This window comes from Lactuca serriola, chromosome 5, assembly GCF_051521515.1.
Source record: "Lactuca serriola cultivar US96UC23 chromosome 5, Lser_US96UC23_V15, whole genome shotgun sequence".
In the NCBI taxonomy this organism is placed as follows: Eukaryota; Viridiplantae; Streptophyta; class Magnoliopsida; order Asterales; family Asteraceae; genus Lactuca; species Lactuca serriola.
The window spans coordinates 251,454,672-251,526,760 of NC_136412.1; the positions used below are offsets into that span (position 1 = coordinate 251,454,672).

The 72,089-nt window shown below is 35.6% G+C and overlaps 2 protein-coding genes, 1 long non-coding RNA gene and 1 pseudogene across 5 annotated transcripts; 2 read left to right on the forward strand and 2 right to left on the reverse strand.

The window, feature by feature from the left end:
- Nucleotides 1-11,293: 11,293 nt before the first annotated feature.
- LOC145053996 (nucleobase-ascorbate transporter 4-like) lies at nt 11,294-16,851 on the reverse strand. Its single transcript, XM_079002130.1, has 14 exons — nt 16,675-16,851; nt 16,493-16,590; nt 16,215-16,391; nt 15,921-16,021; nt 13,906-13,981; nt 13,578-13,637; nt 13,309-13,487; nt 13,010-13,106; nt 12,820-12,906; nt 12,479-12,537; nt 12,289-12,380; nt 12,122-12,199; nt 11,788-11,948; nt 11,294-11,706 (listed from the first exon to the last, which is right to left on the reverse strand). Exons 1-14 carry the CDS (start codon nt 16,766-16,768, stop codon nt 11,488-11,490), a joined length of 1,578 nt encoding a protein of 525 aa, XP_078858256.1. The 5' UTR covers nt 16,769-16,851; the 3' UTR covers nt 11,294-11,487.
- Nucleotides 16,852-17,262: 411 nt separating this feature from the next.
- On the reverse strand, nt 17,263-40,523 carry LOC145053997 (nucleobase-ascorbate transporter 4-like; annotated as a pseudogene). The gene is made up of 9 exons (XR_013684648.1): nt 40,338-40,523; nt 40,111-40,290; nt 39,837-39,927; nt 37,957-37,961; nt 18,614-18,689; nt 18,330-18,389; nt 18,058-18,235; nt 17,735-17,831; nt 17,263-17,633 (listed from the first exon to the last, which is right to left on the reverse strand). The product of XR_013684648.1 is annotated as a nucleobase-ascorbate transporter 4-like (transcript).
- Nucleotides 32,907-35,002, forward strand: LOC145051560 (uncharacterized). Of its 2 annotated transcripts, XR_013683700.1 has the most exons (5): nt 32,907-33,175; nt 33,277-33,330; nt 33,516-34,253; nt 34,346-34,424; nt 34,535-35,002. It is a non-coding gene; the product is annotated as an uncharacterized LOC145051560 (long non-coding RNA). The 2 variants fall into 2 exon arrangements; XR_013683699.1 differs by having other exon boundaries at nt 33,277-34,253.
- Nucleotides 40,524-44,756: 4,233 nt separating the features above from the next.
- Nucleotides 44,757-45,946, forward strand: LOC145051561 (uncharacterized). The gene is made up of 3 exons (XM_078999476.1): nt 44,757-44,835; nt 44,938-45,223; nt 45,681-45,946. Exons 1-3 carry the CDS (start codon nt 44,772-44,774, stop codon nt 45,724-45,726), a joined length of 396 nt encoding a protein of 131 aa, XP_078855602.1. The 5' UTR covers nt 44,757-44,771; the 3' UTR covers nt 45,727-45,946.
- Nucleotides 45,947-72,089: the final 26,143 nt, after the last annotated feature.

The window sequence follows — 72,089 nt, forward strand, 5'->3', positions numbered from 1 at the left end:
AGAAAGGGGCATTGGTTGCGAAGCTGCCAAAATTTACCTAAGGATGTTAAAGTCAATAAGTTTGACTCTACTTCAGGTAAAGTCCACTATCTAACTCTGTTAAGTTTCTATTCTGAGATTCTTGATACATGATGTGACTGGGTCACATGGTGATGTTTTAAGAATCAAAGAAAAGTGAAGAAACTTAAAGAAAGAATATGTTGAATCTGATGGCGTAGATGGATTTCTATCGCATAGTTTGAAGATCGGATTCTTGAGCTACTTCTTAGGAGTTATGAGATATTGCTTAGGAATAGGTAACAACAAGTTTTCATATGGATTGTAAGGATAAGTTTTCCGCAAAGTTTAAAATAAAAGAAAATTTTTTATTTTATTTATTTTAAATATCCTTACAATGGCATTTGAGGAAAAATTGTTGCTTATGTGATTCCATTAAGAGCAAGAGTGGAAATATGAAATTGATTCTTTCATTTGTGGTAATGTCTAAATTTACCAAATAAGGAAAGCTTCTCATCACCCAAGTTTCAATTGGACCGGAACTTGGAATCATGCAAGTTGTATAGCATGATGAATGAGAACTTTCAAGTTTTGGAAAAATTAAGACTAATTACTTGTTCACATGGATGTGTGAGTCAAGTAAAGGACTAAAGGATCGAGTACACATTCTTGTGCACTGATTAAGTCCACCATAAAAGTTTGATAAGACTATTCGTCATAGTTTACTAAAGCTCAGTAAATATGATTATACTTACATGCTTAAGTGTAACTCTGAGACATTGGAAAAAGGTTCCAATGTATGACAGAGCGAATAAGAAGAATCAAATTAGGCAGAAGGATAAAAGTTTCTCAAATCTGAAAAGATGGGAGAGTACTTTAGTATCAGTTTTTGTGATCATCTTAATGATTAAGAAACCATAGCACAATTAGTTCTCTAAGGAAGTCTTAGTGCATTCTTATGACTAAGAAGAGGGATCTTGAATTGTTGAAATGGTTAAATCAAGAAGATGAGTCATACTTCGTTCCAATACAAGTCTTAGATTGTAACTTGAGTGACATGTCTTAAAGAAGGTTTAAAACACTTGTCAAATGTAAGAGTAAAAGTTTTCTACTCTTGTACATTTGAAATTGGTAAGTTGTGATGTTTTGGACAAAACAAAGACCAACTTAGGCCAATTGTGTGAAGTGTTTGTCTTGATTAGAATCCACACTATCTCTTGGATATTTGACAAGGAAGTCTTATAGGTCAAGAGGACAGTGGGAGTCTTAAAGGTCTTGAAAGTCTGAAGAACTAATCAAGAATAAAACCTGAAGTTCTTCACTAGCACACGACTTGAGGTTTATAACCTATCGTGTTGACATATTCTGTGCCCATTCCAGGTAAAGTTGGCTTTGCATATGAGTTCTTAGAGTTCTCAATTTGTTGCACAACAACTTGGAAGCAATGGCAGGCCCTTGAACTGCCAGGTGGCAAGAAATTAAGATTGAGTTCAATCCATATGAGTTTGGATTTGTCATTATCCTTGTCTGGTGACTATGGTTTTGACAATTCACATGGATAAGAACACATGCACCATTAAATCTAAGTGTCATAAGGTTTCTCTCCGATTTATGAAAATGATGGTGAGGAAACACTTTCACTAAGTAGATTTTAGCCTAGATAGCAATTGTGATATTTGCATTCTCAAAGTCGTTAGTGGAGCGTGTGTGGTTTACCGGCACACTAACCTGGACTTGTGAGAAATGGCAAAGGTCAAAACAATCAAGACTATGATTACGGCATCCCTTTTCATAGTTCTTGAAATTGTTTTGACACACCCATGTGCTATCTAAGGGAAGGTGTATGATTTTGATAAAGTTTGATCAAAACAATCTAGTATCAGAAATCTGAACTTTGGTAAGAAAGTCAATGAAGTATTGATTTCTAGAAGTCCAGCTGATTTCTGAGTACATGTCAAAGCTAGTGGGAGCATAAGTGTTATGCTAATAATCATCATGTTAGTGGGAGCATGATAATTATGATAAGTATTGCAAGTTAGCAATGTTAATTATAGAAAACAAAAGGTTTCAATTGGGAAAAAGTTGTTTTGCTATAATTAAGGGAGAGGAAATTATACTTCATCTCAAATCTATAAGCTTAGATCGTGAGGTTTTAATCATTTAGTCAAGAATATATATATGAATTTCATGTTGGAATGGCTCAACATAAGGAAATTCTGTATATGGGTCCATTATTTGCGTTCTAAAATTCGATTATGATTACGGCATCCCTTTTCATAATTTGAATTATGAGAACTTGGCAAATTGAAATGGAAATGTTATAGCAAAAGACCGGTTTAGTCTTTATGTGAGACATCATGAATCGTGTCCCATATGCTTCGGATATAGGATCGATTACATGTGTTATATTCATCCTTTCTAAAATTTTCCAAATGCTTGGGGCATTAAGAAGGGAAAAGGTTTAGAACTGGATATGACTAAAAGGATTAAACAATTGTCGAGGACAATCTAAGGTTTACCAAAGATTGGTTGCTCAAGGACAGTTGGAAGTATAGTGATAATTCTGGAAGGAACATATTGACATAATCTGGAAGGAGGCAACTCTTGTTCAGAAGTGATAGTCAAAATGGAATCTGGAAATGTTTCAAAGTTAGAAGTTTTCAATCTGTTTAAGATTAAGGAAACTTAATGCAAGAAGGATATTTACAAGGAGTTGATATCCTTTGGAATACTCTGTAATGATTGTTGCCAAGTCTTTGTGAGTTTGTGCATAATCGTTACAAGAGGATCAATTCATATAAGTTTAGAATCTAACAGATTTCAGTAAATGGAATGAAATTGGAATTCTTGCATTTGCAGTAAGGATTTTGGAGTGTGAAAAGAGAATCATTGAAGTTATGTTCAATTGATCTAGTTCACAAAGTAAAGATCATAGACAAACATAGTATGCATACTTGGTGTATGGCATGACTAGTGTTTAAGAAAACATAGTGTACATGCTTGGAGCATGGGACAACTATTGTTTTAAATTCAAGAATAAAGTTGATAGCTGAAACAGTATACAATGAATAATGTGTAATCATATGGTGATAAATAAAAGGTGTTTTATTTATGTTCAAAGTGTTGATACCATATTGGATTCAATTATTATTGTGTTTCATTTTGCATGTTTTGACTTCCCGAATAAACTGGGTTATTCTTCCGGAATGACTAAGTTATTCAAACCATCCACAGTCGGTCATATGTTGGAAGTAGATATGAATTAAGACTGTCATGAGTTGGCTTGTAGAGGTCTAAGGTGTTGGACAAAGGGCTACAACACTCATGAGTGCTCATAAGTTCTGAGTATTGGATTCAACCCGCGCTCATTGGAATCACTTCATGGATTTTATCACGAGTGATCATGAGACGATAATATCTTATATTCTTCAAACCTAGAGATATGAGTTGTTACTATGAGTTGGTTGTACATTGATTGCACGAAAACGCATACGGTAACTCGGTGTTATAAAACGTGTCTTTGTGTATGATTCAACAAGTAGTAGAACAAGCCATATGAGTCGAAGTTTATCCATTCCTTTTACCTTCGGGATAAAAGCGATATCTGTGGGCCCCTCGATGATTTGATGATGACAAATGGAAGTGCTCGGTCGGGCCAGGACTGATTTGATTTGTTCAATTAGTCAGTCGTCATAAATCGAAAATCGGGAAACAACAAATGGACAGAGAGAATGATTATAATCCATGTCTCAGTCCATATGATATCTAGAATGGAGGAATATATGATCCCTTATCTAATGGACAAGTCACTGACAAAGGTCAGAGTTCATCTACAAGGTCAGAGTTCGACAGAAGCTTTTGAGAGCTACGATTGCCAGTTGGTTCCTGAAGTCATACGCAATAATAGTTTTAGACTTATCCAAGTGGGAGACTGTTGGATTAATGTCTAAGTCCATAACTATAATTGGTAAGACTTGACCCGACCCGGCATGGTCCATTTGGGTTGCATACCATCATGCACTTGGATAGACTATAATGAGAGAAATAAGACACTTATGGTTATTAATATATTATAAGTTCTAGTATATTAATAATAAGAATAATAAGATTATTTAATTAGTATTGATCAAGAATTAATCTAGGATTAATTAAGTGATCAAAAGAAGACTAATTAAATATATGGGTTGATTGTGTAAATCATCCATACTTGTATAGTGGGCTAAGGCTCCATGGATAATCAAGTTGGGCTAAAACCCATAGGATGGTCCATGGATGCTCCATGGTGTATTTGTACCCATGGATCATGGAAATGAAAGGCCATGTCAATTAGGGTTTACATGGTGTAACCCTAACTATATAAGCATCTTATTCTTGACCAAATCGGCCACTAGTGTGTGAAGTGAAAGGGCTAGCCGATTTCATGAGTTGTAGAATTCTCTCAAGCTATTCTAAGTGTTTTGGTGATTGTGATTCCATTTGAGGCTTCCACACTATTGGGGCTAGGCACTCAAGCTTCATGAAGACTTTCTACATCAAAGAGGTATGTATTCTATCTTGTTACACTCATTGTTTTTGTATGCTAGATTAGGATAATACCTTGGATGTTCTTATTTGCATGTATAATAGAGAAAACATAGATCCAAGGTATTTAGGGTTGCATGTACACTTAGGAGTGTTAGAATGCTCAAAACCCAACAACTCTAACCATCATATTCCAATCAAATCATTCTATCCTCTAATCAGGAATATGTACATGCAATTCAAAGTCTCATACAATCAGGCATAACCTAAACAGGCTACCCTATCACCGACCGATCTGTACTAGCATGCAAGTCTACAAGCACGTACAATAGGCATATAAGGCATCCTCCTAGATCCTTAGCCCTAATCTAGCATGCAGTTCTCATAATCATATCATATCATATCATAACATGTATGGGTATCTTGGGGAAAACTTACTTGAGCTCGGCTGATTTGCACGCATCATACACTTTGTTCTTCTCAAAGTTCTTTTCTCTTTTCAGATTCTTTTCAAACTCCTTTTATAAAATGGTTTTACTTTTGAAAACTTTCATACCAAGCCCTTAGTTTGAGTTCAGACACACCCGAGAGTATGTCTGAATCCCTCAAACCAAGGCTCTGATACCAACTTGTAACAGCCCAAAAATACAGGCCAAAAATTTCATTTTTAATTACGTCATTTTAAAACCAACAGTGTAATAAAACATCTGTAATATTATGTCATGTCAAAACCAAAGTAGAAATAATCAAACATGTTATCATAAAACAATATCAGAGTGTAATCCCAAAGATCTCATGAGCGGAAAACCATAGTGTGATGCGCTGCGATTAAGCCGGCTCCTTTCCTTTAAACACGAAGTACCTGAAACCAAAAATGAAAACCGTAAGCACGAAGCATAGTGAGTTCCCCCATCATACCACATACCACACAATCACATAACATACATACTGCCAGGCATTTCTGGGGTGCCCGACCTACCCGGTACGGCCTTTCTGGGGTGCCGACCTACCCATACGACCATTCTGGGGTGCCGTCCTACCCATGTCAAGCCATTATGGGGTGCTGACTACCCTTCGGTCCTAACGACCGAACCTCGAGGACTATTTCACCCCTACTACTACTACTATCACATATCATAACATAACATATTATCATACATATCTGGGGTGTCTGAACTACCCTTCGGTCCTAACAACCGAAATCGGGGACTGCTCCCCTCCTACTACCTCAAACTCATATAACAGGTCATGCTAGCATATAAACATAACATCACATACTGCCAGACGTATCTGGGGTGTCTAACTACCCTCCGGTCCTAACAACCGAACTCTACTACTATCACATATAACATATCATGCTAGCATATAACATATCAGGTAGTAGCAAACCTAGATGATATCACAGAGACAATCATCTATCATACGTCTCCTACTGGTGGGTCGGCATTATGGCCTTAGACCCACCGCTACTGGAAGGTAACTCACCTCACACTGCTGAAGTCCCGAAGACACAATCCCACACTGCTGAAGTCCCGTAGACTCAACCCCGGCTACTGGCTGACAGATTCCCGATCTGTCAATATCAAAACATCACCCAATTAATAATTGGGTCCCACTACATAACCATAAACACTTACTTTGGATAATTACATTACCCCAAGCTAGGCTTATTCAAGCCCAAGGCCCAACCCGTAAGCCCAAAGTCAACTAGGAAATCAAAGCCCAACACATGGCCCAATTTTCCAAATTAGGCCTAGGCCTATACATGGTCTCATTCTAAGGCCCAACACATATAATCATTAAGGCCCAACTATATCCCATCTATGGCCCAATTTTCCAAATTAGGCCCAAGCCCCTTACATGGGCCTTACCGTAGGCCCATTAAATTACTCTAGACCATTTGCTTGATCTTGGATAGTCCATTTAATAACCCAATCATCAAAGCCCAATAGAAAGGCCCAACAATAAACCCAAGAAAAATTAGGGTTTCAAATAAAATGATGATTAGGGTTAAGTTTCCTACTTAACCCATTAAGGACTTAACCCATTAAGTCCAATATTGCTTAGATTAATCTTTGCCAATGATTGTTATTTAATATCTCAAGTTATTAAATAATTCTCGTGTGTGTGACACGATTAATTCTTAAAGTTAGGTTTTCATTGGCATTAGGGTGTTCAAATCCAAATATTAGCCCATTTATCAATTAGTTGGCCTTTTATGACAATTAGGGCTTTATTGGGCCTAATAAGCCCACTAGAATCTTATTAAGCCCATATGGGTTTTATTGGGTCCATTAGAGTCCATTAAGCTTCATTGGGCACATTAGAGCTCCTTTGAGCCCATTAGGGTTTCTAGCACCCCAAACGAATCTATCACAAGAGGCAAAGCACACCGCCACCCGACACGGCGGTCGGTGGCGGCAGGAGGCAGCAGCCACCACCTAACGGTGGTGGTTTGATTTTTCCGTTCATTATTCCAGTTTTTTTTTACAATTACAATGAACTCACGAAATAGCACACACACACACACCGGCGGTACATGGCGGCAGCCACCACCTCACGGTGGTGGCTGTGGTGGCTTTTCTCATAAACTCCGGCCAAATAATGAGCAAACGACTTCAGAAACACCCTCATCTACGGATCTAGTCCCACATCCACCACCTCACGATGACTTATGGTGACAAAACACGGTTTCAGGGCTACAACCACCATGGTCAGCCGCCATGGTGGGTTTTTCTCTCGATCTCCGGCTAGGCTAACACGCACACACAAAACATGAACAGCAACAACATCGCACGATACATGGAACGAACGCACCCCCCATATGCCGGCGAGCGACGTTCAGAGGTCGGCAACAGAAAAGAATAGTTGCTGGGGCGGCGGAGGCGCGATATAGTGGGCAACGGTGGAAGTTTGCGATGGCAGCGGCGGCTCGATGGTGTTGCTATGATGGCGAAATATCGGTGACAGATGCAGTTTCCATGGTGGCGACGACCGGATGCGATGTGAGGCATAAGGGGAGTGCGGCGCCGGAGAGGGAAGGGTGGAGATGGCGGCTGATGTTCTACTCTAGGGTTAGGGTTCGCATGGAGGAATAAGGTGACGGGTTTAATACCCGTATCCCATCAAACCTTGCATCCAAATAACACCTTTGGTCCTTCCTTCCCGTTTTCTTTTCAAGATTAGGCTACAATTTACCATTTAAACCCTGCCCCTTGAAATACTTTGCAAAATAACTCCGGGTTTTACTAAACAGCCCCCAACTTCTAAAATCTTTATATATTTAGCCTTTCTATCGCATTTCCTTTTAAATTAAATCCAAATAATTACCACGGAGCCCCTGTCTTCATGAATATTTATAAAATGAGTCCCGAACTCACACTTTTAACCCCAGACTTCTAAAATTATGATAATTAGCCCTTCGAGACCATCCTTTGATATATAATTATTTATTTTAGGGCTACTAATCGTTCATTAATTAATTTATTTAACTCAATAAAGAAACGGGTGCTACAAAATCAGTCATACATTCATACAATAATTAAAATTCATACATGAATCTAACTCTCACTCTCTCTCTCTCTCTCTCCCTCTCTCTCTCTCTCTATATATATATATATATATATATATATATATATATATATATATATATATATATATATTGTTCCGTTCAGTTCAGTCTCGTTCAATCCAGTTCCGTATGACCAACACTACCTTATTGACTTTATTGGGAAAATAAATAACAATTAAATACTGGTAGTTGAACAAACTTGCTTTATTATTTACCTACCCGATTTATTCGTATCATAATTATAGAAAATACACTGAGAAATGCAATAAGAACACCTTGTCAGTAAATATATAAAGATTCTCCAAGTCGTCGTTGTTTCTGTTCCAGTTTTATCTCATTTACTTCATTTTATACTTTCATATTGTCAATACCTCAAAAATATCAGACAATAGTGTTAAATGTGACTTGGGTATTTAGGGCATTCTAATGTCACACTTAGATATGGTGGCACACTTGGATACGATGGCACATTTGGATGTGATGTCATGCTTGGATCTCATGCCATGCTTGGATTCAATGGCATGCTTGGATGTGATGGCATGCTTGGATGTGATGGCACACTTGGATGTGATGACTCACTTGGATACGATGACACTCTTTATATATGATGACACTCTTTGGGATTAGACATATTTATTCGTACCTAGTCCGAGAGTATGGATTGGACTTAGTCAATTGTCATTAACCCGAAAGTATGGATTAAGACATAGTCAATTGTCATTATTCCGGGAGTATGGACAGGACATAATTGTTCGTCATTAATCCGGGAGTATGGATTTAGACATAGACATTTGTCCCTAATGTGAGAGTATGGAATGGGCACAAATATTGATCCGAGAGTAAGGATTAGATCTGGGAGTAAGAGGTAAAATTTAAGGTCCGAGAGTATGGATAGTCTCATTGTGTGGATTGACAGGGTGGGGTAAGAGTCGATTATATATATGGGGAAAATTGTATATTTTGTGAGATCTAAATTATATATATGATATAACATTGTGGGATTGAAATCCTTATGTACTCACCAGGTTTCCCAACCTGACCCGCTCAAGTTTATTTGTATCAAGAGTGTCGATATGAAGTTACATTACACTGAGAGATTAAGGAGATGCAAATCACTAATGATAATGAATGTAAGTTCTGTTTATGCTTATATTTCTGTAGTGACAATGTCATCCCAAATGTTTTAAAATGAAATAAAATACATTTCTTCGGAAATGTTTTGATAACGTATTTATCATCTTTTTTTGAGAACAAATTCCGCAACATTTTTATTAAAAGAGGTACTCTGATTTTTATAAAGCATAAACAAAACTAGTCTTTTATAGCCGTAAAAATGAGGATGTCACACCCAAGTGCTTCATTGAGTTTCAAGTGCTCCAAATTCTCCATGTAAATACTCGAGCCACATTTAACATATGGGTTCAAGGATTATTCTATTATTGAAAATGGGTTTATGTAATCGGTTTTCAGGGTCCATATTGTAGTGGATGACAGGAGGAGCAGATCAATAATATTATATTATATATTGAATGTGTACAAAGATTCACCGGTTCTTGAGCAGCATAAGGCATGTATGGAACTTTCAGCTCAGGAGATTCCTACCTAGCAGGCCATAAACCCATTTATTGGGACTAAAAGTCACACACCTCTATATTGAGCTGATAATAAAGTCTACTACTCAACTGAAGGAAAAAATGCATGGTCCTTAAGAAAAAAATTATCTCAAGACGAGGGTGAAAAGAAAACCCTCTTAGCCACATATGCATAAATATGGCCATAAAAATCTCATACACATCTTACATGAATTACCAATGTCTCAGATTTGAAATTTAAATTTTGACCCCAAAAAAGGATAGTAAAAGAAATCATTGTTGCTCGAATTTTCATTGGAAAAAGTTTTTGCAGGTTCCATCAATCCACGCTATGTCGAATGTCGTTATTGCTAAATAGGCTTCACCCTGGTCTGAGTGGATTGCTTTATTACATGGATTAATTAAAAAGAAATGATGAATAAGTTTATACTTTAAATAATAAAGCAATATTGTTCAAAATAACTCAAATAACTAAAAGATAATCATAAATCATCAAGTACCAAATATTTCTTAATTATTAGGTGTTCATTTGTAAAATTAAAATTTTAATAATTTTTAATAACACAACATACATAAAAAACACCAAGACAAAAATAATAATAATAATAATAATAATAATAATAATAATAATAATAAACTAGATTTGAATAGAAAATGAAAAAAAAAATGTGTTTTGTTTTGTGGCCACTAAGTTAATCATTTTTATAGAATAACCAACTTTTATAATTAAAAAAATCATACATAAAAAACAATATTTAAAGATTATAATGATTTATAATTTATTTTTAACAATTTATAGCACAAACATGTAATAATTAAAAATTGAAAAAAGAAGAAGATTATTTTGTCATTTAACATAGATATAATTCAAATTCTGTACAAATCAAACAAAAATTTAAATAGAAATGATTTCAGTTTTATATACATGTTAAAAACCAACGGGCCACCTAAAAACATTCATAAGTAAAAAGTTGAATTTATATGCTTAATATAATGAAGGAGACAACCTTATATACATGTTTAAAACAATGCACCACCTAAAACTATTCAATTTGAAATTGAACATATTTTATACCATTTTGAAAAGAATGAAAATATAATGGCTAAAAATGTATTGAGAAAATAAAAATCGTGTTGCCCACAATCGTTTAACATATTCAATATCATTTTAAGGAGAATTTCTCCCTTAAACAAAATTCAGTCAAGAACCAAAATACAAAAGGATGAGTCGAACATAGTAGCAGTAACTGTATAAAGATCAATCATTTTGGATATAAAAAGGACTGGGCCCCACCGGTTTAGAGAGGCACTAAGTAAATCGGTTTTTTAACTCGCCCCACAAAACCGAAACCGAGTTTTTTACTAGTTTTTAAACCGTAACCAAACCGATTTTTTAAGGCAATTTCACTTCCCTAAAAAACCAAACCCATTATAACCGACACCTGTCTAGAGAAAACCAGTTCAAAGTCTGTATATGTTATGTGCACCTCTACAATGGTTATACAATTTTTGGAGCAGGCCCAAAACCTATCATTATAGGCCCAGTTAAGACATTTCAGTTGGGCTCAGGACCCTTTTGTGCACCTCTACGATTAAGAGGAGTAGAGAACCATTTTAGAAAAATAAGCCATGTCATGATATTGATACATTGGAATATTAAATTATTAATAGATACATTCTTTCATTACAAACAGTCATATTCACAAGACTACAAAAGCCTACAAATAAGCTAAATGCTTTTCTTTTCTATAGGCTGGAATGAATGTATCTCAAAATATTAATAAACACAAAATCAAGATTCAAGAATCAAACAGAAGGAAAGTACTTAGAAAGTCCATAAGGAAGGGAATAGAATTCAGCACTCCTCACATCTCTTTCAAAGTACTTAAATTTTCCCCACCAATGTCTTCCTCCATCTGTTCTTACATCTTTGTGATTATACCCCAGAGTCCTGTCAAGAAACATACCCACAATAGCCGCTACTGTTGCTGGAGACGTGAATATCACCAACATCGCTTCATTGAACTGTAAATAAGAAAAAAAAATCATATTTTAATTTTTTTTTATAGAAAAAAAAATTAAAAGTGAACTTTTTTTGTTATATACCCAAGTGGATCTACTGCGAACAGGGCCTGCTCCAGTTGTTATCACGTAATCATTGAAATATTGTGGGACGGAAAGACCCATGAAGAGTGAGAAACCCAGGATAAACTTTGTTCGATAACTGTTAAGGTTGCAGTACTGTAGTAACCCTAGACCAGCAGAAGCTGCAATTTTTGTCTTACTGACATCAGTCTCTCAGTACAGTAAGTAGTACAAGCAGTACAAAAAGAAGAAAGTACAATCTGTTATGTCATGTCACAATACATATATTAAAAAATCTATGTATTGTGGTTTTTGTTGGATGAAAGAAGTGTTGAAGATCAAGAATTATGCTTACACATGTAGGCAAACAAGACACAATAGAGAGCTCCAATGATTGGTAAAGGTATGGAAGCTACAATGGCGCCGAATTTTCCTGGTTAAAATCAAGAGAAAATTATATTAAAATTGTTAAAAGTAATGGAGATATTGGAGCATGATGAAGATGGAGACAGAGGAACAAACCTAAAATGGAAAAGAAGAACATGAAACCTGCAGACATTTGTACCACTCTTCTGCTTCCCACTTTAGTTACAGCTAGAAGACCTACGTTTTCACTATGAAAAAACACCAAAAAAAAATACATCATTCATGGATGAAAAGGAAAGTGAAAAATGTTATTAAAAAGATAAAGTCATTTAAGTTGATTTTATACACTGATGCAGTTGAGCCAGTTCCTGTGCCCCATAACCCATCCATCAATATACCAATTCCCTGTAAGATTTTATAGAAAAAGATTAATATGTGTTTAGAAACTAACATCATCATCCAGGTTGTACTGTGTTTGACATGACAGAACAAAACAAGTTGTACTGCGTCTGACATGCATTGGACTGAGCCTGTCAATGAGACAAGAAATGCCATTCTTTGTCCTACCCAAAAAAGTTGAGCAAGGTGAGATAGGGACTCTCTTTCGATATCTCATATGTGCAAAAGACGTTAATACCCTTTTCATAAAAGTCTAAAAAACTAGTATAACACACAATCACTTCTCACCAGCCAAGCAGCTCCACGGCTTAATACAGAAGATGGAACATGTGTAGCACTCCCATATCTTGCTGCAGCAATAAATGTGCCTGTTGACTGCAACCCGAATTTTAAATTTAAATTTACAAAATGGGATTTTAATGAAAAGCAATAACCAATAGGTAGGTCGAATCAACTTTTTGCATATATATATACAGACCTCGATTAGAGACACAAAAGCAGCTGCTAACATTACAAAAACATCTCCAGCATGAATAGTGGGTCGACCCCATTGGAGTGGATATGGGAACTTTATCCTGCAACAAGAAAATTCATAAAACAAATGAACATGATGAATATAAGCCATGAAGGACTATCTTAGGTTGTGTTTGGTGTGCTAGCTGAAAAGCTAGCTTATAAGCTATGGTAAGTTTCTTTTGTGATTTTACCAAACACTAAACTGCAATAAGCTCAAAAAGTAAGTCAGCTTATACAGGGCCTTAATCCTATGTGGCTCACCATGAAGCAGCGCTTACAAGACCAGAGCGATCCACACGACAACTGAACTGAGTGTTGGGGGGTCTAGTTTTATAAGCACCGGCTGCTGTAAGAAGAGATGCGTATGCCCATACAATTGCTACAGAGATAAGGACAGCAAATCGATCAAGCCACTTTGATTTGTACCAGTAAGGGACATACTGTGAATAATAAATCGTCACAAATCAATTACATAACTGAAGATGAGAAGTTGGGGAAAGAATTGATATTAATCAAGAAATTAAACTCACTTGAGAGAAGAGAACTAGTAGAATTAACTGGGGAAGCCCAATCTCAACGCATTCTGCCAACTACAAGAGCATCAAGAGAGTAATCAGTTAGAAAGGGGTCATATGCTCCCATCCGTCCCACAAATAGATACAAGCAATGGAACTGAGGGTCCAAAAATCAGTTAATAAGAGCTGATGTTTTAAAGAGTTTCGTAGGGTATTGGATCATGGAGCTTCTGGTTTCGAACGAATTGGGCAACAACAAAAGTGGCTCCAATTTCGAATCCAAATACAGGAATTAGAATTACAGAACAAAACCTAAACGAAGTAAATAAAGTATTTTACTTACTAGAGGAAACCCTTGTGCATAGAGACCAAGTCCGACGAGGGTTACCAGAGGAACCGCAGATAGCGGACTTAAGAACCTACAATCATCGAAATAATCCCAAATTTAGAGGGTGTTTGGATAAATGCATTTTTAGCTTAATTAGCTTATTGCTTATTGTGGTGGGAATAAATATTTTTTTAAAATGTGTTTGGATTAGTTTATTGCGGTGGGAATAAACAGTAAACAATAAGCATTTGAAGTGTTTGGCAAACAAAACAGCTTATATGAGTAAAATGACTAATAAGCAATAAGCAATAAGCAATAAGCATTACCCCCCTTGCTTATTAAAATCAGCTTATTTAGCTTATTTCCACCGCAATAAGCTAATTTTTTAAGCATCCTATCCAAACACTTAAATTAGCTTATTGTGGTGAAAATAAGCAATAAGCAATAAGCTGTGATTTTTTTCCCTATCCAAACACCCTCTTAGTCAATTCACTGATTTAGCTCCTAGCAGATAAAGCCATGAGTTTGAATTCAGTTGATGCGCTCAGGTAATCCGCAGACCACAAAACCATAAAATATGAACAATCGGTTTATTAATCACATGGATTTTGTATTTTTTTTTCGAGTTTAAAAACTATTAGTTGTATTAATAAAAAATAATAAAATATAAGAAAAATTAAAACACTAACAAACTAATAAATTATAAAAGTTCAAAGACTATTAGTTGTGATTTTTATGAGATAGTTAGTTATTGTATATTGATGTGGTGTTATTAGTTGTGATTTTTATGAGATAGTGAGTTATTGTATATTGATGTGGTGTTTGCCATATGTCGAAGACAAAAGAGTGAGGGGCTTATCTAGACAAGAATGGAATTGTAGAAAGCTATTGCAAGTTAGAATTTTGATAAATTATCTAGTTTAAAGGCTTAACCATATTGATTCAACCCTTTATTTTTAATTACTATTAATAACTATTATATATATATATATATATATATATATATATATATATATATATATATATATATATATATATCTGATTCAACCCTTTATTTTTAATTACTATTAATAACTATTATATATATATATATATATATATATATATATATATATATATATATATATATATATATATACACTTGTTTAAATTATTTAAAGCTGTGGTTCGGTTATTATTTGTAGTTCGGTTAACCGTTAATCTATTCGGTGTAGTTCGTTATTTGTAGTTCGGTCCACCGCGAAATTTTTTTTTTTTTGAAAAATTGAAAATCATACCGTCAGTTTTCGTTTTGATTTAAGTTTATGCAGTTATTTCAATTTTTTTATTTGTGGTTCCGTTTTTGTCCACTTCTAGTTCCTAACTATGTTCCTATTCATTAGATCGAGACAACTATCAAAATTTAAAAAAAAAAAATTAAAAGAGATAATCAGTATATTTTATTTAACATTTTATTATTTTATATGAATAAGAAAAAATATAAAATAATATTTAATTTTTTATTTATTATAATTAAATCGACTGTTTGATTTTAGTTATTTGCTATGAATACTTTTGAAATAAATATTTTCAACACTCAAATAAAAGGTTGGTTACCTTTTATTCACTTAACTCTAGTTATTTACTTATTTATTTATGAAATTAAGGTTTATGTTTTTTTAGAACGACACGTCACGGGTGAGATGAATAAAATGGCTAATGGTATGTGAAACTAACGAGATGTTGTTTTTTATTCAAATTTACAAAATAATTTTTTTTTTGGGTGTGTAAATGATTTTTGAAGATTTCTAACATAATAAACCAAAACAAAACGTTTTTCAACAAAAAAAAAAAAAAAAAAAAAAACCCTATAATTATAACATTTTATAATGTTTATTATGTGATAATCCATTAAATTTATAAAATTTAAAATATTAACTTTTAAGAAATCGTTGGATAAAGTATTTGGATGCTTATTTGGTTCATATAAAAAACGACTTTTGCACGAACTAGTCAAATATATAATCAAAATAAATAGAAAAGTAACAAACCTGACAACGATTCTCCAAATACCAAGGAATCCAAGTATAATAGGAAGAAGTGAAGAGATCATAAGTGCTCCTTGCATTGCCCTCATTGTATGACGAAACCTCTGCAAATCAAAATTAACAAGTAATTATATATAATATTAGTCGTTTAACTAATGTTTTAATACGTGCCTCCTACATACATAATAAACCTATGAAAGAATCCTCTAATACATACTGCTTAAATTTAATATACGAAATATCAAAAGAAATTAATATCAAACGTATATAATTAATTAGGAATTGAACGTAACATACAATAGCGGGTTCAAAGTAAAAACTATAACGATGTGATAGAGCAATGTATAGCATAGGAACGACGAATCTGAATGAGCCTCCAATCACCACAGGAAGTCTTGTCCCAAACCATGTCTGTAACAATGTGTTCATTCCGGCAACAAATAACATTGTTTGTATCATATAAGCTTTCTCCACCTAATTATTAAACATGATTAATTAATAAGAGATTAATTATATATTTATATTGAAAGTTTTAATTTCAAACATATATATACTAAGATTTATGAGTTTCTTACAGGACCTCCACCCATTGGAGGAACAATAATGGAAGATATAAGAACAATGGTCCCTAGCATCACCAGATAGTGTTGAAAAGCCAAAACAGCAGCTTCGGCTGCATGCATCAAAAAAATACAAATCACAAACTATACGTATTAGATAACAATTTATGGGTTTTAAATCAGGAAAAAAAACATACCCCAAGGAGGATTACTATTTATACAAAACTCCACTCCGGGAAACTGATCCTTCACTGGATGTGGAACAAACTTATCATCTTTTGCTACTGTCATTTTAAGTCAACGTTGACCTTATTTATGTTTAGAGAAAATAATTTAGAGAGATAGTGGAAGCATAAAATGGAAAATGGTGGTTGATTGTAACAAATATACTTGAAAATCTTATGGTGTTTTTTGCTTTAAAAGCAGTGTAGTTGAAGTTAGGATGGATTTTTGTGTATATAGACAATGACCTAATCTCACCAACAAAACTTGACCCATGGTAAAACATTAGGTTATCAAACGAAGAATTATGTTAACTCTTGGATATCTCGTTAAATAAACATTTAATTAAAAAAACTCATACTAATTATGGAAATTTTGTTGTCTATTGTTATTCTTAATTAGCATTTTACTAGATTGCCAATTTGCCATATATAGTTGGCGTTTAACTTTATAGGTGGTGCAAATATTAATTGATACTATTTTTGGAGCAGGCCCAAAACCTATCATTATAGGCCCAATTAAGACATTTCGGTTGGGCTCAGGACCCGTTTTGTGCACCTCTATGAATAAGGGCCATCTTAGAAAAAATAAGATAAGCCATGTCATGTGATACATTGGAATATTAAATTATTAATAGATACATTCTTTCATTACAAACAGTCATATTCACAAGACTACAAAAGCCTACAAATAAGCTAAATGCTTTTCTTTTCTATAGGCTGGAATGAATGTATCTCAAAATATTAATAAACACAAAATCAAGATTCAAGAATCAAACAGAAGGAAAGTACTTAGAAAGTCCATAAGGAAGGGAATAGAATTCAGCACTCCTCACATCTCTTTCAAAGTACTTAAATTTTCCCCACCAATGTCTTCCTCCATCTGTTCTTACATCTTTGTGAATATCACAAACATCCCTTCATTGAACTGTTGACTGCAACCCGGATTTTAAATTAAATTTTACAAAATGGGATTTTAATGAAAAGCAATAACCGATAGGTAGGTCGAATCAAGTTTTTGCATATATATACAGACCTCGATTAGAGACACAAAAGCAGCTGCTAACATTACATAAACATCTCCAGCATGAATAGTGGGTCGACCCCATTGGAGTGGATATGGAAACTTTATCCTGCAACAAGAAAATTCATAACACAAATGAACATGATGAACATAATAAGCCATGAAGAAGGCTGTGTTTGGGACACTAGCTTATCAAAAAGCTATCTGAAATAGCTTATCAAAAAGCTAGTTTATAAGCTATGATAAGCTACTTTTGTGGTTTTACCAAACACTAAACTGCAATAAGCTCAAAAAGTAAGTCAGCTTATACAGGGCCTTAATCCTATGTGGCTCACCATGAAGCAGCGCTTACAAGACCAAAGCGATCCACACGACAACTGAACTGAGTGTTGGGGGTCTAGTTTTATAAGCGCCAGCTGCTGTAAGAAGAGATGCGTATGCCCATACAATTGCTACAGAGATAAGGACAGCAAATCGATCGAGCCACTTTGATTTGTACCAGTAAGGGACATACTGTTAATAATAAATCGTCACAAATCAATTACATAACTGAAGATGAGAAGTTGGGGAAAGAATTGATATTAATTAATCAAGAAATTGAACTCACTTGGGAGAAGAGAACTAGTAGAATTAACTGGGGAAGCCCAATCTCAACGCATTCTGCCAACTACAAAAGCATCAAGATTCATGAAAGAAATCTGTTAGAAAGGGGTTATATGTCTGTAAAACAATGTGACTTTTGATAGAGAAACAACAGTAATCCAGTCCCACAAATAGATCCAAGGGTTACAAAACAATCCGTTAATGGGAGCAATAAGAGCTGACGTTTTGATCGAAAGCAAAGAGTTACCAAACAAAACCTAAACGAAGTAAAGAAAGTATTTTGCTTACGAGTGGAAATCCTTGTGCATAGAGACCAAGTCCGACGAGGGTTACCAGAGGAACGGCGGATAGAGGACTCAAGAACCTACAATCATCAAATAAATCCCAAATTCAGTCGATTCACAATTCACTGTGATGAGTTTGAATTCAGTTTGATTCCATGACGGAAGTTGATATAGCAATCAATTGAGTTATGCGTTTATTGGGTAACGGATATTGCATAATCCGCAAAACCATGAACAACGATGGGGGCATGATTTCGCTTAGACTACTGTGTCAACATGTTATTACATTATTACACATCCAAATTGTAAACCTCGCTCACAATTTGGTGATATAATTTCATACTTGCATATTCATAAAAAAAATATTTTACATTGATAAAAAGGCTATAAACTATTGGATACGACTATTACAAATTGTTATATATTACATAACTACACAGGATATTGTAATTTATACAAACATAGACTATTACAAATTGTTATATATTACATAACTACTCAGGATATTGTAATTTATACAAACATAAACTGAAATACAAAAGTATTATTACAAACTATTTTACTTCTTTCAACAATATATGATTATATTGGTTACTTATCACCTGCAATTGTTAAACATTGATAGGGTAAGCGGTGACGCTTAGTGAGTTCAATAATAGATACAATATAATGTTACGTCATATATATATATATATATATATATATATATATATATATATATATATATATATATATATATTTCAATATGACAGAAGCAAAGAAAATCAAGGAGCAACAAAGGCATATGTGAATCATGTGTTAAGCTTTCCATATCAATCAATGACTTGATTCAAAGGTATACAATCAAGGAGACATAATAATTTCCATACTTGATATACATCAATAAAGTTTCGGCCCAAATGGCACAGAAGACATAAGATTTCTGATTAACATCTTGGTAGATTTCAGGTTTATAGCCCTGTCTAACCATTTGCCAATGTCATAGAATAGAAGTCATTCTCTTACGGAGACATGCTCTACATAGCCAGAAGCTACGTACCAGTACCAATGTGAATCTAAGTCCTTTCACTGATCACATAGTCAAAGGTATTACTTTTGCTATAAAAATAGCGAATAAAATAACACGGGAAAATAACTCGGAATAATAACACTGAAAAGCACATAGCACATATAAAACATAACATACAATTGTTCCTATATATTGAACTCACCTTGAATTAACCGGGGGTCAAAATAGTAATTTGGGCAGCGCTTCGGCTTTAAATATGACTTTCTATGTTGAAATTTGGGAGCTTAATTGAAAATCGGGCTCTGCGAAGGTAGGGCTCCAAAACCGAAAAGATAAATTTTTTGGGCTTCTTGGGCACTTCGTGGCGTATTTCGGGGGGTTATAATCGATACCGGGGCTTCGTGGAAATTTAATATGAAGAAAACATGGAAAAAGGGGTAAAATATGACAATTTTTAAAGATTACCCGGGACGGCTCGTAGCCCTCCTTTTATAGGGCCGAGGTTCGGATGGTGCGCTGGCAGAAGGAACACGCGGCATCAGGAGGCGAAGGCAGAGGGCGCAACAGCGAGGATCGGACGCAGCAGCTGGCTCGGATGCGAGGGTCGGACGCCAGACATCGCGCATGCGAGGCGGCCAGGTGCGAGGCTCGGAAGGGTGACACGGGGCGAGGTGTGTCGGAAGCTGTTTGGGCCGCGGCTTCAGACGAATCGGAAGGCAACACGCGTCGGATCCGGGTAGAGTGGCTACTGTTCATGCGAGGTGACGTGGCTATGCGAAAATTTCCGATATTATCCACTTATTTCTCGGTTTTTGAGCCAAAATCTTCTAAAATCCATAACTTTCGCATACGGGCTCCATTTTTGACGTTCTTTATATGCACGCGTAGCTAAAATTATGATCTACAACTTTTGTTTAGACTTCGTTGGCTAATTTTGACTTTAATTTTTATATTATTATTTTTAACAGACCGGGACAGGTAAATCCGTTAAAAATTCATAACTTCTTCATCCGACATCCGTTTTCGTCAGACTGTTTACCGTTGTACTACTATTGACGAGATCTTCAATTCTCGTTTAGGTTGTGTCGGCTAAAAATCACTCGATCTAAAATTCGAGTTTTTAGCTGTCTACTACTAAGCTGGAACTTGTAAAAAATCATAACTTCCTCATACGAAGTCAGATTTTGGCGTTCTTTTTATCGAACTTCTCGGTTTAACGAATACTACGACTTTCATTTAGATCACTAAGGCTAAAAATTAGTTTATCAAAAACTCACTTTTTACGTCATTCGGCGCCGTGTCGGTTTTGTCGCGAATCTTCGATTGGTCATAACTTCTTCGTTATAACTCGAATTTCGACGAGGTTTTCGCCTACAAGTTTCTAACGAGATTATTTACAACTTTCAATAATAAAATTTTACTTATTTCAAATTTTATATTTTCGCTAAATTTCATTATTTGATTTTTAATTGGAATCTCATAAGACTTCCAATATTTTCTGAGTGATTCTAAACATAGTTTTACTTCATTTCTAGTAAAAACTATCTGTTAGAACTCAACACTCAATTTCATATAGTATTTCACAATTTTATTGATTACAAAACACGATTTCAAAACATATATGTTAAATATAACACCAAAGGTGGAAAACACCATGTTATTACATTATTATTACACATCCAAATTGTAAACCTCATCACTCACAATTTGGTGATATAACACCCAAAGTGGAAAACACCATGTTATTACATTATTATTACACATCCAAATTGTAAACCTCATCATTCACAATTTGGTGATATAACACCAAAGGTGGAAAACACCATGTTATTACATTATTATTATACTAGTTTATAACCCGTGAGAACCACGGTTATAAAATTAATTAAACTTTCATATTAAAAAATCAAAATTATTAATTAATTATTTTAAATAAATCATTACTTAAGAGATATTTTTTTAGTTATATAAAATTATAACCGTTGATTTAAATAAATACGTGAAGTTATATCATCTTATAATATGTATTAATTTTATTTTATTTTTTAATCTAATGTTATTAATTTAATATAATTAGAGTGAGAAAATTTAAAATTTGAAATTTAAAATAAAGAATCAATTATTAATTTAATGTAATTAGAGTGGGAAATTTTAAAATTTTAAATTTAAAATGGATAATTAATAGGTTGACAAGTGGCATGATAAATGATATATAACATTAATGAGGAGTTCTAATTGTATGACACTTATCAATAGAAGATTAAACATACTCTTTTATTAGAATAGGGAGATGTTATCACATCGAAATTGTACACGTCATCACCTTAATCACAATTTGGTGTTATAACACCAAATAACATGGGATAACACATTCTATTTTCTATTTTTTTTTGAACGTTTTTAATTTCTATTATTCTAATTTGTTTTATTTTTTTCATTTACTTCATATATTTCTAATTCGTTTTATTTTTTTATTTATATCATATATCTATAAAAAAAAACATATAAATTAATAAAAGATAATTTCATTAAATAGTAAATTAAAAATACCATACAAACAAAAAAAACATTGAAAAAAAAACACACGATAGTCCTAATAATTTAAAAAAAAAACACCGACAAACTATTCTTCGTCCAAGTATTTGCTCTCGATCTTTGCCTTCATCCTCCGTATCACTTCATCTCGTCTCGGTGGTAAATTTGTTTCGTTTGTCGTAAGAATTGTCAAATCCTTCGATATACGATCTTCTTCGGCTTCTTTACCAAGGAAATCCAAATGCTCTCGTTGCAATTCATATATTTTATTTGCGATTTCCGTATGGGCGTTGATTTTTTTTTTTATTTCGTCGTGCTCTCGAAGCCGACTTTCATTCTCTTGCGCATGTCGTTGTGCGCGCTTGGCTTTGTCGCGCCCCATCGGTCGTCGTGGCGGAGAGATTTCTTCGATGTCATCAAACTCGTCTAGGATCTCATCGGTGTCCGCGTTGAGGTTGATGTTCGTGTGTTCGTCGGAAACGTCAACCGAACCCGAACCACGAGACCTCTTTAATTGTTGTTCCAATGATGTTGGCGTTTTTTATCCATTTTGGATCTTTCCTCACTATGTCCCATACTTTTCATACTCAAATACGTGCCCCATTTGCACGTGATATTCCTCCCTCGCGGCTCTAAACACATCGATATCATTGGCACCACTTTGACGTTGCGAAGAAAGTTTGTTGTATATGGAATTGAATTTGGTGCACTTCCAGCTAATTTGAGTCCATTTGCCACTAAGTATATCATTATTGCGATACGTGTCACCCTTGTTTAAAATTGTGCGGAATTTGACGATTACGGCATCCCAAAAAGCAACTCTCTTCATATTGTTCTCCATAGTTGGTTGTTTTGAAGTACCGCACCAAGTTGTCGCCAACGCATGCTCTTCCTCCGGTGTCCACCATGTTGGAGGTGCTTCCATTTCGTCCGTCCCGACAACGACCTCTTTCCCTTTCTTTTTTGGTCTCCCTTTTTTTCTCGATGCTTTCTGACTACCCCCGGCTTGCGTCTCGACAACGGGTTCTTGCGTGGGTGTGGGTTGTGTGATTGTTTGGCGCATGGGACCGAATGTGTTAAAAAGGTTTTGTTAAATGTTTGCATTTTGTTGCATAAATGGTGAGGTAGAGAATTGTAGTGGGGGTGAAGCGGGATTGAAAAAATTGTCGGAATATGAAATTTGTGGTGAGTTTTGGGAGTTTAGAAGGTTAATGTATCCCTCATATCCCGCAAAATCTAATGGAGTGGATGTGTTTGTCTTCAGAGGAAGGGTATTCGGGTTTTGATCCATAGTGGTTTTTTTGTTTTGAATGAAATAGAGATAGATATAGAGAAATAGATAGAAATATAGAGAAATAGAGATAGATATAGATATAGAGAAATATAAGTATAATAAAATGAGGTATATGTATTGATATAGTTTAATTTTTTAAGTAGTAATTTTTTTTACAAATCACCGTATTAAACGGTAATATTACCGTTTTTCAATGGAACAAAATTTGCAACGGTCAAAAAAATGGTGTTACCATTCGTTACCATGGTCACGGCTAATGGTGTAACGCCCCATATGTAACAACGCAAATTTTCAAACAATTTTTTTCATTTTAAAAATAGAGTATTTTCATTCAAAACAAGGTATAAATAATTTAAGTGTTATGTCAAATACAAACTGTCTAAATCCCAAGATCATAAAAACATCCTTCAGTGTGTATCGATCACGCCGGCGCCTTCCCACGGTCCTCGCTAGTACCTGAAACACATACATAACAACTGTAAGCATAAATGCTTAGTGAGTTCCCCAATATACAACTTACGCACATACGCCTTTCCAGGCCCTGACCTTCCGGTCCATGTGTCTCAGGGGACTTCCGTCCCTGCTGGGTAAACCTTCCGGTCCTACCCACGCCGACCTTCCGGTCCATCACACAACATATCGCCTTCCGGCCCATAACATATTGCCTTCCGGCCCATAATATAATCGCCTTCCGGCCCATGACATACATAGCACACATATAACAAATAACTTACCACATATAGCATACATATCACATATCATATCCGACCTTCCGGTCACACAGTCAAACCCTTCCGGGTACAGTATAGTGAGAAGACTCACCTCGTGAATGCTGAAAGCTAGCAAATCCTGAAATCACTCGTGCACAATCCGACGAGCTACAACCTCCCTATAACATCACATATCCCTCATTAACACTTATATCTTCTAAGTGTGACTATCCCTAAGAAGTCAGACTTAGGTCAACTCTGGTCAACGGTCAACGGTCAACGGTCAACTCGACCGGACTCGGCGAGTGCCATGGCGACTCGGCGAGTCTAGACGTCCTCCCCAACTTCCCCTGATGTTCCCTTTCTACTCGTCGAGTATCCCTCTTGGCTCGACGAGATCCTCGTGGAAGAATCGCGGGGCCACCCCGACTCCACTCGCCGAGTCTGAAGAACAGCTCGACGAGTTCCAGTCAATCTCCAAGCTACTCGCCGAGTCTGTTCATCGGACTCGGCGAGTCCATGCCATGCAGTCGATCAAACTGCTTCCTAAGATAAGTTTTGTCCCGAAATACACAAGCATGGGACCTTCTGGACCTCTAAAGGTCCTAATACAGGGTTATAGTCGTTTGGGTAACAAAGTACTAATTCATCTAATCACCAAATGGGTTCCATAAACCCTAAATCCATGCACACATCAACATAACAGAAAGAATCCGAAATATTACCTGAATAACGCACTCTCTGTGTCCCCAAACTGCAGAACTCGAATCCCTTGCTGTTCCTTTAGCCAAAACTCTTCTCCTCCTTGCACAACAATTTCTTCAAGGCCCTAATATCCTTCAATCTTGCTCTAGATGCCCACAGCCGTTTAGGGTTCTTCTCAATCGACTAAAAACGGACAATGACGGCCTATAAGTGCATTATATACGTTCCAAAACCAAACGGCTAGGGTTTCCGCTGAACAGCGTAGACTCGCCGAGTCCATATCTGGACTCGTCGAGTCCAGTCGCGAACCCGCGACCAAGTCTGCGATCCTACTCGACGAGTCTAGGCTCCAACTCGCCGAGTCCCCTCTTAAATCACCCCAAAAACATAATTTAACAATACCTGAGATTCCGGGCTGTTACACCATAACGGCTACATGGGGCGATGTTCCACATTATGGCGCCGTTATGGCGCGTGCCACGTCAGATAACGCAATGTTCGCTGTAGCACCTGGTTCCCGGTTCGTACTTCTTGTAATTTAAATTCTTAATTCGTGTATTTTTGCCTTGGACTCGGCCAGTTGAAGGACCAACTCGCCGAGTAAAAGCGGGATGGGATACGGGGTCCGAGCCGTGGACTCGGCGAGTCGGTCTCCCGACTCGGCGAGTAGGCCCTGTTTGGGCAAAAACCCTAACCCGAGCATTGTCACCCTATTTAAGCACATTAACTCGGCCCCTTGTCCTTAACACTTCCAGAGAGCTGTAGTGAGAGTCCCTAGTCCCCCTCATTGTGCTTGTAAGTAGGTTCTTGCTTGGTGAAGGGAATTGGAGCTTAGAAGAAGAAGAGAAGAGTTTGAAGAGTGCAAGAGAGGGAGTAGATCCGAAATCTACTTTGGGAGAAGTTTGCATTCAGGTAGTAAAGTCTCTACCTTGATCTTTAGTTCATTAGATCCCATTTTGTCCCAATTTGGTGGTTTTCAAGCCCTAAAACACCAAACCCCATGTGTTTGTGCTTAATAATCTGAAAGGACTTCAGATCTAGACTTTATGGACGTGTTATAAGCATAAAGTTGTTGTGGTTGAAGTGATTGAGGACCCCATGGAGTGCATGGCCTCTTTAAGAGCTTGGAATTGCATTTTTGAGCTTACAGGGCCATGCATGCACGTAAAGTTTGCAACTTTACGTGTTAGGCATGCCCTAGGAACATAGATCTGTGGTTTTGAAGAGTTGCATGTCTTAGATTTGGCTCATATGGGAAATGGGTCAAGGGACTCGGCGAGTCCCAAAGTGGAACTCGGCGTGTTCCATGAAGATGGCCTTAGAATCGGCGAGTTGGATGAACAACTCGGCGAGTCCTATGAAAATTGCATGGTACTCGACGAGTTGTTCTTCAAACTCGGCGAGTTGCATGAACTGTTATTGAGTACAAAGGGTTTAAGTGTCAAAAGTCCAACCCTTCGTGTTTGCACGTAGGATTAGCAATCTAACGTGTTCCGTTAGTCCTAGAAACCCCAGATCCGCATAAAGGATGTTCGGATAAGGATCTGGATGCGAGTGGGGAGTCCGCTCGCATGGACTCGGCGAGTTGTTCATGGACTCGGCGAGTCGGATCGCGAGCCGGTACTATTGTCCCGAGTAGTGAGTTAAGGACGATTCAGTGAGTGGGAAGAAGGGACTTGTAGAGTGGAATCGGGTTAGTGGAGAAGGACTCGGCGAGTCGGTGCCACGACTCGGCGAGTCCAGTCAACTGGAAGTTGACCTTGACTAAGGAGTTGACCTTGGTCGAAGGGAGGGTCAGTCATCTGACCTAAGGGTGTGAATGAGAGGCTAACCTATGTTTATGATTTATAGCCGGAGGATTTCTGATTCAGCAGTCAGGCGCTTAGCAAGCAGACTTCAGCAGTTACTTTCGAGGTGAGTTACCTTCTAGTAGCGGTGTGTTTACGGCCACAATGTCGGCCCACCAGTAGGAGTTATATGTTAGATGATTGTCTTTGTGATATCATCTAGGTTTGCTGCTACCTGATATGTTTATATGCTAGCATGATACGTTATATGTGATAGCGGTAGTAGGAGGGGAATAGTCCCCAAGTTCGGTCGTTAGGACCAAAGGGTAGATCGGACACCCCAGATATGTTTGATGATATGTTAGGTTATGATATTTGTGATAGTAGCAGTAGGGGGTGAAATAGTCCCCGAGGATCGGTTATTAGGACCGATGGGTAGTTAGTACCCCAGAACGGCTTGACACGGGCAGGTCGGCACCCCAGAATGGTCGTACCGGGTAGGTCGGGCACCCCAGAATTGCCCGGTAGAATGTATGATATGTGATTGTATGGTATGTGGTATGTTGGGGGAACTCACTAAGCTTCATGCTTACAGTTTTCAGTTTTGGTTTCAGGTACCTCTTCGTCGAAGGGGAAGGAGCTGGCGCGGTAGCGGCCCATCACACACACGCCTTGTATTCCGCATTATGAGATCCTCCTGGGAATTTGTACTCTGACCTTATTATGTTTTTATGAAATGTTTTTCAAGACATGCGATAACTTTTATGAAATGATAAGATCAGTGAACGTTTTATTTTTTTGGTTTGCTAAGAATATGTTTTAAAAATGAAAATTTTGGCTCGTATTTTTTGGATGTTACATTCGCGTTGCCCACACCCGTCCGTCTTAAATTGATTTTAGTTACTAGGTTATAACCCGTGGGATCCCCGGTTAAAAAATTAAATTAATTTTGGTACTTGAAAAACATAATTATTACTATGTTAATAAATAAGTAATTCCTTTAAGATATATGGGACATTATGCATGTGCTTTTTCATTCATAAGATTTTTATTTATAATTTTGAAGGTTAGCCTCCACAATATTAACATACACAATATTAACATATAAGAGGTTTATATAATAGGTATTCATAAATACCACTTATATGGTGGTGTGAAAATTTTATAGTTAAATTTTAAGTCTCTAAAATCATTCTTAGACATTAAAATAATATATGAAAAAGAAAAAAATAAAGGCTCAATTAATATATGGGATAGAGCTTAAAATTTTGTAAGAGAGATGCATAAAGAATAATATTTAACCAAATAGTAGTGTATATAAACGATCCTTGTAGGAAAATAATTAATCAAACAGAGGTCTTAAATGATCCCTGTAAAAAAGTAATGTTTAAATACAAATAAAAAATTAAAGTATGATGCAATATTTGACATAAAATAAAAGTACATTGCTATTTTGTTGAAATTAACTTTCGATGGAGGTAATGTCAGAACAAAGATTATATCGAGTTTTGAAATTAACTATTTTCTAAATATTAACTTTTGTTTCTAATATAGCATCTACCTTTAAGTTTTTGAAAAATTAGTTTCATGAATGGGAAATTATGTAGTTCAAAACTTTATGTAGTAAAAAGTGCAAGATAGATAACATTTAAAGAGAACGCATAAATTTTCAAGTCTTTTTGTATTCTAATCCAAACACAGTACTATGGTAGGTCTTAATACCATTAAATAAAGCAATATGTGATAAAGTACTCAGCTCTAACAAAATAATCTTCAAAGTATATTGTTGTAATAAGGAAATGAAAATACGTTGCCATAATAAGAGGACAATAGAAAATACATTGCTAGTTTATGCATTTTACTGGGGAAAAACAACCCAGGATGCTTTCTCAACATAGGTCTGTCAAATCGGGTCGTCGTGTCATGTTTTTGTGTGACACGACAAGGTTTTTTGTAACACGAAAACGACACGACACGATGTCGTGTTTTTTTTCATTAACACGAAAACGAACCAATTAAAAAACGACAACACGACACGACACAACAAAGATAATATTACATAACTATTATTTTATTTAATTCATATTTAATCATATATAACACGATAAAAACGACAAACAAGAAAAACACGGCAAACACATGCTCAATCGTGTCAATTTCATGTGGATTTATAAACACGAACACGACACGACACGACATCGTGTTTTTATACTTGACACGAACACGAAACGGAAACGAATTCGAATTTTTATTTCGTCCCGATTTCGTTTCGTGTTGTGTATTTTTGTCGTGTCGTGTCATAAATTGACACCCCTATCTCAACATGACACGTGACAAAATAGGTGATAGTAAGATGTTATAGTGTACAAATCAAACACAATTTTAGAAAAATAAGTTTAAATTCATTTTGAGCAATATAAACCAAACAAACAGACATATCATTCCGGTATCAATATGAAAAAAAGATTAAGTAAAAGAGAAAAACTTATTTTCACTTTAGTAACCATTTAGGAATAACTAATTACCCCATTACCAAACTCTCAACCAAAAATGTGCTAAAAGAGTGATTAATCAATGATTTAGAAAATGACCACAATGATAGTTCCATTTCCTGTCTCATGTCTCCTGTCTGTGTTAGTCTCACAATTGCTATCATAAAAGAATATTTACCATGTCCAAAAAGTTTGACCAATTTTTAGCACAAATACATTGTTCAACCATAACTAAAGACTAAAAATACAAGCCTATTACCTGTAATTCCTTAGATAAGATGGAAAAAAGCTCCTTTTGCAGCTCCACCCTGTTTTCAAGTCGTCTAGTTTATGTTGCTTTCTCTTACTTTCTTAATGGTACACTCCATCGCCCCTTTAAACAAAGCCAACTTTATCCATTTATCTCAAATGATAATAACAAAACAGAAGATGCAACTTAGATGCCAAAAAACTTAGTAGAAAAAATCCCATCTAACCAGAGCATGTTAAATAAAATGATGATTATCAACCTTTCGGCAATATTATTTTGATTGTAAGATTCAAAAGAGGAAACCGTGGAGGAAAAACCATGGGATGTAAAAAAAAAACATAAAGCTTGTTTATATACAACGGTAAAAAAGGTTTGCTTTCTTCACTTTTAGAAGAAAAAAAATGCTTTTCGCCAAACCAATTAAAACCACTTATCCAATTAACACAAAATCTTTGTTAATTAATCAAAAAAGTAAATTGAATAAAAAACAAAGCTCATGTATAACATATCATTATGCATACCAACTTTGGATGTATCTGCATGTTACATTACTTATAAGAAATCACATTAGCAAAAAAAATCATGCTCAAGATTGTTGAACCTGAATAGTAACTGGAAATTATAAAGCTCACCATTAATAGAAGCAAAAAAAAATTGAAATCAAAACACAAAGTAAAATTGAAACCCATTCATTAAAAAACAAACAGCATATTCATCAAACATGTATGGCATAAGCATTTTCCCTTCATCGATGTTGTGTAACTAAGTAAAATTTTTAAAAATTCAAACCCGATGCTTATCGGAGAGGATTAGGGTTCATAGTCAGAGTACATATAAGCATGATTCTTGGTGGTTTCGTGAAAGCATAGGGCTTGACTTTGGGAATCTTGCCTCGGATGTCCAAGTATGAAGGTAGGTGCAACCGGAACCCAAAACGACGAATCTTGGCTCGTGCATTTTCTTGGTGGGAAGGTCGGTTACCGGAGGAACAACCTAATCATCGACGGTGGCAAAAGTGGTATACCTGTTGTTGCAGTTGTTGCAGGGAGAATACATGGCGAAGGCGGAAGTATGTTTGCTTTCTTCTGGAACTGACTGTCGGCGAGAAAGAAGGATGTAGGAGAGAGTTGTGTATTCCAGAGTTTAATCGACGCATCACATAGGGAATAGCAAACGGTGAGATACATCAATGGAATGCATAATACAAATATAGAAATTAAGAGATGAATTAGGATTTCTGATTTATTGGGATAACAGTTAAGTTGTAAATTAAGATCCCTGATTTTTTGGGGATGACATATGTTAAAGGAAGATGAGCGGGAAAACAAATTTTGGGTAAACAGAAACAGGACATGTGGCAAAATGAAGTCTAAAAAATGACAAGTGGTACATAAGAGAGGTTTTTATTAAGTATGGAGATTTATTACCAGGTGTATTACAACATTCTGGTAATTAAAAAAATTAAATATAAATATCTAAATATTTAAAAAAATTTAGATTTATAAGAAAATAAGAAAAATAATGAATTATTAAAATTGATTTTTTTTATCTTTTAAATTTAAATAAGTAAACAAAATAAACTAATGAACTTTAATTTGAAAATTTTGAAAAAAAATGTAAATCCATTAATGAAATATATATTCATTTATTACTATATTTATTGTAATTATTACATTAATAGTAGAATTTATTAAAATAGAAAAACTCATAAAATGACATGTGGAAAAGAAATTAATTCAAAATAACTACAAAATGACATTTAGCAAATTGAATGAGAGTGTGACATGTAGCAAAAAAAATATTCATTTATTAGAGTAGATTTATTCCACAAGAGTACTTTTGGTCAAAATCCATGAAAAATGATAGGAACCAACATAATACCTAGGATTATTTCATATAACATCAGCACTAGAGATATTATACTTGTGGAATTGGCTGAAGATGGTTGCATAGTGATCCAAATGATCACTAAAAATGAGCCCTGTCACTTTCGTTCCTTCCTGATCGATCATCATAATTCTCTTGTACTCACTATCGTCTTTGGTCATATGTTGTACGTGATGACATTCTAAGATCTAAACGGTGGCAGTCTAATGTTTTCCATATGTTTGGTCGATTTCCATTACTGGGAATATACGTCTATCCAGTTTAGCTTTAACTATGAACAATAAATATTGCTTATTTCAGTATAATATATAATAGCTTACATATATAAAGATTATCAGGTACGGAAGAAGAATAAATCATAACTTTTAATCAATGTGAACCCAAATAAAAAGTCGACTCTCCAGTAGTATCCAATCATTAAGCTTTAAAACGATGCAAAAGAAAATTTGAAACTTTTGGATCATTATAAAATCGAAAATGCAAATCCAAGTTTCCATCGAGATTTTTGATGTAAAAAAAATAACGATAATGACTTTAAGACTGTAAACAGTAAATTAAATGCAAATTTGAAGAAACTTTTGAATACAATTATAAAGTTAATGATATCATAAAAAACAAACCTGAAGATGTAAACATAATGGTGTTTGTATGAAATAAATACTAACATCTAAAGTTATATATATATATATATATATATATATATAGAGAGAGATAAAAAACAATTATACTATAGATTAAAATTGTGTGTTCTTAGCTACAGTAAACTCCTATCTATTTTGTCAATTTCGGCCCTTTTAGTATCCCTGTATGTGCATTCAGATATGTCTCCAGGTTATTTTATGTCAATATTCATATTGTTTGTGTATACGTGTTGCTTCTCACCGCTTTTTTTCTTCTTGTTTGTGTATACGTGTTGCTTCTCACCGCTTTTTTCTCCAATAGAATTCAGATATGTGTAATCCCTCTTTCCCTTCTTCCAAACCGCTTCCACTTCGATATCTTCCCGATTGTTCTAATTTTTAACCTGATTTCTTCTACTTCCTACTGTCCTTTCTCACTCTTCTCTCAACCGATCATCAGGTGCTTAGAAATCACAGAAGGTTCCTATCGATCTCCTCACATTGGTTATCATCTTTACCCTCCTTCTCTACATGCTCCGTTGATGAGTTCGTCGGCGTCTACACGCCTTCTCTCAGGAGGAGGCGATGGAAACTGGTGTATAGGCGGATATCTCTACTTCTCTTTGTTGATGATTCTCACGAAATCAGTTCCCTCTTCACGTTCGATGTTCTTCCTTCTAACTTCAAATTGTCGATGCTTCATGACTGATATTCTTCTGCTACTATCGATGGTGTCCAAGACAGGCCTAAGAGGTTGGCAAAAAAAACCCTATTTATGGGTTTGGGTCTTTTTTGGTTCTTCCTTCATCGATTTCCTTCTGTTCCCGCCATCATTACTGATTTAGGTATGTGTTTGCAACTTACGACTTCACTCTCTCCGATTTGTGCTTGATTTTGGACCAGACGACTACAAATATGTGATTTTTAATTTAGGTTTGTCAGAATCTGTCACACCAGATCATTTGTTTTTTTTTTTTCTGTCATCAGGCATGATGAAGCCTACAACAACTGATGTCGGCTGCTTTTTGGTTGGCGTGTCTTCGCTTTTTGGGTTTACTTTCATATCTGTTGTTTCTGCAATTGGAGATTGTTTCTGCAATTAGAGAATGCGAGCACGAAAAAGAACACCGAGTGGTTGGTAGTTAAGTTACGACCGAGGAGGATTTCATCATCACCACTCACCACCTGATGCACTGCATCGCCCTTGATGTTGTAATGAGATTCGAAGGAGAATTTGACTATGCACCCGAACTGGTCGATGAAATGCTTGAACTAGGGTATGTTGGTTTTCAACCAAATTAACTATTATATAAAATCTTTAATGCATAAGATTTTCATCTGATTGAATCTATTTTGGTCTAATTACATATGGTGTTAGTGGGAAGTGTGTCTTGGCCTCAGAACTACAACGATTCAAATATCAACAAGCTTGGTAAGCATCTTCCTTACTGAAATATTGCTTAACTCGATTGAGATCCAATTATTTGTTATTCCTCAATTGCTACATGTTCAAATTATTGGATTTTTTGTAGTTGTGTTGGTGTTTGATGTCTCTATTGTTTTTGTATTTGATACCTGTCTTGCAACATCTTACTTTCATTTTATTTCATCTCTAAGCATTGGACAATGGTATACTTGGATCCAATTAGACCAACCACAACCAAAATGTTCAAACCTCTGATTATTATATTATAAAGGTACATGTTTTTTTGTTGATTTTTTTTTAGTTTTAACTGTTATAGTATATTTATTTCATAAGAGTTCAAATTAGGCCTCATCACCTATTCTATTACTGCATTATTTATGAATTGGATTTCTTACTACAACCGGTAAAAACAAAAATGGCATTTGTTGCATTTTGCAAGGAATATGATTAGACTTTCTCCCATACCTTAAATCACAATGCTTGAAATCTGAAAATATGATGTCATTGTGGATGCTTGATGGCTATGATTCAAGCTCTATGGATTTCGAATCAAGTGAAGGCTTCCAACCCCGGGCTGGCAGCTGCCCATGCTTCAAATATTGAAAAAATTAGGTCTGAATCTTGGTTGGATCATTTGTGAGAGGCTTATCAGAAGATGAAGATGGTGATGGTAACATTGCTTCATAGTCTTTACAAATATATCCAAAATTAATGATGATTTTGTTCAGGTTCTTTCTAATGAAACTTATGAGCACATAAGTTTTGCATCTTTACCTGTATGTCGCAACAAACGGTAACAGTTAATGGGTTTTCTAAGGTATACATACATATGACATATATACCTCTTGCATTCACAGACTGGATGAAAACTTGGATATATGGTTGTTATTGAACATTTTGTTACTACCCTTGCAAAAATTCAAAGTCAGGTACGCACATAATCTGATTGTAATTAATTCAAATTTTTCCATTTCAGAGGAAGTGACCTTAGGATTTTGTTTATTCTACTCCATTTTTTTAGAAAATACGGATGTTTTAGTAGGAGTGTTAATTGGACAGATTTACACTGTCACCACTTGTGACATTGAAGAACTTTGAAGGTTCTATTTTTTTTAATATTTCAGTTTGTTCATAAGTAGAAAAAATTGTTAAAAAATCTATAAATTTTTTGGATTCATGTTTTGATTCTTGATGTTTGTATGAAATGCAGGCTATTGAGTTATATTAATGGATTCAGTCGGAAGAGTGGATTATGGGTTTGTTAATGATAAAAATCAAAGGGCAAATGAAAACTCTCAAGTGCAAAGATGTAATGAAATGCAACGCTAATGAAATCGATAAAAGCAAGGCAAGTTTGTTGTTGTTCAATGAGATTTTCATTATTATTTGCTAAGTATCATACTTTATAACAAATCTTTGTATAGATTAAATAAGGCAGCATCGGGAAAGGTGGCAATTCATATTTAGAATCACTGCCTTTAATGGATTCAATCATCTTATGACAGTGAAGACAGTGAATGGTGGTTAGAACTATAGCTTCTGCTTAAAATAATTTCTTTATAATCAATAATTTACACTTTAGGTCCCCGTGTTTAGGTGGTCTTTTTGGATTAGGTCCTAAAAGAAATCTTTTGGAGTAGTATTCCCCAATAGAGATTTTTATGATGTTTTTGGTCTTTTCTCCCATGAAAAATAGCTACTTTTCCCTTTTATCATTTATTTTAATTTTCATATATATATATATATATATATATATATATATATATATATATATATTACAAAAATTGTCCAATTTTTTGGAATCATTTGAATGTCATCTTTTAGTTTGCCCTTCATAAAATGAATTCAGACTTTGCGGATTGAACTTGCAGTTTTGAGTGAAACAAACAGACCAAATTCGTAAGATGACTTCAAAAAATATTAGGGTTGTCCCCTATAACTATCATTTATTATTTTTTTTTGCTGCTTTATGTTTTTTTTTTGTTGCCCTCCCTCATTGAGGTTGAGGGTTCAAGTCCCGTCGTGGACATAGGTGGATTTGAGGTGTAGTTTAGGTGTAGGTTAGATTTGCCGTTTCAAAAAAAAAAAAAAAAAAAAAAAACTGATACATGATAAAGTTAATTAGCTTTTATGTTTTTTGGTGATACAAAATAACACATGAGTTTGCATAATGAATTAATTGGTAGGAATGCACATGTTCCACTCCTTCAAGTTTATGGTTTTCTGCTAATATAATGTTTCCCCCTAGGTGTTTCACATTTTAATGACTTTTTTACTAAATAATGATTTTGACAGACGTGCTATTGCATTTGCACCTGCATTTACTTTTTTATTATGGTAATGTACTACCTACAGTTTGTTATTATAAGTTTCAGCTAGTTTAGCCAAAAAAAATCCACATTTTCAATATGATATAGGGAGCAAAAAGGTTACAACATCCTCAAACAAGGACCAAATTTACAAGACAACTTATTTTGGAAAAAAAATTGAAAAAATTAGTTATAGTATTATAATTTATTTTTATTTGCAAATAAATCATCGTAAATTTGATGAAACAGGAAAGATGATTATTTGATGAAGGAGCAACAATATATGATAAAATCGAGACTCCTTTTGCATATGGAGATATGATGGTGCAAATGAGATTAGTGGAGCAATACATTTGATTTTGAGTTACTAATGTAATTCACATATCCATGATCGTATTTTTTTGTTGGGTTCTATTACCCATTTATTTTCTAGATTAGCAACTTATTGCTACCCCATTATATTTGTTGCGATATTTGAATATGGAGTTTATATTCGTATTAACTGATTCAATGGAGCACGGGGTTAACAGATATAAAATCATGTTTCTTTTTACCATAATATAAACTGATGGGTTAACTAATAGAAAATGTGTCTTTATTCATTAAGACTTCATTTTTACAAAGCCATCCTTTAACCTAACTCTTGAAACTTATCTATTAATCATGTTAAATTTCGGGTTTAACTTCTGTAATGGAGGAAGCGGAAACCAAACCTTCAAGTCCTTCGGGATCGATGTTGAAGATGCTGGAGGACGCAGAACAAAGTTCCCCTATTTGTTTTTACAGTTTTGGGTTAAAGCGCCGTCGGGGTCACTTTTCTAGTTACGTATTAAGTTAGAATCAAAGATGATGTCATTGTACAAAGGTAAAGTAAAGGTCAATAGATGGTCAAAACATGACATTAATACAAGGGGTTAACAGATCAATGAATGACTGTTTAATAATTATGCTTCTAAAAAATTAAAAAAAAAGAAAGGAAAAAAAAGAAAGAAAGAAGGAGGTTATAAGTGTCTTTAGTACAAAAGTACAAAAGAAAGATAAGATAACTATTGAAAATATAATTCTTATGAAAAATATAAAATGAATTGACAACTATTTAATATTTATCTCTATGATATTTTGAATTAATATCTGTGAACATTATCCATAATATAGGAGGCTAACAAGGCTGATAATGAATGGTAAGTTGGTAATGAAAGTGGCATGACCTTGGAATTCGATGTATGTCGTGGCGTTAATACAAAGACGTTTAGAAAATATTAGGGTAAAACACATGTATTATATGGGTTAATTTTTAAAAATTAAATATAAATGTCTAAATATTTAAGAACTTTGAATTTATAAAAAAATAAGAAAAATAATGAATTTTTAAAATTGTTTTCTTTTATCTTTTAAATTTAAATAAGTAAAAAAATAAACTAATGAGCTTTAATTTGAGAATTTTGAAAGAAGAAGGTAAGTCCATTAATTAAATCTATATTCATTTATTACTATATTTATTGTAATTATTACATTAAACTATTATGTAGAATTTATTAAAATAGAAAAACTCATAAAATGACATGTAAAAAAAATTAATTCAAAATAACTACAAAATGACATTTGGCAAATTGTATGAGAGTGTGACATGTAGCAACAAAAAACTTTCATTTATTAGAGTAGATAAATACTTTTGAAATAAATATATTTAACACTCTTTTTTTAATTATTTTAAATAAGAAAATAGAAAAGGTTAGTTACTTTTTATTCACTTAACTCTATAATTATTTATTTATGAAATTAGGGTTTATGTTTTTTAGAAGGATAGATCACTTCAAATTAGAAATTAAGTTTTATGTTTGTTAGTTGTTAAAATGCTTTTTTAAGAAAAAATTTAATATTATTTACTTTGATATTGATATTGTCTTTTTAGTAAGTTATAAATTATAGAGGGAGAAACAAATTTATCTAATCTTTTTAATGTTTATTTAAGTTTTAAGCAAAAAATTAGAGAAATTTCGATAAGAGTCATGAATTTCAATAAGAGTCGTGAATCTCCCAGGTGAAATGTAAGAAATGGCTAATGGTACGTGAATTTGACAAGTGTTTGAAAATTTGTTTTTTTGTTTTCATAGGTCAAAGAGTAAATTACACGAATGGTCCCTATGGTTTAGGGTGATTTGTGTGTTTGGTCCCTAACTTATTTTTTTAACTCGGGAGGTCCCTACTGTTTGTTTTTGTTACGCGCTTGGTCCTCGTCTTACCTAAAAAAAAGACTATTTTGCAATTTATTTTTTAATTTATTTAAATAAACACACCCTCAACCTCACTCTCATCACCTTACCTTACCTATCCCATAAATAATAGTCTTTTTAGGTAAGATAAGGATCAAGTGCGTAACAAAAACAAATAGTAGGGACCTAGCGCGTAACAAAAGCAAATATTAGGGACCTTCCAAGTTAAAAAAAATAAATTAGAGACCAAACACGTAAATTACCCCAAACCATAATGACCATTCGTGTAGTTTACTCTAGGTCAAATTTATAAAATAAATCCGTTTTTTGTTGTGTAAATGATTTTTTGAACATTACTAACATAAAAAGTTAAAAACCTAAAACAAAACGTTTTCGACAAATATATATATATATATATATATATATATATATATATATATATATATATATATATATATATATAGGGTTAGGTTCATTTGAGACCACCTATATTTTGTGAGACCGTGAGACGCATTTTTTTATTTTTTTTATTTTTTTAAAATTTTTTTTAGTTAATTTAAGTTCCGAAAATAATATTTAAATAAAGAATTTTTTTTATTTTTCCATTTATTTTGCATTTTAAAATTATTTTTAGAATATATACAGTGTAATATTCTATTTAGAATATTTCACGTATTTTTCAAAAAAAATGGATTTTTTTTTATTTTTTAAATTTTTTTTTAGTTAATTCAAGTTCCGAAAATAATATTTAAAAAAAGAATTTTTAGATTTTTCCATTTATTCTGCATTTTAAAATTATTTTTTAGAATATGTCAGTGTAATATTCTATTTAGAATATTTCACGTGTTTTTCAAAAAAAAAAAACGGAATTTTTTTTTATTTTTTTATTTTTTTTAGTTAATTCAAGTTCCGAAAATAATATTTAAAAAAAAGAATTTTTGGATTTTTCCATTTATTTTGCATTTTAAAATTATTTTTAGATTTGGTCTCACGGTCTCACAAAATTAGAATGATCTCAAATGAACCTGAACCTATATATATATATATATATATATATATATATATATATATATATATATATATATATATATATATATATATATATATATATAGGGTTAGGTTCATTTGAGACCACTTATATTTTGTGAGACCGTGAGACGCATTTGTTTATTTTTTTTTATTTTTTTTATTTTTTTTAGTTAATTCATGTTCCGAAAATAATATTAAATTTTTTTTTTGATTTTTCCATTTATTTTGCATTTTAAAATTATTTTTAGAATATGTACAGTGTAATATTCTATTTAGAATATTTCACGTATTTTTCAAAAAAAATAGAATTTTTTTTTATTTTTTTTAATTTTTTTTAGTTAATTCAAGTTCCGAAAATAATATTTAAAAAAAGAATTTTTAGATTTTTCTATTTATTTTGCATTTTAAAATTATTTTTTAGAATATGTCAGTGAAATATTCTATTTAGAATATTTCACGTATTTTTCAAAAAAAAAACGGAATTTTTTTTATTTTTTTTTATTTTTTTTATATTTTTTATATATTTTTTTTAGTTAATTCAAGTTCCGAAAATAACATTTAAAAAAAGAATTTTTGGATTTTTCCATTTATTTTGCATTTTAAAATTATTTTTAGATTTGGTCTCACGGTCTCACAAAATTAGAATGGTCTCAAATGAACCTGAACCTATATATATATATATATATATATATATATATATATATATATATATATATATATATATATATATATATATATATATATATATATATATATATATATATATGATTTTATAATGATTATGTGATAACCTATTAAATTTTATAAAGTTAAACATGGATAAGCATAAATATATACAATACTTGGATTCTCCAAATATAATGTTTAAGAAATAGTTAGCTAAAGTATTTATCAGAAACGACTTTTGTATGAACTGGTCAAATATTTAAAAACATTTAAATAGAAAAGTAAGAATCCTGACAACGAATCTCCAAATACCAAGGAATCCAAGTATAATAGGAAGAAGTGAAGATAAGTGCTCCTTGCATTTCCCTCATTGTATGACGAAACCTCTACAAATTAAAATTAACAAGTAGTTAATTATTTATTAGTCGTTTAAATAATGTTTTAATACATGCATCCATAATAAGTTTATGAAAGAATCATTTGATACATATTGCTTAAATTTAATATACATATTAATATCAAACAAATTAAATATAAAACGTATATAAGATGTTTAATTAGTTGGGAACATTCAATAGCGGGTTCAAAGTAAAAACTATACCGATGTGATAGGCAATGTATAGCATAGGAACGATAAATCTGAATGAGCCTCCAATCACCACAGGAAGTCGTGTCCCAAACCATGTTTGTAACAATGTGTTCATTCCAGCAACAAATAACATTGTTTGTATCATATAAGCTTTCTCCACCTAATTATTAAACACGATTAATTGAAACATGATTAATTATTAAACACGATTAATTCATCAGTTATAATCAAAATACAAATCACAAACTATACATATTAGATAACAATTTATGGGTATTAAATCAGGGAAAAAAACATACCCCAAGGAGGATTACTATTTATACAAAACTCCACTCCGGGAAGCTGATCCTTCACTGGATGTGGAACAAACTTATCATCTTTTGTCACAGTCATTTTAAGTCAACATTGACCTTATTTATGATCAGAGAAAAAATAATTTGGAGAGATAGTGGAAGCATAATGATGGTCTTCTTCAGAGGTCCCCAAACAACTATATTGATCCTTCCTTGAGGACCCTTAAGTATTACTACAGATTCACCAACCTCTAAACGCGGTATTACACAAATTGTCATTTTATAACACAAACCAATTACCAATGCATTAAAGTTTGCTTTCTCTACCCACATGGTCACCAGCAATATGTTGTTTATAGATAAAATTTAAACCCATAAAGGGCCAGTGGTGATTACATCAAGTTTATCACCAAAAGAAAAATCAATAGCTCTAGCAAGGAAATCAAAATTGAAAGTGAAAAGTTATGCTCCGCTCTCAATAACCCATAGCTTAGCCAATTGGTTGAGTGATCGACACTCCAAGTAATCAATGTCTTGAATTTAATTATTGCACAGCTAATACCAATGGTTAATCAGTTCAGTTGGCCTAAAGTACTTTAAAACTCCTTTGATTCTACCACCACCCCCCTCACCCACTGACTGTGGATTTTTTTCGTGGCAAAAATTGAACGGGCGTTCAGTCTCCATTGCTACCGACGTTTAAAGCCTTCTTTTTACCTATCGGATTAGTAGCGCCACTGGAACAAGCACGATTATCCATTCCCATTTGAGTCAATTTTAACGACATCACATTCAAGTTTAACAAGAATAAGACATCACCCATGGTTCTAAACTCAAGTCAAACATAGGAGATTGATTTAATTTCACTTACTGCTTAAGATTGGGAGGAAGAAGCAACGGCTGAAGGAGAAGCAATGGAGGAAACAAACAAGATCTTTCTCCCTTTCACCGTTTGGAAAAAAGATGGAACTTTCCATATCTTCAATATTTATAAACTAGAACCAGGGATATAATTGTCAATCTATGTTTATTTCTCGTTAAATAAACTGTAACAACCCGAAAGCCAGGTTAGTTTTATGACCCTTCTATTTTGGAGAATTGACAAATTAGTCCCTTAAAGATTGAAAGGTGGATTTGGTGAGTATGCTGGGCGTACTGGGGGTACGTCGCGCGTACTCGCGCGCTTATTTTGTACGCGGGTCCATCCGGGTACCCTGGGCGTACCCAAGGTTACGCCGAGCGTAACCGGCCCAGATGCAAAACCCTAATTCCTGGCCTTGCACTATAAAAGGAACATGTAGTCCTTTGCCCTAGCCACCATACACCCTTAAGTGAGTCCTTGGAGAGCTGAGATTCGTGCTTTGGCTTGTGTGTGTGTTTTTGAGCTTGAATTTGTCATTTCAAGGTGAAGAAGGAGAAAAAGGAGCCATTGTTGGAGCTAGAAGTTGAAGAACAAGTGTAGATCCGAGCTCTACAGTGGTTGGAGATCCTTTCTGAGATATAAAGCTCAAAGCTTTCCTTGTTCTGCATAATTTTTCTTATTAGACCATTTTTAGGGTTTTTGGTTCAAAGTTTGAGACTTTATGTGCAAAGAGTCTCCATAAGCTTAGATCTGACCTTTTCTAGTGTAATATGTGTTGAGGAGTCATAAAAATCTAGTCTTGTACGTGGATCTTGTGTCATGCATGAGTTATAGCCTCATTATGGAAAGAGGAAAGGTGTTTTGAGCACAAAATGACCCTTACATCCATGCAAAGGCTTAAAGGTTTCAACTTTATGGATTAAGACACATTAGAGGAGTCAGATCTGAAGTTTGGATGCAAGTCTTAGCCGATTAAGACCTGAATGTGTTGGATAAAGAAACTGGGCATTACGCTGGGCGTAATCCCAGTACGCGCCACGTAGAGGGTCGCGTACCCCGTTTCTAGAAAGCAAGGGTATGCCCCGCGTACTGCTTGCTGTTGACTTTTAGGGTTTTAGTCAACATGTGGATTTTTGGGTCAGGGAGGGGTAAAATGGTCTTTTACCCTTCTGTGGAATTTTAGAAAGGAAAATAGTATAGCCTTGAAAGCCGTTAATGATTTGGAATAATTATTTGATGTGATTAGGCGAGGCTAGGTTGTTGTTGCGAGATTTAGAGATTTCGAGCACGTGAGACACTAGACATCATACGAGGTGAGTCTTCTCACTATACTGTACCTGGAAGGGTACCTATGTGTGACCGGAAGGTCTGGTATGTTATGAGATATATGCATCGTATGAGTTGTCTGTTGCGTATGCGCTATGTATGTGATTTGTATGCCATGTTGATATGGGCCGGTAGGCATTATGATGTGGACCGGAAGGTCAGAGAGTTATGGACCGGAAGGTCGACATGGGTAAGACCGGAAGGTTTACCGGGTTGGGACGGAAGTCCCCTGAGACACATGGACCGGAAGGTCATGGCATGGAAGGGCGTATGTGTGTAAGTGGTATATTGGGGAACTCACTAAGCATTTATGCTTACAGCTGTTGTGTTATGTGTTTTAGGTACTAGCGAGGACCGTGGGAAGGCACCGGCATGACTCGTACACACACCCGCAGGCGGATTTGGATTTAGTTAATCTTGGGATTTGACATGTTTTGTATCATGACTATGTTACATTGGATTTTTTTATGGTTGGTTTGGAATGAAATCATGTTTTAAAGAAATGAAAATTTTGTTTTGAAAATTACGTTGTTACATAAACATTTAATTAAGAAAATCTCATACTAATTATGAAATTTTTTTGTCTATTGTTATTTGTAGTTAGTATTTTGTTAGATTGCAATATATAGTTGCATTTAACTTTATAGGTGCAAATATTAATTGATAGAGGTAAAAATCAAATACCTGGAATAGGTTATATAACTAGTAGTGATTTTTGCAAGTATAGAAGTTGCTAATGCGTGAATATCGATGTTGACAATGATTTTGTAAACCACCCCTCAAAATCAGCAGGATGTTCTGAAAACACCCACAATAATAAAAAGACAAATTTTCACAATTGGTCCCTGTGATTTACAAAATATCGCACTTTGAGGACTTCCTAGAAAAAAGTCATGCCATTGGTCCTGATGGTTTAGGGTTCAGTTCATTGCACGCTCGGTCCTTGACCCTAACCCCGTCACTTTTGTACCATTAGTGCAGGGGTATTTTTGTCTTTTCATTTATCATCATTTTCAGATTAAAAAAATCAAAATAAAATAAATAGCCAACCCAACTTTTCAGTCCCCTTCCTTTTCCCTACCAGGTTCGTCTCCCTCAATCTGACCCAACCTTCATCCTCTTAATCACAGATACCGGTGAGGGGCGGCAGTGGTGCTCCATCATAATCATAGACTCCAGTGGAACCATGTGAACATTGTCGGCGATCACCACTGAACTCGTTCAATCCGTTTCTTCCCGTCCCAACCGTTTCCTCTCCAAAGATCTGACGACCAACTAACATAAAAAAGCGACACATACAGTTTTGGGGTTGTGATTTTGGAGATTATGTGTGGGAGAAAAGCTTTGGATTTGACTTGTTCAGATACGCATGGTTTCGTGATTACTGATTGGGCATGGTCGCTTATAAAAGAAGGAAAATTAGGGCACGTTTTGGATCCTTCATTGTTGGGAGAATGTAAAAATTCAGAGACTATGAACCCTAAAGGGATAATGGAGAGATTTGTGCTTGTGGGAATTTTATGGTGGCTTTAAGGCCTACGATTATGGATGTATTGAAGATGTTGGAAGGAGATGTTGAAGTACCGGTGATTCCTGATAGGCCGACGCCTCTTAGCCACCCTACTTTCACTGGAGATGGAAAATATTTTAGTATTTTGCCGGTGTTGAGTGGGCTGCAATTGCAGGCCACCGACATGCTCAGGTAGGTCGATAAACAATAAAACAAATGTTTAGAATTATAAATTTGATTAATTTTAAATCATGAATTTGAGAAATTTGGAAGGAGTCGAGCATTAGATGTGACAAAAAGGGCTACGTAAACATGGAAATTGTTTTGTATTTTAGGAGTTTAATTATTTATTTTTTTTGGGGGGGGGGTGTCATGATTGGTTGAACTTTTTGTTGTTTTGGTAGACATAAATGAAAAGACAAAAATAACCCTATACTAACGATAAAAAGTGACGGGGTTAGGTCAAGGACCAATCGCGCAATGAACTGAAACCATAAGGACCAGTGGCGTGACTTTTTGCTAGGAAGTCCTCAAAGTGCGATATTTTGTAAACCATAGGGACCAATTGTGAAATTTTGTCATAATAAAATACCAATAAAATTTTAGAAAATATTTACGTCCATTCATCATCATCTTCGATCGTATTCATCATGAGCTACACCAATCAAAGCCAGCCTCCTGACGCCGCTACCGGACCTCCTCCACCACCACAAGGTTCCGTTTTTTGTTTAGAATTTGTGGGATTTGGATTTCTTTTATCTTTTTTATAAAGATAAATATAGGAAATAATGATATATCATTGATATTGTATTATAGGTTATCCGTCGGAAGGACAAACTAAAGAGATATACCCATCACAAGGATACGTATATCAAGGATATCCGCCACAAGGATACCCACCACAAGGATACCCACCGCAAGGGTATTCACCTCACGGGTACCCATCCCATGGGTACCCTCCACAAGGGTACCCACAACAAGGATATCCACATCATGGATACCCTCCACAGGGATATTCACAACATGGGTATCCACAACAGTATGCCTTCCATTATGTTCCTCCTCATCATCCCCCGCAAGGCAGCGGTTTCGCGGAAGGCTGGTAATTGATTATTAGTTCTATTTATCTTTCTTAGATCTATTTTAAGAATTTAGAAATGTGAGTTATAAAAAGATATTACATCAAAGTAAATGTGAATAATTTCACAAAAACTGATACTACAAGTCTTGCAAATTATGCATGAATTTAGAATGGAGAAACTATGTCTTGATCCTCCATTGACCCAACCAACAAGATTTATGTTTTTGTTAACATTTACTTGTGGTTTCGTTGGTTGTACACTTTTTGTGCCTATTTTTTTGTTGAATCGGTTGAAAATCGTTTAAAAGGTATTTGAAAGCATATAACTTCTTAAATAAGTTTGTTTATAAATAAGATTATATTAATTGTAGTAATGTATTTTATGTAATCAAATTTATCACAATAATACTTTACTTACCTTATGTACATGCTTTGTGAATATAATATTGTTGTTAATGATGTTGTTATTCTTGTGCAGTTTGGCTGCCCTATGTTGTTGTTGTCTTTTGGATGCATGCTTTTGAAAAAGCTCACGAGTTGCAGAATTCTTTACCTTTTGATTTTGTTGTAGGAAATAACTCGGACTTACAAATAAAAACATATATTGGTTTTCTTTAAAATGTTCGTTTAGGTCGGTAGATTTTGAGAGATCATTCATTTATATGGTTTATATGAAACGATGTTTACGGAACCCTAGTAGTCTTTTATGCTAGTGTATGGTTTATCTTATTTTTTTGCAACATGAAGGTCAATTGTGAGTAAGGCAGATCCTAATCAAGATTTTACCATGACACACACATGATTAACATGATATAGAATAAAAAGTTAATTGAAAAAGTACAATCTCAGTAGATATTAGAGACATATTACATTATATAATAGTTATTTATGAGGGTTCCATTTTTAGAACCATTCATTAGATCTACATTCGTAATATTGACAATCCTTATTCGTCTACGACACAAATTAGACAGACGCTCAAAATATCATCACAAATTAGGCTAGCTTCAATAATCAATAGATGAAAGAAAGCTCAAGATCGTTCATTGTTTCTATAATCACTATAATTAAGTCGGATACATCATTCAAGTTAGGAAATTTTCAATCTTGCCAATTGAAAATGTAAAGACTTGCATGAAAATATAAAGGCCAAGTCAACATCATGGTTAACCAAGTCGGTCATCATTGACCACAAGTTGAATTTTTGGATAAACACCTGGAAGCTTCTAAAATCCTTTGTAAAATGTGTTGATTTGAGGAAAAAGGAGTTGCGACTAGGGTTTTACCTTGTCAAATATATGTTACATGTGGTGAGTCGTGATAGAGTCGTCACCATCACATCACACATTTTTTTCAGTCTCCTATGATCTTTGTGACAAAAATAAAGCCCTCATGGAGCTGTATTCAACATCTCAAAATAGAGATCTCTTATCTTCTCTTTTCTCTCTATACTTCTCCATTCTTCAAGATAGTGAGTATTTGCTTTGCGATTATTGGTTCTTCCACAAATGTTGGAACGAATAATAATCTACAGCTAGTGTGACTTAAAAACCTTTAAGTACTAAAGTTCTCCCATGCAATTTTACTATTTATTAATCTATGACTTTTAGGTTGGCTTGAGTTTTATATCTCGTATTTTAATTTGTCCGATAACGAGACAATTTTCTTCTACCTTTCTTATCATAAAATTTGATTGCGAATGATCAATCTTTTCTATAAAAAACTTTGTAACGGAATAATAATAATTGGATTTAGTATTTGCATCAATTCAATATATAATCATCAATATTAATGTGTGGCTTGTTCGCGTAACGATTCAATAGTAGTTCATTATACTTATCATCTGGTTTTTGTTTTTCATGTATGAAACACAACAATCTTAAAAGTTTTTATTGTAATTAAAATCTCATATAAATTGATACTAAAATCTCTCCAACCAACTTCATACCCATGAATCATAAATTTCTCAATGGTAGGAACTATACCTCTTGGGTTGACAAAGTAAAGTTTTTGCATGTTGGTTTTTTTATGGACCCTAAATTACCCCTAGTCCATCTGATCTAGTGCCGAAAGCATAAACAAGAGCCATAGCTAAAAACAATATATGGTACATAAATGATGAAGTCTCTACGTAAAGAACAGAGGTTTTATGCCCTGGTTACATAAAGAATTCATATCTAACTACCTTTTTCCCTGGTTACATAAAGAATTCATATCTAACTACCTTTTATGATTTGTACTTGGCGGTCACAAATCCTAAAGAACTCTAAAAAGCGTTGGAACTCAAGTACAAGGCATATAAGGAAGGTACTAATAAGTACCTTGTGTCAAAGTACTTAGAGTTATAAATGGTCAAAGAAAGATTAATCTTGGAGAAGGTTCATGAGCTTCATGTCGTAGTTAACAAGGTTGACCATGCTTTCCATCTCTCTCTACCAGAGCTCTTTAAGGTTGGTGTAATTATCGCAAAGTTGATACCATCTTGAAAGACTTATCCAATAGGATGATGAAAAAGTATGAGGATTACTCCTTGGATGATTAATTGAAGCACCTCTAAATTAAGGGTAAAATATGATGGGTTTTATAGGTTACAAAACTATACGTTTGAGAAATTTCACCTAACACTTACGGAACATGCAACCTAAAGGATTTATACATAACACTTTGAATGTAACATACAATGACCAACAAACTAACATGAACCCTACTTGAAACCCTAGTATAATCAAAACACAAGAATTAGGGTTACATCTCTTTGATTTGTCGTAGTAAACAAATCATTTCAATTCCTTATAGTTGTTGGTATTGGAAAGCTTAGCACCAAAAGGATGATGCCTCTAATGGCTCACACCCAGACCCTATAACTAGAAGATGGGTGAGGAGAGAGGAAGAGAGTAAATTTTTGTTCTCAACCCTTTATGAAGTGAGAGTAACAAAATTTGATGCCCAAGGGAAGGTATTTATAGCTAGGGGATCTCCAGGATAAACTCTTATTTGAATAATAAAATATGTAGATTTTATCTATTCAAGGCAGTTATCCTTATCAGCTCCAAGGGGCTTCCTGAAACCCTAAAAATCCCACAAAAACTATACACCATATAGATCCATTTAGAATTGTCTTTCCTTACTCAACTATGAACAATTACAATCCAACCCTTACACCTTTAATTAATTTCAATTAATCTCAAATTAATTCCAAATTAATTATGATTAATAATTAGTCAATTTTAATTGATTTCATATTAATTTATAAATCATATAAATTAACAAATCAATTATTTATCAATTGATCTCATATTAATTTATTAATCACATAATAAATTAACAAGTCAACCATCTATTTCCAATTAATATATTAATCATATAATGTATATTAACAAATCATTTATTATAATTTATTAATCATATAATAAACTAATAAATTTATCCTCTCTCTACAAATGTCATTCTAATCAATTTCTAGTCATCAGGGTAACCCAAAAAGGACTTTGTTTCTAATTACAAGAATATATCAATTTAGTTATGAGCTTAGACACATTAACCCAACAGTCTCTCACTTAGATAAGTCTATAACTACAATTGCAAGTATAATTTTGAACCAAATATCAAAATGTGTTTTCCAAAACCACCGTAGAACTCTGATTCAAATCAAACATTGACCCTAAGATAAGTGATCAGTCATTCCTTTATTCTACAAGCTATCATATGAACAGAGCCATGGATTAAATGATCAATCTCATGTTCACTTATTTTGTTTTCTGACTTCTCGATTTGTGATCAAATTTAGACTACAAAATTGAATACATTAATTTAGTCCGGACTACCCTAGTTCTTATAGATCAACTCAAATCACCTGAATGGCCCATGGATATCGCCTTTTCTATTAAGGCAAAAGGAAAGAATAAACTTTAACTGTATAATCTTTCATTTTACTCACCAAATCATGCATGAAATTACCCTTTATAACACCCAGTTACGAGATACATTGGAGTAAACCAACGCACAACTAGTTTGCAAAATCTGACTTATATATCTCTGTTTGAAGAATAGAAAATATTATCGTCTTAGAATTACTTTTGATTGAATCCGTGAAGATTTAGATTGAATCCGTGAAGATCTAAGCGTGGTTTTATCAAATACTCAAATTCCTATTTCCAATTACTCATGAACATTGTAGCAATTCGTATGCAATGTCCAATCCCTATGGGCAATCTACAAATCAATTCATGGTAGTCTTAATTCACTACTTACTTCCAAAAGTATGAACGAATTTGGAATTTTGAATAATATTAAAATAACTCAGGGAAGTAAAAACATGCAGAGTGAAACACAATAATAAATTATTTAACTATGGTAGCATACACATTGAATATAAATAATTCCCTATTATTTAATCGCCATAACAATTACGAATTTATTCATTGTATAATGTTTCAAGTAGTCATGCCATGTTATACACAAGAATACTGTGCCTCTCGACTGTCCTTCATTTATGAACAGATTTACTAGACATTATTCCAATGATGCTCATTTCACAATTCCAAATACTTATCATTATATAAGATGTAGTGGAATTTCATATTTACATACATTTTCTTTCTGTGATATGGAGGTGATAAAGTCACAGAAACCGAGCCTTCGATATTATAGAGTGTTCCACTGAAATTTGTTACCCATAATAATTACATGGTTATGAAGTCTCAAATTCAATGTACTTTTGTTGAACACTTCTCTTGCATCAAAGTTTCAAACTCACATGTAGATTTTGATCCTTTGATATTATCGAGTGTTCCACTGAAATTTGTTACTCAAAACAATTCCATGGTTATGAAGTCTCAAATTCAAGGTACACTCCTTGAACACTTCTCTTGTATTAAAGTATCCAATTCACATGTAGATTCTACAAGCATCTCCCATTATGGAAACATTTCCATATTCTCATATGACCATCAATTATGACCAAGAATCATCTCAATCCAAAACATGTCACTATGGTCCTTCCTAAATAATTTCAAATCTCTAACTGTCCATAAGCTACCAGTCTTCGGTAAAACTTCAAAATGTTCTTGACATTTTTTTAACAACTTTAGTCACATGAAATTCTAATCATTTTCACACAATGCTAAAAGCATTTGAAAATTAGAATAATCAAATATTATAGTGTAACATACACGTTTTGAAATCGTGTTTTAAGTAAATAATATTATGAAATATTATGTGAATTTGAATGTTGAGTTCTAACAGATAGTTTTTACTAGAATTGAAGTAAAACTATGCTTAGAATCATTCAGAAAGTATTGGAAGTCTTATGAGATTCCAATTAAAAGCCAAATAGTGAAATATAGCGAAAATATAAAATTTGGAATAAGTTAAAATTTTATTATTGAAAGTTGTAGATAATCTCGTTAGAAACATTTAGGCGAAAACCTCATCGAAATCCGAGTTATAACGAAGAAGTTATGACCAAACGAAGATCCGTGATAAATCCGGAAAATACCTTGTCGCATAAAAATTTAGTTTTCGATAAACTAATTTTTAGCCATAGTAATGTAAATGAAAGTTGTAGAACTCGTGAAAATAATCAATTTTCATATAAAGACCGTTTGAATCTGACTTCGTATGAGGAAGTTATGATTTTTCGAAGTTTCAGCTTAGCAGTAGACAGCTAAAAACTCGAATTTTAGATCGAGTGATTTTTAGCCGACACAACCTAAACGAGAATTGAAGGTCTCGTCATTAGTAGTGCAACGATAAAAAGTCTGACGAAAACGGACGTCGAATGAAGAAGTTATGAATTTTTAACGGATTTTCCTGTCCCGGTCTGTTAAAAACAATAATATTAAAATTAAGTTCAAAATTAGCCGACGAAGTCTAAACGAAAGTTGTAGAGCATAATTCTAGCTTCGCGTGCATATAAAGAACGTCAAAAACGGAGCTCGTATTCGAAAGTTATGGATTTTAGAAGTTTTTGCACATTTTTCGAGAAAATTCGTATGAATAGTGAAATGTCACGTCACCCTCGCTCGGAGTTGGCCACGTGTCCGAAGCTGCTGCGTGGCAATGCCCGAGAAGCGACGCGTGTCGCACAGGAGTCCGAAGTCGTCACGTGGTTCTCGCATGCCTGCCTCGTGCCCTACTCGCGTGTCGCATGCTGATTCGACCGAGGGTGCGGTCCAATGGCTATCCGTCGCGCCTCGCATTGATCACCCTCGCATGCGCAACCCACGTGCGAGCCACCTGCTGTCCGAGCTGAAGACCCAGCCGATGACGCGCCTGAAGCTGATGACTCCTCGCATCCGAGCCTCGCTGGAGCCCTGCGAAGCTGCCATCTGGTCTGAACCTCGCAGCCACCTGTCTCCTTCCCTTCGCTTCGGATCCGAAGCTCAACCCTATATAAGGGGTGCGAGCCCTCTCGGCTAGTTTTAGAAATTTGGCATTTTCACCCCCTCTTTCAATATTTTTACGATCCCGACATCCCCCAAAGCCCCGGTACTGATTCTAAAGCCCGAAACACGCCCCGAGACTCCCGAGAATCCCGAAAAATTTATCTTTTCGGTTTCAAAGCTCTACCTTCGCAGAGTCCGGTTTTCAACGACGAAAGTCATATTTAGAGCCGAAGTACTGCCCAAATTAATATTTTAGCCCCCGGTTAATTACAGTGAGTTTAATATATAGAAATAATTGTATGTTATGTGTTATATGTGCTACGTGCTTTTCAGTGTTATTATTCCGGGTTATTTTTAATTGCTATTTTTAATAGCAAAGAAATACCTTTGACCATGTGATCAGTGAAAGGACTTAGATTCACGTTGGTACTGGTATGTAGCCTCTGGCCATGTGGAACATGTCTCCGTAAGAGAATGAATTCTATTCTATGGTAGTGGCAGAAGGTTAGATAGGGCTATAAGCCTGAAATTTACCGAAATGTTAATCCGAAGTTGTATATCTTATGTGCTGTTTGGGCCAAAGCTTTATTGATGTATATCAAGCACGGAAATTGTTATGTCTCATTGATTGTATATCTTTAAATCAAATCAATGATCGATATGAAATGTTTGTCACATGATTCACATATGCCTTTGTTGTTCCTTATTCCTCTTTGCTTATGCCCTATTAAAGTATATATATGGCATAACGTTATATTGTATCTATTATTGAACTCACTAAGCGTGTCCGCTTACCCTCTCGATGTTTAACAAATTGCAGGAGATAAACATCCAGTATAGTTATATACTGGTAGAAGATTCTTGAATAGTTTGAAACTATTGTATCGATGGAAGCTTATGAATAGTTTGAAACTATTGTATTTTGCACTCCCATATGTATAAAACTATAGAATCCTGGGAAGTTATGTAATATATAACACTTTAAAATAGTCGGTTTGTATCCAGTAGTTTGTAATCTCTTTATCAATGTAAAATATTGTTTTTATGAATATGCAAGTAGCATGTTTTGGAGTAACTATATTGTCGAGTATGAAAGTTTGGGTCTTTCATAAATATGAAAGTTAGGGTCTTTCATATAGCATATGTAATCGATCTTATATATGAAGCATAAGGGACTCGACTCATTATGTCTTACATAAAGACTTGATATATGTTCAATCTCTTGCTATAAAATTTCTTTATATCAAAACTCCTATGTTGAAACATTTCAACATGTTATTCGTGTATGTCTTTGACTAAGTTCTATTAAACCATACACTCTAAACCTTTATACTCGAAACAAAGTATGTGTGCCTTCTCCCTTGAGTCCAATATAGCAAAACAATTTCCAAACTTTCCAATTTCCAAACTAGAGACATTATTTCCTACTAATAGTATTGTCAGCATGCAATACCAACATAACAGTTATGCTCCCACTAGCTTTGATATGTACCTAGAAATCAACTAGACTCCTAAAAATCAATACCTTTTAACTTTCTTACGGAAGTGCAGATTTCTGTTACGCGATGCTTCAATAAGTCTCTAACTAGACTTCTTAAGCTTATACACCTTAGTTGAATTGTGTGTGTGTGCATTTAAACCTTTCAAGACTTGATAGATATATCTCTTGAAATTTCAAAAAATTCATTTCCATTCCTCACATTTCAAAATATGAAGAGGGATGTCATAATAATATTGTGAATTTGAGAATGCAATTAACATAACCAATATCCATATTGATCATATCTTTAGAATCTATCAGCGAAAGTATTTCCTCATAACCATATTTATGAATTATAATGAAACCTTTTTGCACTTAGATTTCAAGGTGCATACGTTCCTATCCATGTGAATCTACCAATTCCAACATACACGATTTAGGACAAACCAAATTCAAATTCAGTTTTCCTTCATGGACTGAACTTCACTATTTTTAATTTCTTGCCATCTGGCGGCTCAAGAGCCTACTAGTGCTTCCATGTTGTTAACAGCTCACCCATATTGATTAATGTACATGCACTGGCCAACCCGCGTTGCTTTTGCAGTTAAATGAAGAACATAGAACTCATAAGCATTTCCAACTCATCTGGAAGTGCACAAAAAAGAATATGTCGATTAAACACAACATGTTATCAACCTCAGGTTGTGTGCTAGTGATAACAAAAGGATCGTTGTTGGTGGACTCTTGCAAGATCAAGATCATCATTACTTTTACTGACTTCTTGACATATGAGTTTTCTCTCGAGGAACATTCCTTGACGAGCTAAAACAAATATTCAAAATTTCTTGCGGATTCCTGACAAGAAAACACTTCATAGAATAGGACTGAATTTTTATTTTGTTTCTCGATTCACGAAAAACATCACAACTCCGATTATATATGTGCTAGAGTAAGAAAACATTATTACTCCACATATTACAAGATGATATTAACCTCCTTAGCTTGAAATAATTTCAATATATGATTCGTAGTTAATAAAGCATGGATCTAAAACTTGATATGAAGAAAGTATGACTCATCTATGATTGAACCATTTCCAACAATGTTCGATCCCTCTTCTTAGTCATACAGTTGAACTAAGATGTTTTTGGAGGAATTAATTGTGATACAATTCCACAATTACTAAGATGATCATAAAACATGATATTGAAGTGTTCCACTTTCTTTTTCAGATTGGAGAATATTTTATATTTCTTCATAATGGATTCTTCTCTTCATTTTGCTACTCTTTGAACTTCTCCAAAAGTATTAGAATTCTGCTTAGTCTTATAAACAAAACCATATTTACTGAAGCATAAGTAAATCATGAAGAATAGAGTTATCATCTCTTGTGGTGGATCTGAAGAGTCCATATCAACATGTACTAGATCCATTAGTCATTCACTTTCATTACATAAACAAGTGAACAATGAATTAGTCACATTTTCCAATGAACAAGATTTTCATGCATCACACAATTCGAATTGCATGACTCCAAGTCTTTGTCCAATTGAAACTTGGTGAAGAGATTCCTTTTCACTTGGTCAAAATGACAATACCACAAGCACGTTCTAGAAGAATCAATATCCACTATTAACATTTCTATTATTAGAAACATAACCAACACTTTCATAAATACCATTGCAAGGAAATATATATAAGGCAACTTAATAAACTAAAAAATTCATTTTATTGATAAAAAGAAAGTTGAACTTGTCCTTAGAATGCATAAAATGAAAAGACTATATTTCTAGACATATCCAAGAGTAATACCAATCTATTAAAGCTATCCTAACTCTTTAGTAGTAGCTCCAAATTCTGACCATCGAACCATGTGACAAAAGTCTATTTCCCACGATTAGATTTAGTTCACTTTGTTTAAGTTTCTTTCTTTTACATCATGAAATACCATCAAAATGTGATCATCACATTTTGTGTTAATAGTCTAAGAATAGGAACTTATGGAGTTAGATATTGGATGTACCTGAAGTAGAGTCACATGAATTGACTTTACCACTTTCAAGATCATTCAGATATTTTAGGCAACTTTGCTTCCAATGTCCCTTCAAATGGAAATAGAAACAAATAGACTCATTGGGTTCAAGATGTGGAATGATCTCAGAACAATCCTTTATCTTTACCATATGATCAAACGGTTTGACCTTGGTTGATCTCTTTCCATTGGGAAGAGAAGTCTTTTCTAGATTACCAATGTTACCATTGTCAATGTCCATGGAATGCTTCTTGTTAAATTCTACAAGAATTTCTTCTCCAATTGTTTTGTTGAGCATTCCTGCTTCAGCAACCATCAGCATATGGTTCATATCAATTAGGGTCACATCGAGATTCCTCATATGAAAGTTCTTAACAAACTGACCATATGACTTAGGAAGTGAAAGAGGAACCAAATCATTGGTTTGATCCTTTGGGAATACGAAACCATAATTTCCAACTTTTCAATGTATGATTTCATTTTCAGAACATGCACAGATCCAAAAATTTCCATCTTTGTGTTTACATGCCAATAGGGCTTGAGTCGTTTCATATCTTTCAACTTGAAGAAAATGTGACGTTGGGAGAGTCACACGTGGAAGAGGTGGAAGAGTTGAAGAAGGACGATGCCCAAATCCACCATTTCCTAAGGAAGGAATACAATTTCACCTTGACTTGAATATGGAAGACTATCTCCAGAAGATTGATGAAAACCATTTCCATAAGAACAAGGAAGATCATTTCTATCTTCGTAACTAAAATTGGGAGAAGAGAGAATTCAAGTTAGTTGATTTTATGTTGGAACCTGAAAGTGAACCTATAGAAATATCTAACCTTTCATGTTCCGAAGTCAATCTTAGTTCCGAAGTGGAATATGGTCAGAAATGAAGTTTGTGTCCGGAGTATAAGAGAATGTACGAAGTGAAGATGTTCCAAAATGGAGTATAAGTCTGAATCAGTCTATCCTTTTATGCATTAATTATTCTTGTCTTTTAGTTTGATGTAACAGTTCATATGACTTAGTTTATTTTGTCAAATGGATAACCACAGTGCCAGAAGTAACTCTTTTGTCTGGTCCTATGTATGTGTTTGAGTTTGTATGATGTACTCCTTTCTCCTATTTAAGGAGTGTTTAATGTAAAGAATATATGATGGATTGTTCCTCCAAAGATAGCTATATTTGAATTTACTTCACTTGCATCTTTCTATCAAATCAAACTCTTTCAAACATTCTACTTGTTCATTTATTGTCTTTACTTTGATTATACTCATTATTCTCTATCAAATACTTGAAGTACTTTGTTGATCCTCATCTTCAAGTCTTGACTGGTGGAACTTATAATCAGAAGTAGACATTGATCTTAAGCATTAACTCAAGATTTGAATTTCCGAGCCTTGTCCCTGCGTAATCAGATCATTGTTCTCACAATTGGTATCAGAGCTTGAGTGGTTGTCCTTTGAATCCATAACAACATATTATAGTTAATACGAGATTACCTTGGTATTTCCATCATTTCTGTGTTTAGGATAAAAGTTCTTCTATATACCACTTTTGCTCAAGATATCTTAACTTCAATGGCTGCTTCTAATTCTCAACAAATATGCTCAATACAAATAGCAAATAGCGTGGGTTGCCTTACACGTGTCCCACTGCTAGTTGTTGAAGAGTATGATCACTGGAAAGTCAGAATGGAAAGATTTTTACTTGGAAAAGAAAAAGGTGAATCTTTATGGAGATCCGTTAAAGAAGGTCCTCATGTTCCAGTTCGAACCATTGTTAGATATGTTGCTGCAACTCTCATGGGACAGGATGAACAAAGTCAAGCACCTTTCACTGCGGATGATCTTGAAAAGCTGCATGCAGATCAAGTTGCCTTTTTCAAAATGGTGTTTGGTGTTCCACCTTCTCTCTTTGAGCACATCAAATTGTGCAAATCCGCAAAAGAAATTTGGGACACACTTCAAGATTTGTTCGAAGGGTGAGAAAACATGAAGGATAAGCATATAACCTCGGTTGTCAATGATTTTGACACTTTCACTACAACACCTGGTGAATCTGTTGCCTCAGCCTCAAACAGATACCGAATCGTCGTCAACAACATGACAACTCATGGGATAGTCCGAAATCCACTTGAATACAACCTCAATTTCATTAACAGCCTCAGAAAGGGGTGGGGAAATGTAAAATCATGTCTTCAAAGTAATGGATATCTGAAAAAACTGAAGCTCTACCAACTTTTCGATGAGCTTCAAGGTCATGAATCAAATGTTGCACAAACCCTACGTGAACTCACTAGATGCCCTTTAGCTCTATTCAGTTCCTATGATCCACAAACTCCGAACCACACCGTTTCGGACCCATGCTCTGTTGTTGTTCCATATATTCCTCCTGTTCAACCCTCACCTCCAACCATACCTGTTCCCACCAACAACAAGTATCAATCCATTGGTAACCTTAATCTTGAAGATATGGACTTCGAAATCCTCTTTCAACAGGAGTTTGCCTTACTTTCCATGAAATGCAATTGTCCTTATAACAAGCCACATCACAACCGTTTTCATGCTCCTCACCAAAATAACCCTCAACCTTTCAACAAACCTTTAAAAAACCCGCCATCCTGCAAGCCTAACCTTCCTACACCGAATCACTCCTCGAAATCATCACAAACTCTAAAGTCAGAAAAAGCCAAGATTGTGTGTCACAAATGTGGACATGCAAACCACTTTGCCAAGGATTGCCTAGCCGAAGTCCCACATAAACCCAAGATCAAGGACTTTGCTTACTATACACGTCGAGCTCAAGAAATGGAAGAAAGTGAAAAGGTTTTTGTTACCACTGTATCAAGGGGTGTAAAAGGGTATTGATCCTTTGGAGATGATGATGACGTAACCGCTGGCAGGAACATGTGTCTTATGGATCGACAAGAAATAGAATGTGATGAAGGCTACTGGTCGTCTGGGTCAGAGAGAGATGATGAAGATGTTGAACCAAACTACTGCTACATGGTTACCAACAATCCACCTGGCAGAAGCATCGTTCAACAGGTAAAATCTATGATTACTGATAATCAGGGCTGGTCCAAACGTATATGGGGCCCGGGACGAAAAGAAAAAAGGGCCCTTTAAAGAAAAATATAATAAAGATTCAAAAGAAATGTCATTTATTCTTCACTATAAACGTGTTCAATTAGCAATAACAAACAAACCAAATTGTTTATTTTTTGAGCTAGTTTGAGTTTAAATCAACTTTATGCCCTAAAAATCATTTAGGTAATTATATATATATATATATATATATATATATATACACACACACACACACACTACATAACCCATAAATTTTGGGCCCCCAGGAGATGTGGGCCCTGGGCGGTCACCCGGGTTGCCCACCGTCTGGATCGGCCCTGCTGATAATAATTTTGACTTATCTCTTTGAGAACCATATCTAACCCAAATCCAATCAGATATAAACATCATTACAAAGCCTATGAGTCAGCCATAGAAGCTAGTGAGAAGAAGGAAAGTGAATTAAGTCATATTAGATTACGTTTTAAGGATAACAAGTTGAAAATAGAGTCTTTAGAACGAGAGCTTGTAATGTCACAAGATGAATGTATCATTCTTAAAGACAAATGTGAAATCACGTATTCTGAAAGAAATGTTTTAATTTCTGACAAAAAACGTCTCAATGCTAAAATAGATGCTTTGCACAATTGAAGCACTTGAATGAATGACTCACAATTTTCGTCATCCTTGGTCAAAAGCTCCTGGTCCTAGAAGCGAGTTTCCGAAACCTATTGCTTGTCCCTTGAAGTAGTTACAAAACCTAACTTTTATGAGAGACGTTCCGAACATCAAACATTTGGACACCCCTATCTGTTAGGTCACATTTTATGGTTTGGGCTAGGTTTCTTTATGTATAAGTCTTGGTAGGGTTTTGGTCTTGTTGCTTTAGTGTTTGTGGTCGTGTAGGTGTTCACGGACGTGAACCTATTCACGGCCATGAACTGTGTTCGGTCTCGGTCCTTTATAAAGTGTCAGAATGTGTCAGTGCAAGGGGTTAGCGGGTCAGACGTATGTGTGTGTTATTCATGGTGCACTCGACGTTTACGGTTATATAAACATGTGCATTACTTGATTACTTTCTTCTTCTACTCCATTCTTGTTCTTAATTGATTAATCGAAGCTTGATTCATTGTTTGATCACTGGTTGGTTCCGGATTTGGGACTTACAATTGGTATCAAAGCCAATCCGGTGTCAAACTCGTTTTTGGTGTTTGCGGCTGGGTGCTTTTCCTCACTTTTCAAGATTTTCAAGTGTTTGTTGCGGGGTTTTGCTGATGGTAAGTAAATTCAAGGCTTAATGGATCAAATTTTGCTCGAAAAATTGTTGTTTTTGGTGTTTACGGTTCATCCTATTGAAGCTTTTGCGACCGTGAACTAGGAGTACGGCCGTAAACTATTCATCCCATTTGACCATGTTCATGTCGTGACCGTGATCCATTCTTTGATCGTGTTCAACTCTTGGATCGTGAATTAACTTGTGTGTACGACCGTGAACACTATACGGCCGTGAACTCATTTGGTCATTGACTCTTTCCATTTGCTATTATACTTTCCTTGTTAGTTTGTCTGTTTAATCGATTCAGAAAAACCAAAAACAAAATGGATTCACAAAACTCAATAGTTCATCAAGAATTGGACGCTATCATGGGAACCGCTACTCGAATTGCTCGCTTACTGTCTGCTTAAGGTTTCCCGAAATGGAAATACCACATGGAAAAGTATATCAAAATGAAAGACTTCAAAATCTGGAGAAGCATCTTGAAAGGACTAGTTCGGATCACCACAACACTCGATAATGGACAATTCATTGACAGGGAAATTGATAACTACACCGAAGAAGACTTTGAAAAAGTTGAACAGTAAGAAAAACCATTGGCTACACTTACCATGGCTTTATCCCCAGAGATTGCACTAAGGTTTTAAAGAAGACACTTCAGCAAAAGCATTGTTGGAAGCACTGATTGAGTTATACGAAGGAAACGATGATATGAAGCAGAGTCGTTAGGACATGCTTAGGCAGAAGTTTACTTTTTTCAACCACATTCTTGGAGAGCCACTCGAAGCTCAACTACAGAGGTTCATCACTCTCACTGCTGAGATGAGCTCTGCTGGTGCTTTGGTCACTAGGTCTGAAATCAACAAGAAGCTGTTGAACTCGCTGCCAAAGTCATGGGACATGAACATCTCAGGGATAAAGAAGACAAAAGATCTTAATCGTCTAAGTCTCGCTGAATCCATGGCGATTATCAAAGCTTGTGACCTTGATGACAAATAGAGGGAGATCAATCACGTAAACTCATACTTAAATGCTAACCTCGGGATTTCATCCAACAATACCTTCTCGTCATTCACCACACCACAACCACAAACATTTTTTTTCTCCATCACAACCATCTCATGTCATTCCACCACCGATGCACTGGCTTCAACCACCAATGCCTTATCAACAAGCAACATCCTTTTCCAAAGCACCCATTTCCACTCCTGCTACCAAAGAATCAGACGAGAATATGGCTTTCGCAACCGGACTTGTTAACTGCTATAACACTTTTGTAGCTGGAGAGTTGCCTCATCAGTTCTCTTTTGATGACCTCCATCAAGTACACCAAGAAGATGTTGAGGAGATGGACATCACATGGAAGATTGCCATGGCTGTGTTCAGGGCCAAACAATTTGCAAAGAAAACTGGCATGAACAATTAGGGAATGAACATGGAGAAGAAGGTCGGCTTCAACAAGGGCAAACTAAGATGTTTCAACTGCCATAAACCTGGTCACTTTTCTAGAGATGCCCAAATCCTGACAGGATGGAAAACAGTGAAAGAACCATGGTGCCCGTAGGAAGCAGCCGAGGAGCTACCACCAACAATCAGACAACGAATCTCGTAGTGGTGGATCATTCATTTGACAGGGAAGATCAGATTCAGGCACTGAACATCTCAGGACCTGAAAATGCTCACCTGGACCAGATCAACGATGTTCCTAAAGAGAAACCCGAAGTAGACCCGGAGGAAGAAATGATGGAACTGCAATTTGCCTTCATGGTACAAACTACCCCAGAGTCTACAAAGGCAGATGTCGGTGAAAACTCTTGTTCTCAATCTTGTATTAAAACTGTCAAATTTTTGCGTGATCAAATCGAGTTGATAAAGAGAGAGAGAGAGAGAGAGAGAGAGAGAACGAGGACCTAGAATATGAGAAGTATACTCTTAAGAAAGATCAGAGACCATTAAAAGAGAAATTAGAGGCCAAGACTAGGGATTTTAGGAAGTTGCAGGAAGACAACAACAAGTGTGAGAATTATAATTACATATAGAAACAACTTGTTGCTGTCATTGAAGAACTTGACACATTGAAGATACGTTTTGAAAATGTTGATTTTAACTTTAAAAAATTCGATGTGTCAAGTGAAAAAGGGGGCAACAATAATTGAAAAGAAAATGAAGTGGAAGGACCATAAACAAGTTGGTATAGGATATGAGAGTGTCCCTCCGCCATTCAGTCACAACTATATTGCCAAACCTTTGACTCAGGAGGAGATTGACCGAGAACCATTTATGGTGTATGGTAAACCAGCTGCACAGAAGACAAAATGTAGTACTAGGGAAATAGATACTAACATTTCTACTTCCTTTGCAGATTTGTCAGTAAGTCAGGGAAATCAAGAGGATGGAAAGATTTAGTCTGAAAATAAATTTGTGTCAAAATTTGGTGTTCATGTTTTGAACAATGTTGATTTTGTGTCTGTTGTTAAAACTGATATTTTGATTTGTGATGATTTGGTGTCTAAGTCTAATGTTTCTGATAAATGTGATGTTGCCTTTGTTAAAATTGTTGAATCTGACACTAGCACATCCACTCCATCTACACCTGTCACACAACCTGACTCATGCACTTGCACGTGTGGGAAAGTTAGAAGATTAAATAATAGCACAAAAACTGAAAAAGGCAGTGCCAGTTTTCATGATAAAAAGCAAGTATGTTTTAAATGTGCTGGCCACATTGCTCGCAATTGTCCTAATATGGCATTTGTACATTTTTTTGCACTGAGAAGAGAAAATGAGTCTCGAGGAAGGTCTCTAACGATAAAATCCTCGAGATATCGTCTTCGTGATGATGATTGGAAAGTTCATAATGATAAGAAAAGGGTCGAACTTAAAACGAATAAACAAGTTTTTACTAAAACAGCCACAGGTGACTTGACGAGATTGAATGCGGCTAAGCCAAGGTCGATATCATAAAAGACTGCATCTGGATCTTCGACTAATCCTAGCCGAAAGTCTAAACGCTCAAAGCAAAAGAAAACTATTTCTAAATCACATGTGAATATTTCAAAACCTAATTACCAGTGGGTGCCCAAATCTTCAATTGTCCAATCATCTTCATCTTCTGACAGTGCATCTAATAGTAAAATAAAATCAAAAAGTGAAAAAGAAAAATTTGTGAATGTCAAGGGTAAACACTGGCTTGCAATGACCTGGGTCCCCAAATCTAATTGATCCCACTCATCGTGCAGTAACAACTACAGAGAAATGTCGCCAGACCATGGTATGTCGACAACGGTTGTTCCCGACACATGACAGGAGACATTTCTTAGTTGCACGACATTCAAACTTTTAACAGGGGATATGTTTCCTTTGCAGGAGGGGATCTGTTATCCATATGTTGTCTCCTCTGCGTGATTGAAATACATCCGACCTGGTACACAACATATGCACCATTCTACTTCTCAATCCCTCAAAATTTGGTTAGTCATATGGTCACCCACTGCGAGATTGGAAGAGATCCGACATGGGTGTACAACATATACATTATAAATCTGTCTTCTCCCATAATAATTGTCTGCTCATCTACAGTAAGGAGTATTTTGGAAGTCCCTGGTTATTGGGGTATATCAGGAAGCGGGAAACATGTTCCAGTACATCTAAAATTGAACAATTAATAGGTTGTCTGTAGATCTCGCTGCTCAATTTAGGTGGACAACAATATCCTTGGTCGTCTTCAGTTGAATGGTACTTCTGAATTTTATCTAGGAATGTAAGGTCACAATGTCTTGTCACTTATTGTATGTCCTAATTTTGTCACAATCTTTCGTGTTTAAGTGGACCACAATACCGACGATTGGCCAGATCTATTCATGAAGGGGGGGAGGGGGGGGGGGGAGGGGGAGGTACCGATAAACGGATTGAGACTGTCTAATAACTTTGATCCCAATATCACAAAAATATTATTAGCATTGGTAAAAGAGAAATTAATGTTAATTCATTTAAATTTAAATTTTATTTTTATTTTTTATTTTGCTAAAAATAAAAAGTTTAGTTTAGTTTAAACTTTTAGATTTTATTTTATTTTTAATTTTTAATTTTATTTCATTTTAATTTTCAAGTCTTCAAAATGTATTATTTTTAAATAAATAGAATGTATTAGGCTTGGATTTGAAGCTGCTTGAGTTTGCAGCCCATGGATATTGGATCGGGTAGGGTCCAGGTATATATACAAGGGTTGACGGTCGTTTACCCTTCTGACCCTCATTTTGTATTTGCGGTCGTGAACCCTCAAGCCGTGTTCTCTCACTCTCAATTCTTGATCTCTCATCTTTTAGTATTTTTTGTGAAATTGTTTGTTTATTCGCATAGGTATGATCAAGGAGACCTCAAATATGCTAAATCCATCAAGAATCAACCGTGTATTAAGTGTTAAATCGAAGAAATCAGACTTTTCGGCGTTCATGGCTCCTTTGAAGCGTTCACGGCCGTGAACCTTCTTCAACAGTGAACTCACATTCTGACCGTGAACAATTTTTGGACATGAACAAAATTCTTTTTTACACTTAAATTCAAGTAAAAGCCTAATTAAATTGTTTAATGAGTAAAACCAAATCTTAATTGTTTAAATCATTTGGTTTTCTCACTTGGCTTGGTTAATCCAGAACAAAAATGGTTGCTTTGAAGATCTCTGAAAACCACAACGTTGCTGTTTTTCTTATGGATCCACCAGCAGCTCACGACGACTTCAAGTCCATGATTCATGGACTGAAGAAGTGTTGTTTGTCTTATGCTCTTACTACAAGTCCAATCATTTACCAAGAGCTGGTGAAGTAGTTTTGGAACTCTGTTGCAGTGCTCAAAGTGGATAGTGAACTTGTCTCCATGGATGCTATTGTAAATGGAAGGAAAGTCTCAGTAACAGAGCAAGTCATTCATGAAGTTCTCCAGATCGATGACTAGCCGGGTTTTCCAACTAAAATCACAATGGACCAGATCAATGAAATTGTCGTTCGCATGGGCTATGAGGGTGTATTTCCTCCAACTATCAAGAAACCACTGCCACCCTGCTGGAGGTTCTTGGTCCACATCTTTATGAGTTGCATTTCGGGAAGAAGAGTCAGGGTTGACGAGGTCTCGTTACACAACACAGGAGCAATTACTGCTTTGGCTGCCGGTCTAGACTTCAAATTTTCAAAGTTCATCCTGAATGACATGGTAGGCAATAGTGAAGGCAAAGGCAAAGACAAATTCATCATTTTTCGAGGTTCCTTCAGATGATTTTTAACAAGAAATACCCGGAACTTGAGATGAGAGGAGAAACAGCTAATATGAAGTCCCTCGGCTATAGCACATTTGGGCTTATGAAGCAGAATAGAAAAGGGAAGTTTAAGTTTCAGGGCAAGTATCCATTTGTGAAATTCGGAAAATTCGCAGAAGTCAGTGATTCATCCGCGACTGAAAGCTCATCAGCTCATGAAGAATCTGAAGATGATGAGACCACTGCTTCTGAAAAGGAAGAAGAGCCCGTTCATCCGGTTGCCATAGTCGCCAAAGAGCATGTTCTAGTATTAAATGAAGAAGAAAATAAAGAGAATGATGGTGAGGATGATGATGATGATGATGTTGAGGAAGGTGATCTTGAGAAAGGGTTGATGGAAAATATTTTAGAGGAATATTATGAAGAATATACAGGTTTAGGTGGTGGTTTATCTGGCTTTGACAATGATGACATTTCATTCAGTTTTGAGCATAGCGAGTATTACCCATCAAATGAGAATCACAACTCCTTCTTTGAAAATGTCGATGAAGTTGCTCAACCGGCAACGGAGAGTCGGAGACAGAGGGAGTTGGTGACGTTCAAAAAGTAATGCCTCCTACCTCCGAACAGATGGCCGAAACTATAGAAATATCGGGTTCAACATCAAGGATTCCTCCCCTTCATGTTGCTATTCCAACCTCTTTGTCGTCTGAGAGTGATCTTGTGATGTCATTTGCCTCCCAGCCTCTGTTGAAAAGAAGGCGAGTTGACCCAAGGCCGGGAGTGCTTGTTAGGGATCAAGAACCACCAGTGCAACTGCCTACCATAGTTGTTACACCGCTTCAACCTACACATGAAGAACCAATCTATTTCAGATCTTTTCATTTCATGAAGTTAGGAGTTCTTCAGATCCTGTGAGCTCTCCTCCATGAACTGTGCATCTGCCTCTAAGAGGCTAGCCAAGTTGTTGGTACAAAAAGGTTCAGTCCTTTCCCCTCGTGCCAAAGGTATATCTATTGGGGAAGCCAGTTCAGGGGGAGCAGACCCATCTGTGTCAGAGCTCAAGGAAGAAATTGGTGTGATGAATCATAGAATCATTGAGAGAGATGTCTTGATTGATAACCTCAAAAACCAAGTATCGGAGCTTAAAGCAAACAATTCTCTGAAGACAACACAGATCTCTGATTTACAAACTCGCCTTGGAGCTTTGACTGCCTGTTACTTCGACCTCAAGAATAAGCTGACTATGGAATTTGGTGACAAATTCAAATCATCTGTCAGAGAACCAGGCAGAGCTAAGACCTCTACCATTGACCTTGCCCGAGCTTCACATCAAGAACCCCCTGTTGATCCTCCCACTGTAAGAACAACTCGATTAGTTGATCGATTTGAACATGAGCCAGTTCAAGCTCCTCACATAGTTGCTTTGAAGCGAGATCAACAAGCATCATCTTCTAAGAAACAAAATTGGATGTTTAAAAAGAGCTCAGATAAGAACGCTCGCGGAGGTTAACCCTAACTCACTATAACAAAACTCAAGAAGAAACGATTTGGTTCTAAGTACGGTGATCGGTCAGGAATAGTGTCGTGGGGTTTTCATGACAAGTTGAATATGTGGCTTGTGAAGCGCAAAAGTTCGAATGTGGAGTATTACAAGGACAAACATATTTTTGTTCATGGACGAGAGTTGATCTGTCTGAACTTGCTAATGCTCCCTTTGCGAATCCATCCAATGATCCACGGGCAAAAAAATTCAAGCTTTTTATGGAGAATCAAGTGAAAAAGGGTTTTACTGATATGAAGACTGCTAAACCTCTCATCAAGAGCTTCCCATATGTGCTGGATCCAAAGACCAACGAGCCATTCAAGACAGTGATGTGGCCACCTACTAACCAAATGAGACATATTCCTATTGTGCAGAACTTATGCGATGGTTCACTAAGAAATATGCTTTATTGGGTCTATGATGAAACCACAACTTCTGATGTCATCATATTTCCTGAAGGTGTATTTCGGATATATGACAAGAAGGATCTGCTTCAGTTTGGAAAATGGGATATACACTATCTGACTCAACATCAAATCCAGGTTGTTGAAGATATTTTTGAAGTAGCTGCTAAGGAGTATACTTTGATGATTGCAGAGATTATCGAGAAAGAGATGTGGCTTGGCTCAATGGGGAGGTTAGATGTGCTCATAATCGAGAAAGACTGAATCAATGTTATCCCCAAACCAAGGGGGAGATTTTTAGGTCACATATTACGGTTTGGGCTAGGTTTCTTTATGTATAAGTCTTGGTAGGGTTTTGGTCTTGTTTCTTTAGTGTTTGCGGCCATGTAGGTGTTCATGGCCGTGAACTGTGTTTGGTCTTGGTCCTTTATATAGTGTCGGAATGTGTCAGTGCAAGGGGTTAGCTAATCAGACATATGTGTGTGTTATTCAAGGTGTACTCGATGTTTACGGTTATATAAACGTATGCATTGCTTGATTACTTTCTTCTTCTACTCCATTCTTGTTCTTAATTGATTGATCTAAACTTGATTCATTGTTTGATCACTGGTTGGTTCCGGATTTGGGACTTACACTGTCTCGCCTTTGTCACCCATTCCCGAGACTTCTGACCAATTTGCATCACTAATTCCCTAGTTTAAGCCTATAGTTGTCAAGTGTCTTGATTCCACGCCTCTTCCGCCTCTAATAAACCTAGACCTGAATCGAACCCCGGAATCCCACTATAGTATTCGAAACTCCGTCGTTCAAATTCTGAACCACAACCCTCCTAACAACTATGTTGTTGAGGAAATTTTTCCGGAGACAACTGGACCTAACTTCTTTGAGTGTGTTTGGGAATCTTTAGATAATGACATCGATGATTCATCAATCTCATGTGATTCTGAACCCCAAGTGATTTCCAAAACATAACTAGTTCCAATCAAGCATGTGTTCGATAATCCTTCTGTAGGACAAACCACGAAATCTTCGCTTCATTCCAAAAATAAACCCTTGTTGAAAAGGAAAGATGTTGATCCTAAGGTTGAAGCCCATAATGCTCACAAAAAAGAAGTTAAGTCGAGACAAAATTCTAGATTCCTTGAGAACTCCAAAAAGAGTGTATCTCGAACTGCCAATTCACCAACTAAGAGTCACAACACCTTCACACCCACTAAGATCCTCAAGAGACCTCCCAATCTGGTAAAACAAAAGAAAATGGTCAATCCTACTCTGAAAAATTCCATTGTAGGTACTCAATCTACTCGAACCAACTCTCCTCAGACAACTTCATTTGTTTTCATAGCCAAATCTGATGGTACAATTTTCAAAGCACAACAACTTTTAAAACCAAATGTATCATCCACCAAAGCACAACTTTTAAAGAAAACAGTTTCACAAAAATCTTCAAAACATAATCTTGTATGGAAAGTAAAAAATCACAAAAATGAAATAGTGACTCCGAGAGACACAGTGTTTCCCACTCCTCCGGAAGTTGAGTGGCCGAGAAAAGTTGTTCAGAATCCTCGTGTCATTGAGTATGATTATTGGATAGATGAAATAACCATGGCCTTCTATTTGTTTCCCAAGGAATCTTCGAACAAACCTTCCAAGATACATGTTGATCAAAAGTCACAACTGAAGTCTAAGACTCATGCCTTTTTCCCAAAACCTAACTCGGAGCCTAAAAACTCCACAACTCACTAATTTTGCAGGCACTCTGTGCTTCGGAGCAAGAAACAATATGGTATATTGATAGTGTTTGCTCCATGCACATGGCAGGGCAGAAGGACTTTTTGCGAGATCTCAAACTTTCACCAAATGTTGGCTATGTAACGTATGACAACAACTCCAACTCTCAGATCCGAGGTTATGGCATCCTTACAAATGAAAACTTCTCCATTTCAAATGTGGCATATGTAGCTGACTTGAAGCATAATTTGATAATTGTGGCTCAACTCACTGATGTAAATCAACGAGTTGAATTTTGCAAGAAACACAACTATGTCATGTCAGAAAACCAGAAGGAATGTTTAATCAAGTCAAATCGCAACAAGAACATGTATCCTTTTGACATCAACATGATCATCGACAAGCCCAAGCTCTGCTTACTCTCAAAAGTTGTTCCTGACTTCAGTTGGTTATCGCATAGGAAGCTTGCTCACCTGAACTTTAGATATATGAATGATCTTGTTTCCGGTGAGATGGTAAGTGTTTTTCCACTCCTGAAGTTCGAAAATGATCATTTATGTGCTGCATGTGAATGTCGAAAACAGTTAAAGAAGGGTCATCCCATCATCATTGAAAAATCAATCTTGGAGCCATTAGAACTTCTACACATTGATATGTGTGGAACCTCAACAGTAGAGAGTTTGCATCACAAAACATACATTCTTGTGATTGTGGATGACTTTAATAGGTTTATCCGGGTCTTCTTCCTAAGGATCAAGTCAGAAATAGCCTCCGAACTCAACAACTTTATCACAGGAATTGAAGTTCTCATCAAACTCCCAGTAAGGCAAATCCGAAGTGACAATGGTTCGGAATTCACAAATTCCACCATTGACAAATTCCTCACCGAGAAGGGTATCGACCACAACTTTTCTGCTCCATACACTCCACAACAGAATGGTGTAGTTGAACGTCGCAACAGAACACTTGTTGAAGCTGCTTGATCAATGCTTAACTTTACAAATCTTCCACTCTATCTTTGGGTTGAAACTGTTTCTACTGCATGCTTTACTTAGAATAGGAGTATCATCAATCAACGCCTCAATAAAGACTGTAGCACCCGGTTCCTGGTACGTAAATCTTATTTGAGTACTTCCCTTCTTTTAGCCTTGGACTCGGCGAGTCATAGGTCCGACTCGCCGAGTGGATACGGGACCCGGGACAAGTTTAAGTTGGCGACTCGGCGAGTCCATATCCTGGACTCGGCGAGTCACAGCTGTTGGATGAAACCCTAAGTTTCAGGGGTTTGCACCCTATTTAAACGACTTAACTGCCCCAAGCCAGCCCCCATTCACCCTCAGAGCCCTGTATCTCTCTCTAGTCTTGCTTTCTTGTGAGTTTGAAGTGTTTTGTGGTGTATTGAAGTTTCTTTGAAGGAAAAGAAGAGGGAATCAGGAAGAGGAGAAGGAGCCCAAGCATCTCTGTGTCATTCCAACGTTTCCCCTAAGGTATAGCTCGTTTCCCCTCTGTTTTTAAGCTTATAGCTCCATAAAAGTCCTTTTTGAGCCATTTCCAAGATTGTGTATGCTTGAGGGTTTGTAATAAGTTGATTGGCCTCTAGATCTAGGCAAGATTGAGCTCCAGGAGCTCAGATCTGTTAGCTTTATGGCCCCATGTTGCTTGTTCACCCTAGATCTACCCTTTTGAGGCATTTTGAGCCCTAAAATCCATATTGGTGAATATCCACACGTAAAGTTGGAAACTTTACGTGTGATTCGTGTCCTAGAAGTCCAGATCTGTGAATGGCATGGACTGGAATCGAGCAAATTTGTGTATTTAGTGGGTGCATGGCAACGACTCGGCGAGTCGTTCATGTGACTCGGCAAGTCTGTTCGCGAGTCTCCGAGTTTGTCCCCTTTTCGTAGTGTCGAGTGAGCAGTGAGTCACGGGGTGTGACTCAGTGAGTCGGAAGCTGAACTCATCTATGGAGGTACTCGGCGAGTCAATGCCCTGACTCGACGAGTTCAAGGCAATCTCCTTAGATCAAGAACAGACTCAACGAGTTGTTCATACAACTCGGCGAGTCGCAGCATAAGTGTTCTTCGGATGAAGATGGACTCGACGAGTTGTTCATACAAATCAGCGAGTCTTAGCATAAGTGTTCATCGGATGAAGATGAACTCGACGAGTTGTTCATACAACTCGGCGAGTAGGATGAAGGACTTGAATATCAGTTTAGAAGGAGAACTCATCGAGTCGTCGCCTAACTCGACGAGTAGGAACGGGATCCAGGACAATCGTTTGGGTGGTGACTCGGTGAGTTGGAAAGCCAACTCGGCGAGTCGGGTCAATTGAAAGTTGACTCTGACTTTGACTTAGGGCATGGTCAGGGGTAAAATGGTCATTTTACCCAAAGGTCAGTGAGCAGTGTTTGATTGAGTATGTTGTGGAAATTGCAGCCGGAGGATTTCCGGAGCAGCAGCAGCAGCAGTAGGCGGTCAGTTCCCGATCAGATCAGCAGCTACTTCGAGGTGAGTTACCTTCCAGTAGCGGTGGGTCTACGGCCACAATGCCGGCCCACCAGTAGGAGTTGTATGTTAGATGATTGTCTTTGTGATATCATCTAGGTTTGCTACTACCTGATATGTTGTATGCTGGCATGATATGTATATGTGATAGTTGTAGAGTTCGGTTGTTAGGACCGAAGGGTAGGTCGGACACCCCAGGTATGTCTGACAGTACGTGATGATATGATTGCATGCTGGCTTGTTATGTTATATGAGATAAAGGTAGTAAGAGGGGACTAGTCCCCGAGGATCGGTTGTTAGGACCGATGGGTAGTCAGCACCCCAGAATGGCTTGACACGGGTAGTCAGCACCCCAGAATGGCTTGACACGGGTAGTCAGCACCCCAAAATGGCTTGACACAGGTAGGACGGCACCCCAGAAAGGCCGTACCGGGTAGTCAGGCACCCCAGAATAGCCTGGCAGTATGTATGTTATGTGTTTGTATGGTATGTGGTACGATGGGGGAACTCACTAAGCTTTGTGCTTACGGTTTTCAGTTTTGGTTTCAGGTACCTCCTCAGCTAGGGGAAAGGAGCCGGCGCGGTAGCAGCATGTCACACACACACTCTCCGGTTTCCGCATTTACGAGCTTCACTGGGATTTGTACTCTGATATTTTGATTGGGTGTATGAATTGGCTTTTAGACATGGTTCACTTTTTGTTATGGTTAGATCAAACAATGTTTTTAGTTATTAATATTTTCTAAAGTAATGTTTTAAAACAAAATTTTTGGTCGTGAAAATTGGGTCGTTACAAGTTGGTATCAGAGCCCTGATTTGAGGGATTCGGACACACCTTCGGGAGTGTCTGAACTCAAATCGAGGGATTAAAAGATTTTCTAAAAGAAAATGTTTTCTAAAATTGAGAAAAGAGTTTTGAGAAAGAACGAAGTGTGTGATGTGCGCGACCGGCCGAGCTCAAGTAAGTATTCCCAAAAGTACCCATACAAGTTTATGTTATGTTTATCAGCTTTTGTAGAACAGCATGCTAGAATAGGACTAAGGATCTAGGAGTGATGCCTTATATGCCTGCTTTATGTGTTTCAGTTGCATGAGAATTGCATGCTAGATATTGAGTAGACAGTAAGTAGGATAGCCTGATTAGGTTATGCCTGGTAGTATGAGCTTAGCACTAAATGCTAGCTCAGTTCCTGAAAGTAGATAGAGTTAATT

Coding starts and splice junctions, on each gene's coding strand:
- LOC145053996 (XM_079002130.1), bottom strand. CDS start 16,768: ATGACAGTAGCAAAAGATGATAAGTTTGTTCCACATCCAGTGAAGGAT. Junction 16,022..16,214: donor TTTACTTTGAACCCGCTATT/GTATGTTACGTT, acceptor TTTGATTTGCAG/AGGTTTCGTCATACAATGAG. Junction 12,907..13,009: donor CTTTTGTGTCTCTAATCGAG/GTCTGTATATAT, acceptor TTCGGGTTGCAG/TCAACAGGCACATTTATTGC.
- LOC145051561 (XM_078999476.1), top strand. CDS start 44,772: ATGAGCTACACCAATCAAAGCCAGCCTCCTGACGCCGCTACCGGACCT. Junction 44,836..44,937: donor ACCTCCTCCACCACCACAAG/GTTCCGTTTTTT, acceptor ATTGTATTATAG/GTTATCCGTCGGAAGGACAA. Junction 45,224..45,680: donor AGCGGTTTCGCGGAAGGCTG/GTAATTGATTAT, acceptor ATTCTTGTGCAG/TTTGGCTGCCCTATGTTGTT.